The sequence below is a fragment of the Amia ocellicauda genome, chromosome 7 (assembly GCF_036373705.1).
Source record: "Amia ocellicauda isolate fAmiCal2 chromosome 7, fAmiCal2.hap1, whole genome shotgun sequence".
Classification (NCBI taxonomy): Eukaryota; Metazoa; Chordata; class Actinopteri; order Amiiformes; family Amiidae; genus Amia; species Amia ocellicauda.
The window spans coordinates 6,819,223-6,880,170 of NC_089856.1; the positions used below are offsets into that span (position 1 = coordinate 6,819,223).

The 60,948-nt window shown below is 37.3% G+C and overlaps 3 protein-coding genes across 3 annotated transcripts; 1 reads left to right on the forward strand and 2 right to left on the reverse strand.

Moving 5' to 3' along the window:
- Positions 1 to 9,238: 9,238 nt before the first annotated feature.
- On the reverse strand, positions 9,239 to 14,135 carry LOC136752634 (dnaJ homolog subfamily B member 1). Its single transcript, XM_066708123.1, has 3 exons — positions 13,538 to 14,135; positions 10,382 to 10,965; positions 9,239 to 10,053 (listed from the first exon to the last, which is right to left on the reverse strand). The coding sequence occupies exons 1-3, from the start codon at positions 13,746 to 13,748 to the stop codon at positions 9,823 to 9,825; spliced, it is 1,026 nt and encodes a 341-aa protein (XP_066564220.1). The 5' UTR covers positions 13,749 to 14,135; the 3' UTR covers positions 9,239 to 9,822.
- Positions 14,136 to 18,420: 4,285 nt separating this feature from the next.
- LOC136752635 (very-long-chain enoyl-CoA reductase) lies at positions 18,421 to 57,139 on the forward strand. The gene is made up of 12 exons (XM_066708124.1): positions 18,421 to 18,523; positions 32,671 to 32,721; positions 41,999 to 42,050; positions 42,574 to 42,618; positions 42,947 to 43,050; positions 47,881 to 47,996; positions 48,651 to 48,756; positions 49,204 to 49,276; positions 49,982 to 50,025; positions 50,416 to 50,473; positions 53,775 to 53,863; positions 54,870 to 57,139. The coding sequence occupies exons 1-12, from the start codon at positions 18,509 to 18,511 to the stop codon at positions 55,041 to 55,043; spliced, it is 927 nt and encodes a 308-aa protein (XP_066564221.1). The 5' UTR covers positions 18,421 to 18,508; the 3' UTR covers positions 55,044 to 57,139.
- Positions 57,140 to 57,633: 494 nt separating this feature from the next.
- ndufb7 (NADH:ubiquinone oxidoreductase subunit B7) lies at positions 57,634 to 60,704 on the reverse strand. The gene is made up of 3 exons (XM_066708125.1): positions 60,451 to 60,704; positions 58,565 to 58,733; positions 57,634 to 57,809 (listed from the first exon to the last, which is right to left on the reverse strand). The coding sequence occupies exons 1-3, from the start codon at positions 60,560 to 60,562 to the stop codon at positions 57,725 to 57,727; spliced, it is 366 nt and encodes a 121-aa protein (XP_066564222.1). The 5' UTR covers positions 60,563 to 60,704; the 3' UTR covers positions 57,634 to 57,724.
- Between the last annotated feature and the right edge of the window lie 244 nt (positions 60,705 to 60,948).

Genomic DNA, 60,948 nt, shown 5'->3' on the forward strand with positions numbered 1-60,948 from the left:
ATTAGTTTTCATAGTTAATTAATTGTATTGTTAATGTATTTTTTCCAAATTGCAAGTTATCCATATTTATCTTTACACGCCGAGAAAGGAAACCATGCCAAGTGTTGGCTGCAGATGAAGAGTTGGTTTAGCAGGGAGCAATGCCAGGAATGTATCACTGCAGTAGCGTGTGATTTATTGTATCAAGCTACAGGCAGGCTAACCTTTCCTTATTTAAAGGAAACTGGTAGCAACAATTTATAGTCATCATGTCCATGATGTTACAAAGCAAACATTTCCTGTAATTAAAATCTTGTTACATCATCATTGCAATACTTTTGGGCAGAAATGGAAAAGTCACTGTTTTGTTGACTTTTTAAAATTGCATTTATTGTTTTAAACTAAGGAAGAGTTCATTACTGTAGCAGCAACGTATACATTTCCTGTTGAGACAAATTTGAAGACATTTTCATCCAAATGATTAAGACACTTAAGATTAAGATCCAAGCGTTGTGCTTCATCTGGTTTCTTTTTCTTGGATCATTTTGGGTTTAGCATTCTGTTTCATAACATTATTTTGAAATAAGTCAAGTTTAGCCTAACAGTGCTAGGTTACTTGTATCTATGACGAAAAATGTCCAGCATGGAAATCAGTGGATGCTGTGCTACAATTAAGCAATGCATTTGTTACATTTGGTAATGGTAGATTAGTCATCATTTAGAAAATAGTGTGCAATTTTGCTTAAAACTTTACAAAAAGGACATTGGTGCACAGGAATCAGTCCAAAGAACATTGCTCAATTTAATCCTTAAAGAAATGTCCTACAGAGAGCTTTAATCTTTAACTTTAATCGCTAAACGAACACAGTCTTTTTAGTCTGTAATGGAGGAGACACTGAGGCAATTTGAAATGAATGGTTTTGAAAGTGAAATGTAAGAGAACTATCTCATGATCAATACAGAAGCGAAGGTGAGAGGACACGTGGAAATGATGAGAATATATTTTAAAGACTGGAAAACAGGTCTCACTTTTTTACACAAGGGTGTACATGTGTCTGGAACAAGCTCCCATCCATATAATTGAAGCATTTATCTTATGTTATTTAATCATAAATAGTAGGATAAGGACCAATTATTATATGGCAACACAGGAAAATGCAGGTTTTGATCTTTCGGATGGCAACTGCATTCAGATTTAAATATTCAACAATGTTTAAAAAAAATATGTTCCAGAATATGGCATTTTTATTGAACTGATTTACATTGACATGAGTTATATACATTATTTTTAAATCTCAACTTGAATCCTTGACGTTTTCAGCTTGCTCTTCTTGTAAGTGTTTACATTGCAGATATGTCTTTCTTGTTCTATGGTGACTGCAAGTGTGCACAGTATCATTTGATCTTTAGCACTTTATCACTTGATTTATGGTTTAAAATGACTTCCCTTCAGTTACCTACTAAACTAATTGACAATCCTTGCTAAAGTTTGTTAGGGCTATATGATTATATTCAGAGAGAACAACACTTTTGAGACAGATATGTACATTATCTTTCTAGTTTTCCTGCAAAACAGCACTGATGGAGTGCAAACAGTTATTATTATTATTATTATTATTATTATTATTATTATTATTATTATTATTATTTTCTTATTCTCATTCAAGATAAATGGTAATGAGAAATCTCATTAAAACCACTTTTTTACTTTGTGTGGAAAAAACGTGATGATGTGTATTCATTTTTTTTTTGTTATGAAACAATTGTGAATAACAAAATCAATATAATCAACTTTTAAATATGTACCAAAAAGTCACAGCTACAATATTGGTTTGGTATTCTAACTGGTTGTGTGGCCCTTTAGGTTTCTTTAGTAACATTACTAAACCACCTCCAATGCTTTAACAGGGCAAAACATGGGTATAAACTAAGGGGGCAGTATTTGTTTTCTTTTCATCAAGAGGTTCCCTTTAAAAATATGGAAATGGATATAGAAATGTGTTTCCTGCATACATTTTTTGCATGGAATTAAAGAGCAGGAAACAGACAATAAAACCACTGTTGAAATAAACATTACCAAGCACAAGGGGAAATATTAATAAAGATTATTGACTGACAAGATGAGCGTATGAACGTTTATATTAAATACTGTCAAAGCATTGTGTATGAGAAACACTTTTGCAATTTCTTGATCACATAGAAAACACTATTGTTTCCATAAGGAAAAAATACACCTTTAATTTCACTAAAACATGTGATGAATATAAATAACCTGTGCATGTTTAACTTTATTGAGAACTGTCCAATAACCAGTTTCCTTTGAAGACCAATGCATTCATCTTGAGGTGTATTCTTCCTTTTAACAGACTTCAATCAAGCTTTTACTTTATTAACATTATTGAATTTCTTTATTTGAACTGCTATGACTGAATAAACAATAGAATGGACAACAAATTGTATTTGTTTCGTTTTTTGAAAATAAAAATTATAATCCAACCCTACTCTATCCACCAGTATAAAAATAAATACCTTTACTTCTCAGGATCTATAAATGAATGTGACCTAGCATAGATGCATTATACAGCCCTTCAGGAAAAAATACAATCTTTATAAAGAAAGCAAATAACAACATTTTCATTGAGTTGAAGTTGAAGGACATCTGAACACAATGTTTGTAATATATACCTTTAGATTGGCACTAGAGGTCAAAATGCCACATACTATGAGGTTTTCAGTACATTCAGGATAAGGAAGTGTTAACAGACTGATCAAATAAAAAGATAAAAGGCACATTCCTGCATATAGTTTAAAATTGCCATCCAGAATGACAATTATTGGAAGACTATCAAATCATATACAATTATTTAGACCTGGTCAAGAAAGCAATGATTCACTATTTTAAGTATTAACATATGACTCCTTCAAATTCCAACACTGGGAGCTTCCCACCTCAGTAGGTAAGTGGTATGGCCTGGGTCACAGAGCTCATCCTGCTCTTTAAATTACGGTGGCCCTGAAGTGCAACTGCTGAGATTTGCAGTGGCTGTGAGATTTGTAAGTGCTGAAAAAATAAAGAAGCTGCAGCAGCATTTTCAGAGGCAATTACGAAAAGGGAGGTGCATTGTGAAATATATTTCACTGACGCCATTGGACAGCAAGCAAGTCACGTGGGCCGAGCTGCTTCTTAGTAGAGCCGACAGAATCTGAGAAACAAGAGCGCGAAGTATCCTATTAATATCGCTGTGTCTTCTGCTCTCTGTCCACTTTGTGGTGACATATTAAGAGTTATAGGGCTGTCCTAACATGTATCAGAAATTAATGAAAGCTTATGGTATCACTAATTTAACTAAACATGTATATTTTCATAAATATTTCAAATCTTGTCATAATTACCTTAATTAAAAAAATGTGGGGGTCACATTTGTTTACACCTCTATGTAATCCTCTAAATTAAATCTATCAGAAAGAATTCCACAACATTCTGCTCTTTGGAAGTTCAGTGGAAACTCCTGGAACTATACACAGGCCTGTGAAGGTTTCCTATTTTCCTGGGGCATAAAAGGAGGTTTCAGTTATACATACAAGACATTCAGCAGTAGCATGCATCATCATGGTTAAGATCAGAGTTTTCCAAAGACTGCAGGCAAAATGGTCATTTACCACTACAAGTTTGGAGATGGTTGGAATCCACAGAACAACCTGATCTACCACTTTCCACCGTATTGTCCATTATGAAGATATTTAAGGCTACTGGTATCTTGCCACTAAGGGCTGTGAGACAAGTGGCAAAACTCTTCCTGTATGAATGTGGCATTCATAGCCATGTTGTAAGGAAGAAGCCTCTTCTGATGATGTTTTATTATATGTCCAGTTTTATTTTGGACATAGTCATCAACATTATTTTTGGCAAAAAAAAAGTGAAGCTCATTGTAGCCAATGCACGGCAGGGAGGACATGGAGGCAAAGGTTGTGGAACATAGCAGTGCTGTGGTTTATTAAGAGAAACAGAAATACAGTTGTTTAAAAACATGTTCCCTGAAATTCCTCATTCTAGAAGTGCTAGCTCTACTAGTTCAAAACCTAAAACAAAGGAGTGAAAATAAGAAAAATGAAAAAATAAACTATGGGTTTTCAGTTTCTGAATGGGCTTCACAGCAGGAGTGAGGGTTACAGAGGAAGTGTCTGCAGGGTTGTTACAGAAAAGACAAGAGGGAGAGGTTAAATAAAGCAAGCACAGCTGTGTTTTATTCTCCGAGTTGGTTAAGGAGCCCAATCTCAATTACATGACCCAGGAGCACCTGTACACAAGCAGAGGATTCAAAAAGTACTAATTGTAAGAGTGAATAAATCTGAACCTCCTATTTTCTGGAAATTATTTATGACAGCTATGACTATGTTGTGTGCAATGCTAATAAGATTACAGTATAACATTTTTTGTATTTTTTCAGTAGAACACATTTTCCAATCCATAGATCTTCTTAATGGATTTTGTTCTCATTTATTCAGTGGTATGAATAAATCCAGATAACACACAACGTTGCCACAACTTTGTAGCAATGTAATTTACGTTGCCACAATGTTATACAACGATGTGGAAATGTTGTGTGTTAACTGGTAATCCATAGGGGGTTTTACATATGTACATGTAAACACAAGATAATATACACCGATCAGCCATAACATTATGACTACCTGCCTAATATTGGGTAGGTCCCCCTTTAGCCACCAAAACAGCCATGACCCGTCGAGGCATGGACTCCACTAGACCTCTTGAAGGTGTGCTGTGGTATCTGGCACCAAGACGTTAGCAGCAGATCCTTTAAGTCCTGTAAGGTGCGAGGTGGGGCCTCCATGGATCGGACTTGTTTGTCCAGCACATCCCACAGATGCTCGACTGGATTGAGATCTGCGGAATTTGGTGGCCAAGTCAACACCTTGAACTCGTTGTTGTGTTCCTCAAACCATTCCTGAACCATTTTTGCTTTGTGGCAGGGTGCATTATCCTGCTGAAAGAGGCCAATGCCATCAGGGAATACCGTTTCCATGAAAGGGTGTTCAGGGTCTGCAACAATGCTTAGGTAGGTGGTACATGTCAAAGTAACATCCACATGAATGGCAGGACCAAAGTTTTCCCAGCAGAACATTGCCCAAAGCATCACACTGCCTCCGCCGGCTTGCCTTCTTCCCATAGTGCATCCTGGTGTCATGTGTTCTCCAGGTAAGCCACGCACACGTACCCAACCATCCATGTGATGTAAAAGAAAATACGATTCATCAGACCAGGCCACCTTCTTCCATTGCTCTGTGGTCCAGTTCTGATGCTCACGTCCCCATTGTAGGCACTTTCGGCAGTGGACAGGGGTCAGCGGCTACGCAGCCCCATACGCAACAAACCGCGAGGCACTGTGTTCTGACACCTATCAGAACCTGCATTCATTTTTTCAGCAATTTGAGCTATAGTAGCTCGTCTGTTGGATCGGACCACACGGGCCAGCCTTCGCTCCCCACGTGTATGCCACCCATTACCCTGTCGCCGGTTGACCACTTTTCCTTCCTTGGACCACTTTTGATAGGTACGGACCACTGCAGACCGGGAACACCCAACAAGAGCTGCAGTTTTGGAGATGCTCTGACCCACTCATCTAGCCATCACAATTTGGCCCTTGTCAAAGTCACTCAGATCCTTACGCTTGCCCATTTTTCCTGCTTCAAACACATTACCTTTGAGGAGAAAATGTTCACTTGCTGCCTAATATATCCCACCCACTGACAGGTGCCATGATAACGAGATTATCAGTGTTATTCAATTCACCAGTCAGTGGTCATAATGTTATGGATGATCGATGTATATACAATTATTTAAATAACATGAGAGTAGATACTCCATACTGACTTGAACTCGGATCTCCCCAAAATCATAAACTTACCTTTACAGTACAGTAACCTAATGTGGTCCATCAGCATCTCCTACCTGTTAAGTTTCCTTCCATCTGATTACATAAGTAACCTACTGCCCGGTACTGATACTTGAAGTATAATGCTCGCTTTAGGGATATAGGCAGTAAATAGATTACAGTTGATTGCATAAACATTCATCCCCCAAAAGGACTTTTACACTTTTTTTTTTTTTTTTTTTTACAATAAAAAGCTTTATTTCAGTTAAATCAAAGAGCAGTCATTCAAAATACAACATACATTACATAATGGACAAATATTACAACCAACAATACATAAAATTGCAATTCTTGCTTTCTGAACAAGGGTGATAAATGAGAAAAAAAGTCTAGGCACTCACTGCCTCTGAAAGACTCTTACATAAGCAAGATTACAATGGCACATTCCTGTAGAGGAATCCTCATCTCCATTGCCCTTTTTACAAATACTAAACACTTTCTCTAAGTGTGCAACATTTAAAAATACAAATGGAAACTCCCAAATTAAGTGAAAACATGTTAATTTCACAAGCTTTAAGAGAGTCCATGCCCTTTTTCTGGAATGAATATAGGAGTGTAGAATTCTTTCCAAATTCACTCATTTTAGCAAGCATTTCTGTAGCCCCCCCAAACAAAATCACACCCAGATCATACTACTGAAATAATGCATGCCCCATACTTCATGGGACATTAATAAAAGCTTTTAATAACAATACTATCAACACTTGATCATCAAGCATTAATGATACCGTATGAACAGGGTGCTACTGCATGTCAATCTTACTTGATTTTAAATGGCCTGCCAACGCTGAGGCAAGACAATTAAAACCATAACAATTAATCTCAGTGTTCATCAGTTTATCTACACATAAGGCTGTCAACCCTGGAGCTGAGGCTGCCTGTATCATCTGTCATTGTTCCAGTTGCGATCCTGATCTCTAATCAACCCCTTTGAATTTTTAATATTTGGTTCATAAGACCTTTAATAAAACTTTAAGATCTTAAGAGACATTTGGCATCTGTAGACTATATAATGTTCCAGGTTTCAGAATTCCTCTCATTAAAGGTGAGCAGTTTAAATAACCAATTCAAGACTCAAATCACTCTTGGAGATTGAGAGTTGGTTGGAACACACAACAGAAGACAAGGGTTCCTCAGGACCAGGGTTAAGAACTACTGATCTGAACCACTACTCCTCAGGGTATGCCTTATAGTCATACTTCTGCTTTGTTATTGTTTCATGGCAAAATTATGAGACCGATAGTCAGAACTGTACTGGATAGTGAGTCACACTCCTCCCATGAGCCAGTAGGAATTTAGAAATTAAGAAAGCAAATAAATTCAAATACTTTTTGCATGTGACTTGCCATAATGGAGAATTGGTGTGATTTTGGTTTAAGTACAGGCATACAACAAATTCTCCAACAAATGTAACAAAAAAATATACATATATAAAAAATGTAACTGGTTCGGCAAAGGAAAATCGAACCTCACTGGAGCAACATGCTAAACTGAGCTAAAAGGAATTGATCATTCCACTTGCTTTCAGGTTTACACAAAAAGCTGTGGCTAACAATGACCTCACTGGTTACAAAATGCAAATGTAAGGGCCTTGAAATTCAAGTCTTTAACGGTTTGTAAATGAAGAAGGAGTATGTATTATCACCCATGGGTTCTCTCTGCCCCCCTCCCATACCAGGGATAAAATCTGGCCACATAATTCTCAGATGGGTAAAGAACAGATTTTCTTTCAAGATCAACATGCTTGAGCAGTACAGTCAATTCATTTTCAAGTGCAGATCCTTTTCTCACCCCCTAATATATGTAGTCATATTGCCTTTTATATGCCAACTTGTACTGGACAAAAATCAAATCAATGAATAGAACAAAACGTCACTGCAGATTTTTCATAGGAACTGCACCTTACACCAAGTCTATCTTTACAATCAACATAATAAAATAGGCAAGAGTAATCTAGAATATAAACTGGAAAACCATGCAAGCTTCGAGAAACTGGGATTAACAACCTCCATCTGAATATTACTTTTCAAATTTCCAGTTTAATTCTGTTCCTATTTGCTTATAAATGAAATAGAATGGCTTGAATCTACAACTATGCATATCAATAAACTAATCTTAAACCATCTCCACAATCTGAGAAGTAAAGGGCCAGGTGACTGCTTTAAAAACATTCACATGTGTCACACAGGTTCAACTGACATTCACACAGGTGGTCTTTTAAAGACCCATTCAACAGGTTGTTTTTAGTTTTTTTCCAGTACAAGAATCACTGTTTTTCTTCAGCTGGCTACCAGGTTCACACTCAAACAGGTTACTAGAAGGTGATTTTTTTTACATTTTGAAAACATTCATTCATCCTTTCTGGTTGAAAATAGCAATTTAGTGGAAAAATAAAAATCTCACAATAATACACAGTGAGCGAGTTCACCAGAATGTTATCTTTTCACATCTGCTTTGGACTATCCAGGTTACTCTGGTACCCAAACTGCAGCTGCTGAACATTCAAAGCAATGCTGAATGAAACTGAATTTAATAAAAATAGAAGTGTATATACAGGTCTCAAGATGTACAAGATCCTGTGTCAGTATCTGTAAATAATTTGAAATAGTGTCTGAGCTTTTTTAATAGACCACACACAGTGGAGTAAACAATCCATGAAATAAAGTCCTTTAGTTTTCCAAAACAATACTGTTGAAATCTGGCCTCTCAACTGTATTTTTCATTCAGTTTTGCATAAGTGCTTAGGACTTCTACCTTCTTTTAAGATGGTAAGAAGCACTATCAATTATATAAATACATTTTAAAGCTATATTAAGGCATACTTTAGCTTTCATATAGATGCCTGTCACTCATCTTGTCACACAAACAAAGAAATACACATTTAAAAGATTTAAAAAACAAAACAGTTTCCATATTTAACACCAGTAGCCCAAGTCCATTGCTGGAGGAAAGCAGCAACTGGATGAACTCATTAATTTAAACTAAGCAAAAACAACCTGGGAATGTTCTCCTTAAGGAGCTTTTCTAGAGCTTTAATCATTCGGTCTGTATAATAACAAAGCTTTCCTTGCCAAGTTCTATAACCGGTAATAAAAAAAAAAAAAATGCCAGTTCATGGAACATTGTTTGAATCTGTGGACAAAAGACAGGCAATCCATCACAAGGGTCTTGCTCACTTATATTAGAAAATACTAATAAAATAAAAAACAGTAAGGGGTACATTACAGGCTGAAATTCAGAATTCAGATAAACCTGCCCCAACATACCTGACCCAAAACTTGTAATCCCCCAACCCACTTTTTCTAAGAAGGATGCTACGTTTCCTTCCTCCAAGAAGAAGGAGTCTTTCCAAGTCCATAACGTCCTACATCCCATCACTATAGCTATAAAAAAAAACTGTTATTAAAATATCTATGCTTCGTGGTTGAGCAGCATGGAAGTCTGAGATGGTCGATCTTTAAGAAGTGAATAAGTAGCGTTTATTGTTCACAACTTGATGTCACCTTGTAAATAGACTGCATGATGTAAAAAGATTGAAATTCTTAAACCAGTGTGAAACGGACCAAGTACCTTAAGAGTTATTAACATTTAAGAGTAATTGTGAGAATCAACAGCTATGAAGGTAATCTGATATCAAAACCATGCAGTATCAAGATGGCTCTCAGGAAACAATCCAAAGTTATTTTCTTTAAGTTCTTTACAGATTTTAATGATGGGATGCTTGATGTGGTGGTTGCATTATGAATGGAAATTTAAAAATAAAAAAAATAAAAACTGAAAAAGATGTTTTACTTCTGTCCTGATGAATGAAAGTGCAGATTTGGCCATAAGTGGTGTTAAGCAGCACTCTTTGACAGTCTTTCAACTTGCAGCGTCCTCTGTGAAGGCTTTATGCAGGGAGCACCTGACTCAAAACTTCCCTAGAGCTCTGGGGTATTCGATCTGGGAATTTCACCTCAAACTCAAGGACCAGATCCCCGCGCTTTTCTGGACATTTGGGGAGTGGCAATCCCTCCCCCGAGATGCGCCGCTTCATTCCTGGCTTGATAATGTCTTTGAAGGAAACAGGGATGGTCTTGCCTTCCAGTGTGGGAGCGTTTACAGTGCAACCACATAGAGCCTGGATAAGACGAGGAAGAAGGAATTAAGAGATGTGTCTCTTTTTAATTAATAAAACAATTGATAAAAATCAAAAACCATTAACAGGATATATGCAAAAACATGACTGGTTTCAAATGGTTTACAGATTACTTTGAATTGAGTGCACTGAAATGATGATGCAAGACAAAACCAGTGAAAATAGGAAATCTGCAGCTCTCAAGGACTAACATATGACAAAATGTATTGATTTGTACTGTAAATTAAAACAAATGAAGGATAAAAAAAAATAAAAAAAATGGGAAGAGACATGTCAGAAAAAAGCCAACACCTATGTATACTTAACCTACCTCCCGGAGTGTGACTTTGGCTGGGTAGGTGATGTCTGATCCTTCCCTCTTGAACAAGTGATGTGCCTTGTCTTTCACCACAAAAACAATGTCCGCTGGGATGTTGGTTGGCGTTTCATCACCCTCCTTGGGGAATGTGATCTTGGTGCCTTCCTTCCAGCCACGTTTGATCTCAATGGTCAGGATCTTGTCCTCAGTGCGTGTGGTGCGGCCATCTGGATTCAGCCTCCTGTGGGAGATTTTCATCTTCTTGGTGCAGCCCGCAAAAATCTCCTCCAGGGACACCTTCAATTCGTGCACAACAGGCGGATCCTGCTTCTTCACTATACCTTCACGCATGTTACGCCCCCCCATGCGTGTGAAGCTTCTTTGGAACCCTCCCATGCCCCCCATTCCTCCCATACCAAACCCAGCAAAAGGGTCATCAATGTCCATGTCCTCATCTCCCCCGTTGCGAGTAAAGAATGAGTCGAAGGGGTTGTGACCCCCAAAGAACTCTGCAAACATGGCATGGGGGTCCCCGTGGAATGTGTAATTGAAGCTGGTGCCATTTGGTCCACTACCTCCTGAACTTCCCTTCAGTCCTGGAGAGAGAAAAATAAAATTAAAAAGTTACCAGATTGCTATATGGGTCAGAAGGCCTCATCTTAAGGCATTAAGCACCTGTAAATGTTATACCAGGGAAAATTCCCATTGCACAAAGCCAGTGCAAAATGTCACTGATACCGTCTCAATATCAACCCTCCGAAAAAATATTTTCTAAAGTAGCTCCAAAACTGTAATACTGGACTATTATGCTAAAGTGATCATAATATTCCAGGTTTATATTAATCCAACACCTTATTTGCTAAAGCTGCTATATCCTGTTTTGTATTTTAATTATCTGTAGAGCACAAAATAACCTTTGTACTATGTAGCCTAACTTTATAGACCCATGTACATTTAAAGTAATTAAACATTAAATCAATCATTCATGATTAATGGCTAATAACTTCCTTCCATAAACTCTTTATAAACAGCATCAGAAATTAAACTCAACATGAAGCTTTGTACAATTTTTTTTGTTTGTTTGTTTGTTTTTAAATGGAGCACCATCAACTTTTTAAAAAGTGGAAATGCAGCACTTTAAAGTTGTTTGGTTTTGTTAAGGCTAGGGCAGCTTGTAAATTGGCAGTGGCTATTCCACGTGCTGAAGTGAAACTGAAACCCTGTTGCGAACAAACCTTACATAATCCTGTTACAGGCTAACAATAAGCCTCGAACATCCACAGACAAGTTTAGCAGAAACTTCCAGCAAGAACTCGGGGAAAGCCCTGTGCACTCAGCCAATCAGCATGCGAGAGCAACCTTTTCCATTCCCTGCGCTACAGCTGGCTCACAAACACTCCCAACCAAGTAGACAGATTTCTTGTGTAAACATTAAATACTAATGTATTGGCACCATAAACTAAATTTAAACTCAATGTATTCACAAATTAAACATGAACTGCATGTATTCATTATAAGTGCAGCTTAATAAAACATGCATTTAACAACATTAATGCCTAAATAACTGATTCTAAAAAGGTGACAATTCTATCTGTGGCATATTGGTTCAGGCTCTAGACTCTAGTGGGTCCAGTATCCTTGAGCTGGAAACTTTACCTTGATTGCTGTAGTAAAAACAAAACAGCTGTAGATGGGTAATTGTATGTAAAAAAATAATGTCATATTTAACAATTCAAAGTTGCTCTGGATAAGGGTGTCTGCCAAGAAAAATAACAAACAGAATAATAATTAAACTAGGAAGAGCTGTGGAAAACTTCATCCTGAAGTAAACAGTGACCTTGACCGCTCTATGCTCAACTTATGCCCAACCTTTCACCCTGTGGAGAATGCCAGAAATAAAATGCTGTAAATATTGTCATAATCTTAGGGCCTGTCTTTCAAATTTTGTTAATCATAAGCTTTTAAACAACAACTTGTAACCTGTCAGTGACATGACTGAAAGGTATCATTAGTAGCAAGTTTCTTTTAGGCTATCAAAATGTTTCTCCCTTCTTCAAGGAAGCAAAATAGCTCTCCAAATAGAGAGCGCTTCTTTGAACTCTCTCTGCTCTTAAAATATTTAGCTATTTCAGATAGATTTTATATGAAACTGCCTTCTGTAACTTTAAGTGTCCCCATCATGTTTGATTTGTTAATTTGTATTATCCTTTAAAATACCACAGCCACACACAGTTTAATGGCGGGACTGTATGTCTTTCAACAGACATTTAATTCACCAAGATGATAGTGAAAATCACAACTGTCTATCACAGAAAAAATATAAGGAAGACAATCTTTGATGCATTTTAATTGTATACTTACATGGGGAAATAATGGGGAATTCAGGGTTGGGTTCAATTCCAGTTTTCCAATTCTGTTTGAATCAATTCTATTTGAAGCCTATTATGGCAACTGCAAGAATAATTGGAATTTCGAACGAGTCCAAAAAAAGGGAATTGGAACTGAAACTGACCTCAACCTGCTGGAATTCCCATAGCCCTCATTTCTGTTAATGACTTCCAGTCTGTTTTACACTCTCAAGAGTACGATGTTTTCAAGCAAACCCGTCTAATAGTTGTCAGATTGATTCAAGAACACACAAAATGTTTTCCCTTACATTAATTTGTTACAAATAATCTAAAGCGGTGCAAACTTTAGTAAATGAGAAAGTGGATGCGTGTCTAGAGCTGTTCAGAGTTTGTGCAGAGAAAAACAAGTGCTGCCCTGGAGTCAATAGGTTAATTCCAAAGTGGTTTGGTCAACCTCCCTATAAAAAAAACGATTTAAAAAAAAAAAAAAAAGATTATCGACAAGCATATGTAGATTAGAGCACTAATTCCATTACCAATGTAGACAATGTCCATGCTTTCCAAAAGTCGATGAGTTTGTTACTGCAGCTGTGGAGCTCACACCCAGAACTTACTAGAAACGAACAAGTCGAGTGCTTTCTTTGCAGCAAACATGATCAGCGTTCTCTGAAGATATTCAAACAACAGCAAATGCAATGCCTTAAAATAAGTTATACACACTAGTTGCACGGGAATTTTGTACTCAATCTTTTTACTACGCAACAGTACAGTAAAAGGACAGTGCATTTCTTGTTTCTTTTAATAAAAACGTTTACTTTACCTTCCTCTCCGAATTTATCATAGACGTCTTTCTTCTTGGGGTCACTTAAAACATCGTAGGCCTCTGCAATCTCTTTGAATTTCTCCTCCGCATCTGGAGACTTGTTCTTGTCTGGGTGGTATCGCAAAGCCTGTTTGCGGTAAGCCTTCTTGATCTCGTCGTCGGATGCCCCTTTCTGTATACCCAACACCTTGTAGTAATCTTTACCCATTACAACAAAGCACTATGGACAGCTACGAATTTAAACCAGAAAAAAGACACGTCTTCATTCAGGCATATGCCCACAGTTGGTGTCGTACAAAAAAAAAAAAAAAAAAAAAACAGTTTAAGTATCTATAGAAGCAAATCTATGTTTCTTATTATTCACAAAAGCAGTCACTTCTGGTTTTTTTCCTCGAGTTTTAAACTTCCAAAGTACCTGATTTTTAAATAGAAACAGCTGTTTGCAACGACCGTAAACGATATAATAGCCGTATTATTATTCGGAGATCCTGAGCATCCACAACAGAGAGCTTCTCGACCTCCTGGGCGCTATATCCGTTAGCTTTCTTTTTTATAACACAACAGAAAGTTCCAGAATGCTCTACTGCCATCAAGAACCTTCCATCTGCATCACTTCCTCATACAACCGTGCAGTCACGCCCACTGCTGCTTATGTCATCGTGATGCTTTCTGGAAACCACGCCTTCTCCTTCAATGCCTTAAAACTAGAACCGTCCGATCACGCCTCTCTCAATACTAACACCACCCACTTATCACACACTTCTTGAGAGTTTGCTCACAGACATAATACAATAATACGAAACTGCTCAATATAATTCCAACAAGTACAGAGCAATTATTACCTTCAATCTAGGTACACGATACAATTGCATTACTGTACAAGTACGAAGGTTCATTAAATTAAACTGGTTCAAGTACATCAGGATTCATGTGTTATGGGGTCTGACAGCGCAGTGATTGTTTGGCAATTGCACTGGATACTACATATATATGAGACGAACCTTCTGAAGCATACATAATCAGAACTGCGAGGACATTCTGAAAAGAGTGAAAAGTACACATGCGCAGCATTTGATATAGCTTGGGTAGACTGCATTCGGCTCTACACAGCAGTGATACCCAACAGGAAGAACCTCATTCCTGCAGCCTTTTGGCAGGCCATTGTGACATTTAATCCATAATTGCTGGTATCAAGAATACAGTTCTTGATAGAAAGAATTGTATTTCTGAAATCAGTAATTGTATTCTTGATATCAGCAATTGTATTCTTGATATCAACAATTGTATTCTTGAAATAAAAATGCATACTAATTAACATCTGGTTAAGGATTAAATGTCACAATGGCCAGGCACGTGCACAGGTAAGGCTCAACAATCTAAGCAGAATCTAGGAATCTAGTAGAATCTAGATGTTCCCTCCTTTTCCTTGAACTGGAATTTCTTAAATACCAATATGCTTCACCTTCACAGTTTTTGCCATTTTGCTTTTTCAAAGCAATTTCTGTTGACAATGATGACATGACAAATTATCTAAACAGTAAATAAACAATTAAGAGGACAGACACTTAAAAATACTTTTGTTAATAATTCTGAACGTAAGACTCTGATAGTATGTGGTCAAGTTTCTTGTGGTTTATTTTGAATATTTTGACAACACACCAATTTATTTGCTTCAGTCAGTGTATAATCAGTGGCGCCCCCAGATTTGTTTCATAGGGGTGGCCAGATGGGGCCACTGAAAATCTTGGGGTGGCACACCAAAACCAAAAGCCATAACTGAATTTCAGGAATTCTATTATGCTGTTGTAGTATATAGTCTAGTTGAAAACAGTCAATATGAGAGTTAAGGAATCACATACTGATATACTTTGGTTTCTTATTTTACAGTTAATGTTACTAATTATCTGATGTGCATAGACTAATACCTGACAGGGGTTGGAGTGTGACGCAGTGACGGATGGTCAAAAGCGGCTGGCTGGCTATGCATTTGTTATTTTCTTTCACATTAACTATTATGAAAAATATACATTATTGATTTAACTGAATAGTACCTAATGCAAAATATCAGATAGAAGCATATTATGCATTCTCAGAAGCATATTATTCATATGCGACTCGTGAGGGGGGGCCAGTGGGGGGGGGGCAGTGATTGTATCAGGGTGGCCATGGCCCCCCCTGGCCACCCCTTGGCTGTGCAACTGTGTATAATTCTGGTATAAAAGCCAGAAAACTGATCATATAGAACAAATGCAACAAAATGTGAAAAAGGTAAGAAACCACATTACAGGAGGTTATGGAGAACATAATTATAAAAACATATTATTAACCCAGATAAAATCAAGAGTTTAAATATATATATATATAAACTACAGTAAAACATGTAACAGGTTTCAAGAATAAGTAAATCTTAAATCTCACTGGAATTGCGATCAACTGCTAAAAGTAGCAGACACCATGCAAGTGGGGATCTGAATCCTTCTTGAACTGGACAGTTAATAGTGTACCTTCGCTAGGTAGCCACAAAGCGCTTTACAGATTGAAAATAAACAAACAAACTAAATAAACACATTTTAAAAATGCATGTAGCAGCTGATTCTTGCATTACCAGACTATTTGAAGATGTGGTAACAAACTAGCCAACAGTGCCAAGACCGCTTTATAGTGTTACATTGGTGTGAAATATTAAGAAGAAGCCTTTGCTTTGGCAATCTGTGTGTTACAGCACAGGGACACAATGACTAACAGAGGGGCAGTGTAACATAAACCCCCTCCAGCACAGCTCCAAGGATGCCCTTCTCAGTGATTTACTGCCTTCCCAGGAATCTCTTTTGGCCATGTGTTCATGAGTCTGTCCAGAATTCTAAAAAACTGATTTTGATTCACAGCCCAGCTAACCATTCCTCCCCTGCATCACAGCCTTCCTGATTCTGTTCATACAGAAAAACTTTAAATTAACTGTACATTTCTCTTCAGAGAGTTCCAACCAAAGTTCCATATGTTTTATGGTATGTTTTTTGTTTTGTTTTGTATATGTATTAACACAGAGCAGTTTATAAAACTCATCCCAGGCAAAATTAGAAACCACATGGTAACACGTACAGACCCGTCTGAAGTTTGCCAATGAACATCTGAATGATTCAGAGGAGAACTGGGTGAAAGTGTTGTGGTCAGATGAGACCAAAATCGAGCTCTTTGGCATCAACTCAACTGGCTATGTTTGGAGGAGGAGGAATGACCCCAAGAACACCATCCCCACCGTCAAACATGGAGGAGTGGCTCAAGAAGAAGCACATTAAGGTCCTGGAGTGGCCTAGCCAGTCTCCAGACCTTAATCCCATAGCAAATCTGTGGAGGGAGCTGAAGGTTCGAGTTGCCAAACGTCAGCCTTGAAACCTTAATGACTTGGAGAGGATCTGCAAAGAGGAGGTGGGACAAAATCCCTCCTGAGATGTATGCAAACCTGGTGGCCAACTACAAGAAACGTCTGACCTCTGTGATTGCCAACAAGGATTTTGCCACCAAGTACTAAGTCGAAGGGGTCAAATACTTATTTCCCTCATTAACATGCAAATCAATGTATAACTTTTTTGAAATGTGATTTTTGTTGTTGTTATTCTGTCTTTCACTGTTAAAATACAACTACCATTAAAATTATAAAATTAAAATTTCTTTGTCAGTGGGCAAATGTACAAAATCAGCAGGGGATCAAATACTTTTTTCCCCTCACTGTATAAGCATATATTGACAACAATTGTTTTATTATCGATATACTCTTTGACAAAAAATGAATATATCGAAAAATTAAGGTTACGAAAGGGTAATGAAAGGAAGCAGTAATTGGGAAATGTGGATCGTGGTACAACATTAATTAAATAATTAAAATAAAATAATTATAATTATACCATGATGAAAACATTAGCAGTAATTCATTTAGAGGCAAAAACTCCTCATTAAATCCATTCTGATTTCATGTTGTAACACAATGAAATGTGGAAAAGTCCAAGGGGGGGGGGGAACTTTTGAGAGCCACTATAGATGAGTTCACAGTCAGCATACACTACGGTATGACCTTGATGGCTTGCCATACATGTGACGTTACTGGTCTGTTTACATCCTGTTATTAGTGCCATAGTGAACTGTGCATTATTATCCACGAAACCTACAATAATATTCGGTTTATAAAGTTTGCAATGTAAAAGCATTTTGTTTTATTTATTTATTTTTACTTTTTTCTAAGTTGGGCCCGGCCCCACTGGCCCCTAACGACGGGCCCAGATGTGGGACACTGCTGCTGTACCCTTCCCCCTTGATGTGACCCAGTTGTATAATTGGTGATCTGTATTGTAGTCGACCTGGAAAAGGGCATCTGCTAAGAAATGTAATAAAAATGGTTCACGATGATGATAATAATACAGTTATTGTACGATTTTAATCAGAGACTTTCACTCAAAAGCATTGATAATACTCCATTCAGAGCTACATCGAAAAAATGTGAAATAATGTTTTCATTTAAACTGGCTCTTGTACTAGCCAGTTTAATAGAGTTTAATAGAATGCAATAGAGCTGTGTAAGGTTTTTTTTTTTTTTTTAATTAGTAATAGTATCGTAACAGTAATTTCATTAACTATTCATTTAAAACAGTAATCTGCCTAACAAGCATTCCTAACTATATCAACTCAAAGACCTTGGGGGTTTGGCCAAGCTTTACAAACGTTAAACCCTTTTTCTCCGCGTCCTTATTAGCTAAAGCAAATCACTCCACGGCCGTGTTCTGTCATCCGATTTGCTCAAGCTGTCAGATCCGTAGCTGCTGCACTGGCGTCCCCTCCGCAGTATCCGCAGCACGGATTGGCTCTTGAACACATTTGGTCTCGCTTGCCGATTCGCGGACTCTGAGCCTATCTGTCCTCTGATTGGATAGTGCGGAGGTCAGGTTATTCTTTGTAAGAAGAGTTCAAACTGCAGGGATGAAGCATTACGAGGTAAGAACAAGAAATAAAATACAATAAAACACAATAAAATATATTCATCTATGTGGATTTTTAGAAACTCTTCGGGTTTCGGTATCCCAGTCTGTATAGTTCATGGGAAGATATTCAGTGCTCGGGTTCATATGGTGACCGCCGTTGTGGCTACACGGTGTTAATTAAGCCAAGCGCCGTTTTGCCAGGGCCGGAAGAAGATTATACCATATTAATTAATAATACAATTAAATAAGTAAACTCTGTATTTTGAAAACGAGGGGGGAGTGGGTGGAAAATGGTTGGATACGTTTCGCTTCTTGCTTTCACTTCATGTTATCAATGACTGATTGAGGTGAAACGCTTACAAAGATCGGTATTGTAGGCAGTTAGCAGTGGGACAATTTCATAATCCTTAGTGCTCTCATTTGAAACACATTTTCTTTACAGTTCTGCATGGGCACGATGATGACATTGTGTCGTGTTTTTGTTTGCTGTGGTAACGGGCAACATAGTTTCAGCTTGAGAATGACATTTTAATGGGACAGTTTAGTGATGGTAATATTGACAACGTCCATGCACCTGTGTACTATTGCAGTTGTACTGGATTTCATTAAAAACCAAACGAAAACTGCTAAACAAACAGAAAGACTGGCAATTTAAGGCAAGTTTAACTGTAGTTTACCCCAACTTTTGTTAAAAAAAGTTAATCTTATTTTAATATTAGGCTACTTCAAATTATTTGGCATTTCGGTTGAATTTCAAAAACAAATGAACTAAAAGAGAAGTTTCCAAGATTTCACTGGTATGGCTAAGGTTTGTTGCAAACAAAATATAGAGATTTATTTTACATTGGCATTCTGATGTAAGTACTTGCATATAAAGAGAGTTGATCCCACTAATATATTTTACCTTGATGTGTAATGCTGGTCACTACACTTAACTGGGAGTACTTTTAAAGGTAAAACATATAGGCTATCTGATATAAGTAAAAAGAGGCTGCAGCAGCAGTCTTATTAACACTGATATAAATATCTCCCCCTCTGTAATCCATACCAGATCACACATTATGACATGTCATCACACCACCCAAATCTGTCTGTCTTTATCAGCAAGAATCAATACCTGAAATTGGAGAGCATACTTATTTGTAGGTGGTCTGGCAGTACCCTTTACACAGGCCATTAAAAAAAACAAACAAAAAAAAAACACTATGTCTGGATGACCTATTTGCTATCTTGTAGTTTAATCCATGAATTCCATAACTTGGTCTCATAGTTAACAGGACACCTTCAGTTGGTCACTCCATATAATTATTTCTAAGAGAATAGTAATCAGTTCCAACCTGTCAGGGTTGAATTCAAATTGACAGCAAATGCAAGAGCCTTTGATTAAACTGAAATGGTAGTGCTTTATCAGAGCTACACCATGGGCTGATTACAGTAAATTGATGCTGATTGTTGCTAATCTCCATCAATACTCCTTACGGTAATGGGACTGTGGTAATCAAAGGCAACAATACAGGAGTAGCACAGTAAGTATTACATTTTTTTACCATGTTGTAAATTAAACCGCTTGCGTTGGCAAGGCTAGTACAATTATGCATACATTTTGCCTTGTAGTGAATAATTATAAGGACAAATACATTTTATACATATTTTTTTGTTTGTACAATATTGTAATAACAAATAACCCTGGCTGCCACTGTGTGCCTTGCCAGCATTTCACATATGGAAATTAGCAGTATTTTATTGATCAGAAGGTGCATAAGAGATGTGAATTTGGTAATAGATTGCCACACTCATTCTTCTGCATCTAGTATGCCAAGACCACACTGAAATTAGTGTACTGAGGTCTAGAACAAATACACATTTTGATTTACCTGCTAATCTCAAATTATAACTTGGATTCAATTTTATTTTATTTTTTCCAAACAAAATGAATTGACAGTAGTGGAAAGTTTTCATTTGGGATAAGAGAACTGTATATTGTATTCCCATAAATGAAAATAATTTCTATATGAAATTATATATTTTTGACTTGGTTGAAAAACTTAAGCTTTTAACATTTCAGTTTGCTTAGGGCAGGAGTTGGCACCATTGGAACATCCATTTAATTGACTTAAATGCAACCAAGATTTAGTTTAATTTCTTAATTGAGCTAAATATTTGGAAAATGTCAAATCACCTGTCATTTACACACTTTGTAAGGAAGTGAAAGTGAAAGGAAAACCGAAAAACTCTTGAGGACTATATTTGCCCATCTCTGACCTAACTACATCAATAGGAGGATTTAAGGCAAAAAGAACAGCTAACAATAAAAATCCCAAGGTGCCTAAGAAGCCACTGCCAGTCACTGGTGAATGTTGATCCAAGGATCTTCTAGCAAACTTGCCCACCAAGCCCCATAAATATCTGGCCATTTGTGCAATGGGTACATTTCTTTTATATAAATTACTTAGATTTCCTTAGGTTTGTATGCAGGGTTCTGTCTTATTTTCAGTAGCTGTACAGCAGACGACGGCAGCCTTGACAGCACAAATAAAACAACTTGTCTTTTGCACAGACCCCACCCCCTAATATGTCATAGTTTTCCTCCTATAGTTTTTTCACTCTACACCATTTAAGCTGCTGCATTATTTCTGGTTGGATAATTATCACATTGTTTTATAGAGATGTATTATGTTTTATACTTTTATGCACTGCCACGCCACCCATTCAAAATGAGACTAACTTAAATGCAAAATAATGCAATATCAGGAATTGTCACATTGCAAAAACTTCTGAACTTTATTTTAAAATACTTTGCTAATACAACAACTTAAAATTTGTTATATAAACATTAATAAAGATTAGGCAATGCAAGAAATGTTATGTTAAGTAGGCGTATAAAGGTACAAAAAAAAAAAAAAAAAAAAATGAATGCTTGCTTATGCAATATGGGTGTCTCGTATCCTGACCGACCAGAGATTTTTCTTGTTCAATTTTTATTCAATTATTAATTACATTTTCATTCAATAATCATGTGAAGTAATTTGCTTTGCAGCTCACATCAAATTAGCATCCTTATGGCAATGTTTTCTGGTCATCGTGAAATACAAATTGTATTAGACAATCTAGCTACCTAGTTTATGCAATCCAGTTTAAACACTTCACTTTTACAAACCACACTCAACTAGACCACCGGTCTACGCTAAATCAAATTGTAAAGATAACTTTGTATTTGAGTTCCAGTGAATACAAAATAGCATAAATCACCTAGGCAATAGCAGGCTATACATAACCACATTCACACTGAAATGCCAGCAAGACAGGGGTTGCAAATCATCCTTGGCTAGAAACCCTGTATGCAATGCATCTGTTCTGTGTTCTTAACCTGAAACAATATATACTGCATTGTCGATGATAAAGAAACAAAGCAAAATGCAGGCAACGTTTTCATGCTTTTTTCCTTTTGCATCCCCATTCACACTGGCTTTGAAAGCCTGCAAAATCCCGGCAATTACCCTTTCACACAGAAAACGTAGAAAGCCAGCGTTAGCACTATAGCCTTGGGAACGAGATGCTACAGAAGCCTGTGGGTTTGGGAAAGGAGACATGGACCAAAATTCTGGACATGTTTGTAAAAGGTTATTGGTTCTAAGCAGGGGTTTCATACTCACTGCCAAGAACAATTAGCCATGAGGAAAACACAAATGATATGTCAATCTAGTGTGCATTTTCTCGCTATGACAAAGTGTGGTCACTGGACCAAGCGGTCATGGATCAGTTGATCCAGTGAACCCAGTATGAGACCTGGCAAAAAATGATACGTCAATCTAGTGTGCATTTTCTTGCTATGACCAAGTGTGGTCCCTGGACCAAGCGGTCATGGATCAGTTGATCCAGTGAACCCAGTATGAGACCTGGCAAAAAAAAAATCAACTAAAATAAATGAGTTAAAAAAATAAAAATAGCATGACATTGTGTGTATATCTATATCAACCAAATGTCTGGGTGTGCAAATCTGCAATTGCACAACTTTTTTCTGCTTTCAAAATGTTTCTGCTTAAAATCAAATTACATAACTCTAAACAAACAACTGTCAGTGTACACTGTAATGCAGTCTAACACATTTGCCTGTATAGAGATATATTTTGCTTGATTTATTGGTATGTAAGTTCTGACATATGTGTGACAATACTTAGCATTACATACATCACCAACCTTTTTATTGATCAATAACATTGAATTGCTGCCACTACATAATTTTTTTTTCAACCATTTCTAATGACCCGGTCCATTTTTCGTCACAGTCAAGATCACAAGTTCTTTGTCAAAAGTGTCTTAACGCATTGTTGTCAAAATGCAAAAACTCCGCTATTCTGATTGGTTATGTCAGTTAGCTGATGCATTGCATCGACAATGCAAGGACATGCCGCGTCATTTGCTGGCATTCGTTTTCCTGCTCCATTCACACAGACCCTTTGCCGGAAAACTGCTGGCATTTAGACTAGGTCCCGAGGTGGAAAATTGCTGGTGTCGAAATGCCAGCATAAACCCATTCACGCAGACCTTGCCAGCAACAAAATGTCACCAAAAGGCCGGCATTTGTTTCAGTGTGAATGGAGTATATGTCACTACATAATTAGGGCTTGACAGATATATCGGAGGGCTGATATTATCAGCCGATATTGGCCTTTTACAGAAATATCCTTATCGGCACATATTCCTTTGATAATTTCTCAAACTATTGCTTAAATATTTTTTTTCAAATTACAATAAAATCCTTCATCAGACTTCAGACATAAAATAAATTATTTGGTTTTACAGTCATTATTATAATTATGTTTTTTTAACAAAACTGTCTACAAATGACAAGCTCAGATCACAAAAGAAAACAGAGCTCGCTCTTGGGAGAAAATGCAGTGGATTGGCAGTATTGAGGTAGTGGCGATTCCAGACAATGTGAAACAGGGTGGCCAAGGGTGTCCAGTACTTATTCTTGGGGTGGCACAGTGTTTGCCAGTGCATATTTGTCACTATGTCTCTATGAGAGCCAAATTTGAGGGATTCATGAGAAAATGTCTGTTTTCAAAAAGTAAATATCGGTAATTTGGAAATTTTGCTCCTCAATTATCGGTATTGGACCCAAAAATAAACTATTGGTCAGGCTCTCTCTCTCTCTCTCATATTCTGTCATTGTTAGTGGTGCAGAAGGGTGTTTGGCTTTTAGGTAGGTTAACATAACAGTTGAAGATTTGTGGTAGTGTAATTGCACTGCACATATTTTATATTTAACAGTGTTTTAATTTACTTATTTACTTTTCTATGAGGAAGACATTTAGTCTTAGTGATATGTAGTTGTGATTGTGAAGCAGATATGTTTGAGTCCAGATCTGCCCGATTTCATGGAGATTTTGAGCTGAGTTTTTTTTTTTTAATTCAAAATGACTCAGAATCGTGCATTTCAGGTCTCCAGCTGTCAAAATCTTCTGGGGGACCCCTGGACCCCCCGCCCTCAATTACTCAATTGTCTTTGCCCTCATTTTTCAACACTAATTTTGTGCAGTTCATAGTGGGACAGGGGGAATGGTAAATACTTGAATCTAATAAGACACAAAATCCTTGAAAGTTTCTATTATGTTTATCAATATGACTACAATAATCTTTAACGAATTAAAATGTAAGTGGTCTGAACCCATTTTAATACTAATATATACATTTATTTTATTATGTACATATCATAACTGCCCCCACCATGTCTGGACCTTGGCTGTATCTTGACAAATAAATTTGGACCCTGACACAAAATAATAGACTACCCCTGTTCTAGATAATTAGGATTTGGGTGTGTCACGGGGTGTCGCTAGACCCTATTTAGTGGTGCTTCAGCCCCCATGTATTCTCTCTCAGCCCCCCTACAAATCTTACGATCATACCGTAATACCGCCAGCCCCACTAACGCCAGAGAAAACACCGTTGATCAGCCCTCCTATAACTTAAAGTGGAGAAACGCCCCATGTGTGTCAGATTACTGGAATGTTCCCTTAGGATAGCCAGATACTGTTCACAATGAGACTTGAAATTCCTATTAAATCTGTTCTTTTAAGAAAGGTTCCTTCAGTAGGCTAGAGGTTTCCCTGCTTTTTTTGTCCATCAGTTGAACATTGAAAAAGAACATTGAGCATGAGAGAACCTGTTAGCCCCTTAATCTTGTAATGTTTTTATTTCCTTGACTTTTTATGAAGATCTGAAAACCAAACCCGTTAAGCTTCCTATTCATAACATGACTGATCCACTGTACAGTTGTTAACATTTTGAACTGCTAAACACAGACAGGAACATTTTCAGCAAAGCACTTTCATCTTCAATCCTGGAAAAACTACGAAATCGATGTGAAAAATCCTGTTAAACTGCTTTTTGACCAAGCCCTGACATGCTATTCTGTAATACCCTGTGCAATACCCTTGGCTTTTTTGGTAGTGTAATGGCAAACCATCACAACAACCATATAAATTGAGATTCTAGCATTTCTACAAGAATCTGACTGAATTATTTCACAATAATTGTTTTTAATTGTAATGCAGTTTTTATTGTTTAAAAATAAAAACAATCTCTTTTTATCATGAATATATGATGTGATATATATGGCACATTTCTAAGGCAATGGCATCTCAAAGCACGTCAGCTGTGGTAAAAAGGGCATAGTGAATGTCCAGTGGAAAATATTATGTACAAAATATATACGTTTCAGTTACACTTATCTAAAATATTACAAGAACATTATACACTATGGTTATTAACTGGGTGCTTGGACAGATAGCAGAGCAATTTAACAGAATTAATTGAAATTTTCAAAACGTATAGGCCTATGATCTGCAGCTATATAATGCAGATAACTCTTGACACATTTATGTTGAATAAAAAACCCTATTATTTGAAGATACACTTGGTAAATGAACACTAGAGGGAGCCCCTACTTTGTGAAATACAGATGATCTATGGATTATTAGATGCACACTGAACATCTTTAATTCATAGAGTATGGTCACCTCTTTTCAACATGCTGAAACCTTCTAATTTACAGCTCCAACAAATCAATCCCGTACAGCTTCCCTGTTCCTGTCGTCTTCACTTTGAAAGGTGGCAGTTCTTATGTAGTTGAGAAGATCATGCACAGGTAAAACTGTGGGAAGTTGATTGGATATGTGTGATAAACCTTGATGAATAGGGGTGAATACAATCTTCGATATTTGGATAGCACTTCAAATGCATTTGGCCTCAAGTTTGATTTATACACAAACAGACAATTGTGATCAAAATTATTGGGGTAACACTTACAATCTATCTGTTATACAAATAATACACAAAGCAGCACAGGCTGAACTTAATCTGTTTAAATGAAAAAAAAAAACCACTTGTCTTTCCTTTTAAGGTTAAAAAAGTGATAACGTCACTTTAATTTAACTTTATAGGTCTGTTTTCCATAGCATTTAATATTTATCTGCAGCTTTGTTCATATTTCAAACATGGCTAAGGTAATGATTGTCAGAGGTTTCTGCCTTCAAGCATGCTTTAAAAGTTAAATTGAAAGGACACTGCGTGTTACCCATGTACTTTTAAGCAAGCTTTAGGGGGAGTAATTTTATCTTAAGACTTGGTTCAAGGTTTACTGTATCAGTCAGAGACAGGAATCTTGGTTTCAGACTGGCACATGCTTAATGCTTCTGACATCTGAAACCCCCAACTGAATGCTTTAAATACTTAAGGTTCTGCCATAAATTTCACCAATCAGACATTAACACTTTGCCCTCCGGCCTCTAAATCTAGGAAGCTGTATTCTGTATAAGCAATTTAAGCTTACACCTCAGTCCAAAAATAAAAATACATCTCATTCTTTTGCATTTTTTTTTTTTTTTCATGCCATGTTTAATTTGCAACCAGTTAATGTTGGGTAGAACTTTGAAAACTCTATAGGATAAAGTTTCAATTAAGCCAAACATAGAGGCATCACTACTGAATATCTTCTGTCCTAAGGCCAGTGTAATAACATTCTGTAGAGATGCCACTGTAAATGTAACAAGTATACATTATAAATGGATTATATTAAACTTGGTTGCATGTAGCAACCACATAAAAGGATTTAGGTGTTTTATAGATTGTAAAGTTGAATGTTTAGTTTGGAATATCCAGAGTAATCTAAGACTAAAGGAACTCTCTTTGGTCCCAAATAGAAGAGTTTTCATATGAGTAAACGCTGTCAAAAACATTTGTGTGCATGTCAAAAAACTAAATAAATCTGTATGCGTCATAAATGCAGTGTATTTGTATGCTTTCTGTTGGTAAGAATCGCCAAAAAAACAACTTTCAAATGTATTTATATACTCCCACGACATCGCAGATTCCTAAATCCCACTTCCAAAAAAAGAAATTGTGGATTTGCGCTGACTACGACTTGCAAGGACTTTAAAATTACTGTCAAATATTTTTCATTTTTTGGGGATTCTAACACTTATGATGTGATATCGATATGTTTAGTTTACATAACTCCCTATACAATATAGGCCTATGTGCAACAAAGATGAATAAGACTTAATTACCATTAGGTTCTTTATATGTCACACACTTCAATTTGATATCTAGCCTGATTTTTACCATTGGAAAAAACCTGCTGGTTGTAATGCAAATCTGTTCATATTTCAGCATTTATATTCAGTCAGGTTTTTCAGCTGTCATATATGTTGCCAACTCCCAGTGCAAACTAATATATGATTTAAATCTGGATGCAATGGCTTGTAACAACAATGAAGATTATAGCAAAATAAAATACTTTGTAATATTTCTATTCAGTACTACAGCTATGTTCCTGTACATTATTAAATAGCCTATATTTAAATATTCCAACCGTAAACTCAATCTTAACCATAACTTTTACCCTGAACACACAGCCTAAAACTTTCTAGGTTTGTAATTAAATGTATCTGTGTACATAGGTGTTCAGACTGATATATTAAAATAAACCAAACACTTAAAAAAAAAAAAAAGTGACCACATGCTCATTTTGACTTGTTCTCGCTGACATGAACCTCATCTACACTATTGGTGTACGTAGTTTATTTTGTTATGTAAAATAAACTAAACAAACAAACTTTGGTAGGCCCTAATTGTTTATCGCTTCACATCTGAGGTAAATTAATTGTGAAACGGATGTTATTTAGCCCCACTAAAGTAATTCACAAGTTTCTAGGACACTAGTATATTGTTGCCTACATTATGAACTTTCATGATTTGGGATAATTCTGAATGACATTTGTATTTTATTTATAAAAAAAAATGTTATGCATATTGTAGTGCTCTGTTTTTACCTAGTGAATTCACATGAATCGTATTACCTTTCAGGTTATCAGTAAATCAAATAAAACATTGATGTATCTTAGAACAGTAAGTTTTCCCAGTTTCAAAAGCTAAGTAAATGCAAACATTTATGACATATGTCTTTAGCATCTGGGTTATCTCTAAACTGTGTTCAAGGAGAATCTAAATTCTACTTTACAATTCAGAACATTTGGAGGCTTAGCTGAATACTCCACTTGCTGCCTAGAGAACGACTCCTCTTATACACAGCCCTATCACAAGGTTTTTTCTTATTCCGTGTCTGAGAGCCATATGCTGCCCACTGTTACTCGATAACATGTCATTTGTGTGTTTTGTTGCTGTGGAAAGCTGTGTACACATTGATTGTTCAAATAAATCAATTATTTATTTTATATTAAGTTAGTTTTGAGCATTCTTTGCTACCCAAGCTCATGTATACCTGTCAGTTTAGGTTAACTTCACAAATTTATGGAGTCTGAAAAGGAAGGAACTGGAGTGCAAATACTCTTGCTAACCCGTTAATGCATTTAGTTTCACAGCGGTTCTGATTCCGTGTGAGCAAGGAAGCTGATGTGATTTGAACTGATGAGTGTACAAGTCAGTAAGGATTATAAGATTGAGTTTCTGAGTTCCAGACTGAGATCAATTTCCTTTTGCTGGAACTGGTTTTGAAGTTCAAGTGTTCAGCCCAATAGACCAACTGACCTCCATAACCCGTTATTCAAATAAGTTCTGGTCATCCAGTAGACCAGGCGTCTCGGACTCAATTCCTGGAAGGCCAGTGTTTTCTGTTTTTGTTCCAGAAAACGTGCAGATGGATCCATGATTATCATTTTAGAGGAGGAGGATGTAGTGATTTGTTTTGTTAAAATGTATTTGGAGTAATAGCTAGCTGTTACAAGTTAGGAGAAATGAAAAGTGAAAAAATAAGTAGTTAATTCTGAATTTAAAATAATAAGGCTTTGGTAATTATATGTGCAATGTGCAGCCAGACAATTGTCTGAGGACTTATTACGCTACTGACAGGTTTTCATCTAGGCTAATTACTGTAATGCCAAACATTTTATTTCCATATGTGAAGGTAACCTATACTGTCAATACTTTGTTTTTCTTTTTATATTACAGATTTATTGCACTGTTCACTGAAGTGTGTCTCTCCCTCTTTCAAAAAGATATGAAAAGGAGACTCTACTCTAAAATCTTGTGGAACTGTTTGTTTATTTTAATTTTACATTTTTTAGAGATGCATTTTCACTGCTCACTATTAATTCTGCAGCTAAAAAAAGGATTTATGTTGAGTGTCTATATATTAAATCGATATCTTCAACAATATTTTGAAGATTCCTTTTATGGATAAGAAAATAAGATTTATTTGTATTTATATTCAGAGTTTATAATTCAGGTCATTTAGCCTAATTCAGGTCTACTGTTTTATTGGTGTTTGGTTGTCAAACCTGTGACAACCAGATTTTATTTTGTGGATTCATAAATTTGTTTAGAATTGGTTTGCAACCCAGAGATACATTCCATATCATATGTTAGCAAAATTCCATCTTTGCTTGCATTAACATAAGAAAACATAATGTATTCTTCCATCTAATCTGTCAATGCAAAATACACTGTAGTTTTCCATTCCTTATTTTTATTTAGAATTTTTGCATTTAAACAAAATATCTATTTTAAATTGCTAGGGTATTTTGACAAAAGTGTATTTATTTGTGTTCTATAGACTTTGCTCAGTATGCTATCAATCAAATACAAATATGGTAACATTTTTTTTAAATTATGATCTTGAATTTATTTTCTTAAAACCATTTTCACTGGAACTTATTTATGTGGAATTTAACATTTATTGTCTAGTTTTTTAATAAAATGGCAGTAAAAAGTACAGTATAACTGCAGTTAATGCAGCACTGTGGAGTAGTGGTTAGGGCTCTGGACACAGCTGGAAGGTTGTGGGTTGTTCAAATCCTGGGTGAAGCAGTGTTGTACCCTTGAGCAAGGTACTTCACTTAGATTGCTCCAGTAAAATGCCCAGCTGTATAAATGGGTACAAATGTAAGTCGCCCTGGATAAGAGCGTCAGCTACATGACAAATAATGTAATGTACAGAACCTCTCAAGAGGTTTCAGACTCAAGTTTTGAAGGGTCTGAAACTCAATTCATGGAGGGCTGTAGTGTCTTTGGTCTTTTGTTCCAACCAAACTCCCAGTTACAGTATTTCTCTGGTTAACTGATTCACATTTAGCTGGTTAGCTGAATGTAATGCTGCTCTACAGACTGCATATGATGTTGCACCTAAGTAGCACCTTGAATCAAAAGAACAAGCCTTAAACTGAAAAACTAAAACAAGAGCCCTCTAAAACATCTAAATTGTAATTTACAAAATTGACTACATTTGAAGCACAAAATTGCATTCCCCAACACATTGTAAGGCATTTGTATTGCTGTGAGGGCTGGGTCTTGGTATCCCTACCTGGGCAGGTGATGGAGCATGGTGGTCTTCTTATGTGTGGTGGCTTGGTTTCGCTGTGCTCAGGGGCAAGGCTACTGGAGCTGAGGAGAGGTGTTTTCCCGAACAGCTTGAGCTGCTTGCGGCTAATAATAAGTCTCACTCAGCTGCTGCTTGTTGAAATACATGCACAGGGGTCCAGCGGGACAGCAGCCCTTCCTGAATAACACCGCATGGGGAGATGGAACTACCCCAGTGCCCCCCTCCTTTTCCCCATTCCTCACCCTCCCCTTCTACTCTACACAACACACCCAAAACCGATAGCAAGACAGACAACTGCATGGCAGTTTTCCTCCTCCTCCCCATAACTCTCTTTTGCCATCCACTTGATTTGATCATAAAAAAATACTATATACACATATGTGTTTGTGTGTATTTTTAACTCGATACGAATGCAGACAATGTTCTTCAGACTTTTAGGGGAGCCTGCTCAGTCTGTGGTGGTGTTTTGATTAATTGGAATTGATGTTAGTTCATAAAGATAATTAAACCAGTCATTAACGTTAAGTTAAGTGTAATGGTCTCCATTTGACCTAGGTTTTGGAAGTAGTGCCATCTTCATTAGTTTAAAAATGTTGTTCTAAAGGTGTTTAACTTAATAGCATAAGTGATAGAGATTTACTTTGTGGATGCTTTAGGGTTGTCAGAGTCACCTTCACCTATAATAAGCACCTACCACAGAAGATAAGCTTTGTAATATTACTTGCCAGAGACTGAGGATGTTGAACATTATAGATTCAAGGCAGTTTACCATTGTTTCTCTCTAATGTACGTTTTGATACTTTTTTGAGTCACTGTAAAGCAAACCAAAAAATAACCTAAAAAAAATTTACTGAATGATTTTCAAAAATCAGAGTAGACCAAAAAGTTGCATGATTGGATTGAGATGCATTTAGCAGTTCTATACATTTAGTAATGGCTCTATCACAGAAGCATTTCCATTTGCCTTCTGTGTGTTATATGATGTGTTCTACATAGTATACATGCTCTGAATGATAAGCTTACTTATAAATAACATACTGCAGCTCAACAGCCAGTGCTTTCTTTGCTATATGGAAATGATCCAGAACTGTTACTGGATGAGTCTGAGTTTAAATCTCCTCTAATCAAGCACAAAACAATACACATTTTATGTTACACAAAATGCTGGAACTTGGTCATGGCACATTACAAGAATGCTGATTTAGAGCTGTGTCTCTAGGGACCAAAAAAGGAATGTCTTGTTGTGTAAGAAAACCCTATGGCCTTTCAGACTATGGTATATAGCTTTTATGTTGTCCTTTAAAAACCTAAGAAGAAAAAAAAACTGTTTATCATTAATTTATAAAAAAAATTGACAAATTTAAGCAAGTTATTTGTTTAGCCCAAAAGCTGGCAGTTCAGTTCCTGTAATGCAGAGGACATGTTTACATTCCAAATCTTCTCCAAATTAAACTGCTCCATAAATGGTAGAAATAAAATAGTTCTCAGCCTTTAATTCATTCTTATTAAAGGGTGACCTATACATTCTGCTGGATTGTGACTGTCCAGGACCTTGGTTGGCCAACCCTGACCTAGGCTAAGCTCTGTGGATCTACAGCATTATCACTCACCACCACAGAGAAAGCAAGAAGCAAAATATACTTATGTAAATAATTAATTGGAATCTTAATGTAAACTCCATAGGCCTAAATCCTGAACATAGGAGGAGGGGTTTACGAGAAGGGGGTGGGGGCAGTTGGAGCAAAAGTGAAGTTTATATATAGCTGTATGTCTGATGTTCATTTTACTGTCCTATCAAATTACATCTTCAGAGTTTAGCTTTCCAACAGCATGTTTCCTCCCTCTCTCTCTCTTGCTCACTCAGTTTTCCTTCAGTAACTTGTGCTTGGATTAAGTGGCACTAAAACCCACCCCTTTAGCCTTTTTTGCCCCACCTGTTTATTTTCTTTTTTTTTTATGGGTTGAAACCCTAGCCTTGAACTGTCGCAACCAGAGCCTGTGGAAATAGAGTACTGTTCTTGTTTGATTGTTTTTGTATCTTATTTTGCTGAAACGGTAACCAATGGGAATTTCGTGTTAAGTAAAGCTAGGGTTTCATTTTAGCACCTGCAAAAACTGCTGTGGTGAGAGTTTCTCATTGCAGTGCAAGAATCAGTTCAGACGACAGACCACCCCAAAAGTTGTGAATAATGGATATAAATTCAATAGCGTTAGAAGCTCAGGCACCGAAGAAGGCCAATGGATCACCAGCAGTCGTGCCTGCTAAACGCCCAGCCAAGCCAGCCAAAAAGACTAAAAAAGCTGTTGTTTTTTTTGAGGTGGAGATCTTGGATGCCAAGACCAAGGATAAGCTATGTTTCCTGGACAAGGTAAGAACACTTTTCTTTACTCAGAAAGTGCTGTTTTGTCAGTATATGTAGATTAGACTCAGTGCAAATAGACAGAAAAGAAAACAGATTAATGCCAGGTGTATATTGTAATGATGCAAAATTTAAAATGCTACCGATTTTAGTTTTAGTCTACAGATAACATTTAAGGCTCAAGAAGAAATGCTTAAAGTATATTAACCACAGATTAGATTTAACAGAACCAAGTACATTAGTCCTTTTACTTTTTGCATCACTTTAACGCTGAAACAAGAGAAGACAGAGAAGAATCTCAATTTGTCTTCAAATATCTGTGTTGTGTGAAATACAAGAGAGAATAAGAAAATAAAGAAATTTACTTTTAATCAGTTACTTATTTACAGTAAGATGAGATTGTAAATACATCAAATGAATAGATGACCTAACACCCCCTAAACATTTTGAGCACTGTTAATGATATTAAGAGTTAACATTTGTATAATACTTGTATAATACAAATGCATAAGTATAGCAGATATGATTTTTTATGCTGCATTATTAAAAATGAATGAAAGCCTTATGGAACTGACTATTTCTGCACTTGTGTGCCTTAAATTTTCATGAAGGAAGAAATGTAGAAACGGGTTTGTGGACAAGGGAGTGGTTCCTCAATTGTAAACGGAGAAATACATCAATCTCTTGACACATTTAGCATTTTTTTTTCCTGACCCCGACACTGTTGTGATTTAAAGTAGTCCTTATTTAACTTCAAATGGGTTTCGAGATCATGCCATATTCTGTGAAAGTTGTCATCTTGCAAAGTCACATGACTGATTAATTCATGCTCACTCTTTCTTTGGATTGGCCAAATGCAAAAACTTATTTTTGAAAATGTTCCTCAGACTAGAAATCAGTCTGCTCCTTGCTTCTGGATATGCAGAAACAGCCAACATCTGCAATGAAATTGTGTCTGGAAGGTCTTTAGAAACCTCTTGTCTGTGCTGGGCTTCATTTGTGAATATGTTGTGTTCTTCATCTTAGTGCTTATGTCTTCAGGATTCAAGGAAGAGAAGCGTCCTCTGAATTCCCTGCCAAGGTTGCTTTTCCTTTCACTGAGAAATTGGCAAATGTTTATTAAAAAAATATTATTATAATAAATCCAAAAAATTGAGCAAGGGGTGACTCAATGTAACCTAATTTCCATTCTCATAGCCAATGTGTAAGGCCAGCCAGTATAGATACAGCTATATTTCCAGTACCAATTGGGGGTGGGGGCATGACATCAAATATAGACTTGACAAGTATTCTTAGTTATCATGACTTTCAGAAAAGTGATTTGCATAATATGATCTGGGCCTGTATGCATAAAACATCTCAGAATTACTCCTAGGAATCACTTTAAAAGTTAGTTTAGGAGTAAGATTAAACCTTGCTCAGAAGAGGAGGTAGAAGTTAGTCATAAAGTTTCTTGCACCTACTTTTAGCTGGGAGTAGGATCCAATCCTAGGAAAACACTTTACCATATTTTCACAACAGTTTAGGTTAGAATATGGCTCACTGTGACTTATTTTTTCCTGTTTTTATTGAAATTTACGTAGTCTAATGTTTCAATGTATAATTGGAGATAAAAAATAAATCATGGATTAGTTTTGTTTAACAAAATGTAACCCCTTAAGATAACAAACCCCTCTGCTACCCTTAAAAGGGCACCAAATCCATGTGCTTCTCTTTAATGCCATATGTACTCTTCACTGTTGTGTTATTCCTTTCTAACGATGTGAAGCATCGTGTTTTTTACGCCCCCCCTCTGCATTCTGAAATGGGGGTGGTGGGGGGATACTTGGTCTGAGTAGGACTTTAAAAAAAAAAAAAAAAAAAAAAAAAACTCAGAAAATATTGACAATTATGACATTCTGGAACCAGACAGTCTAATGATCAAAACAAGACCATCCATGTTTTGGTAGAAGCAAAGAAGCACCCATAGAGAGCTCAAAATGTCAAGAAGGAAAACTCTGTTTACAGTGTACTAATACACAATGATGCTACATAATTGGATCTGAACTTCTCTCTGTTTGATAAAACATTATATAATATATACTGGATTAATCGTTAGGGGCTTTTCTAGACTTCAAGTTTTATGGGGCCGTCTGAATGAGAGACCCGAAGCATTCTGTGAAAGCAGCCCAAGACCCAAGGCGAAGAAGTGGAATGTTCTGTAGTCACCTGACCTGAATCTAATTGAGCATACATTTCACCTGCTGAAGGAAAAACGTCCCAAGAACAAGCAGGAACTAAAGACAGCTGCAGTGCAGGCCTGGCAGAGCATCTCCAGGGAAGAAACCCAGCATCTGGTGATGTCTATGGTTCCAGACTTCAGGCAGTCATTCACTGCAAATGATTTGCAACCAAGTGTTGAAACTCATGATTATGTTAGTTTATCCAGTTACTTTTGAGCCCCAAAATTGGGGGGACCACATATAAAAATTGGTTTAATTCCTACACTGTTTACCCAATTTGGATGTAACTACCTTCAAATTAAAGATGAAAGTCTACACTTAAAACAACTTGATGTTTCCTTTCAAATCCATTGTCACTGTCCAAATATTTATGGACCTAACTGTGTGTGCATATACATCGATCAGCCATAACATTATGACCACCTGCCTAATATTGTGTAGGTCCCCCTTTTGCTGCCAAAACCGCCCTGACCCGTCGAGGCATGGACTCCACTAGATCTCTGAAGGTGTGCTGTGGTATCTGGCACCAAGACGTTAGCAGCAGATCCTTTAAGTCCTGTAAGTTGCGAGGTGGGGCCTCCATGGATCAGACTTGTTTGTCCAGCACATCCCACAGATGTTCGATTGGATTGTGATCTGGGGAATTTGGAGGCCAAGTCAACAGCTCGTGATTCATCAGACCAGACCTTCTTCCATTGCTCCGTGGTCCAGTTCTGATGCTCACGTGCCCATTGTAGACGCAATGGACAGGGGTCAGCATGGGCACCCTGACTGGTCTGCGGCTACGCAGCCCCATATGCAACAAACTGCGATGCACTGTGTGTTCTGACACCTTTCTATAAGAACCAGCATGAACTTTTTCAGCAATTTGAGTTACAGTAGCTTGTCTGTTGGATCGGACCACACGGGCCAGCCTTTGCTCCCCACGTGCATCAGTGAGCCTTGGCCGCCCATGACCCTGTTGCCGGTTCACCGCTTTTCCTTCCTTGGACCACTTTTGATAGGTACTAACCACTGCAGACCGGCAACACCCCACAAGAGCTGCAGTTTTGGAGATGCTCTGACCCAGTCGTCTAGCCATCACAATTTGGCCCTTGTCAAAGTCACTCAGATCCTTACGCTTGCCCATTTTTCCTGCTTCTAAAACATCAACTTTGAGTACAAAATGTTCACTTGCTGCCTAATATATCCCACCCACTGACAGGTGCCATGATAACGAGATTATCAGGTTACATAAACCTGCCTGATGTCAGGCAGGTCGAACCAACGTTCTATGCCAAAATAGTCAAGTTCAACCACTACAAACAAGCATTTTTAAATATCATGAAGATATTTTTTTCACAATACACCCTTCTATTATAAATGCCAAGCTCCGAGTCGTTTGAAAAAATAAACCTAATTAATATAGTGTTTAAAAAGCTAAAAGTCTCATATTACAGCATTTTGAATTCCTGTAAAATGTCACTGGAAATTAAAATATTACTTAGGCTTTAACTTAAAATTGATAATGTAGACTGTATGAATAATTTTTTTTTTTTTTAGTAATGTAGTTGCAGGATTTTGCTGACAACAAACTTTATTTTTCAATTGAATTATGGTTCTTTCTTTAAAAATGTCAATTTTCAAACTACTTGTTCTATTGTCTAGCAAATGTAAAACTTTAGAAAATTGATATTCAGGGTGAATGTTTGAACGGACAGGTGGTTAAAAAACATGTATCTTTAGTTAGTATCAGTTTAATTTACACAAGATACCTTAGCCAAAATAAGAGGATTTAGGTTTTATTTTATAATTTTTTCAGAAAACCTCAGTGGACCTTTTAATGCCTTAGTGAATTAAGTGGGTCCTTACCTCAGAACAACCTTACCTCTACTTGTGGGTAGGCCTATACTCTATTATGATCAAATCATAATTGTGAAATTGTTTCAGTTATTGTATTTGTTTTAGGTCTGTGCGTGGGTGTCAAGTCAGTCAGTCAGTCAGTCCTCATTATACTAACAGTCAACAACCAAGGGAATATAGTTGGGGGAATAAAAACAATGGTTTTCTATGCTGGTGGTAGATGAGGGTGGCGGTATAATGAGTGAGAACTGTATATCCAAGCACGAGTCATGGAAAATGTCCTTGAAAAGCCCAGGAAAATTATGTCCTAATAAGACTGGGAACCCTGAATTTGTAACAACCTTAGGAAGCAATGGAGTCAACATGGACCAACATCCCTGTGGCATGCTTTAGATACCTTGTTAAGTTAATGCCCAGACAAATACAGGCTGTTCTGAGGGCAAAAGGGGAAGCAACTTGCTATTAGGTCGGAGTGCAGCAAATATGAAAACCCTTTCTGGCAGATAGTTATGTATTGGTTAATAAGATTTTAACATTATTTACACTATTAAATGGTCAAAAACATGTATTTTATGCTGATCTCCTTGGACTTGTGTTACTGTATAAAATCAAAGGAGTGAGTGAAGTGATTCACATGTAATCAATGCCACGTAGAATTAAGGCAGTTCTGAAGGCGAAAGGGGGTCAAACACAGTATTAGTATGGTGTTCCTAATAATCCTTTAGGTGAGTGTATTTTTCAATGTTCCCAAATGTTAAGCTTCAACCACATCGCTAGGGAGTTTGTTCCAGATTGTGACAACTCTCTGTGTGAATAAGTGTCTCCTGTTTTCCGTCTTGAATGCCTTGAAGCCCAATTTCCATTTGTGTCCCCGGGTGCATGTGTCCCTGCTGATCTGGAAAAGCTCCTCTGGTTTGATGTGGTCGATGCCTTTCATGATTTTGAAGACTTGAATCAAGTCCCCACGTAGTCTCCTCTGTTCCAGGGTGAAAAGGTTCAGTTCCCTCAGTCTCTCAGTAGGACATTCCCTTCAGACCTGGAATAAGTCTGGTTGCTCTCCTCTGAACTGCCTCTAGAGCAGCGATATCTTTCTTGAAGTGTGGAGCCCAGAACTGTACACAGTATCCAGATGAGCTCTAACTAGTCTGAACATTACTGCCCTTGTTTTAAATTCTACACTTTTGACAATATACCCTAACATTCTGATTGCCTTTTTTATTGCTTCCCCACATTGTTTGGATGGAGAAAGATCTAGGAGTCTACGTGGACTCCTCATTTTCTCATGCGTTACTTCATCTAGTTCTATTCCTCCCATGGTGTAATTATAATGGACATTTTTGTTACCTGCATGTAATACCTTGCACTTGTCCACATTGAATTTCATCTGCCAGGTGTCGGCACACAACTGAATATTATCTAAGTCCCTTTGAATAACCTGTGCTGCCGAGATTGTATCTGCTGAGCCACCTATTTTAGTATCATCTGCAAATTTGACAAGTTTGCTAACTATCCCAGAGTCCAGATCATTAATATAGATTAGAAAAAGCAAAGGCCCTAGTACTGACCCCTGTGGAACTCCACTAACAACCTCACTCCAGTTAGAAGCAACTCCTCTAATCAACACCCTCTGTTTCCTATACATCAACCAGTTCATAATCCATTTACTTACATTACCCTGAATGCCTACAGCTTACAATCTGAGGATCAGTCTTTGGTGTGGAACCTTATCAAAAGCTTTCTGAAAATCTAAGTATATCATATCATATGCTTTCACGTGATCTACAGCTGCAGTTGCATGTTGAAAAATTCTAATAAATTAGTAAGACATGATCTGCCTCGTCTAAACCCATGTTGACTATCTCTAGGAATATGGTTTTCATTAAGATGCTCCTCAATTTTCTGTCTAATCATTTTTTCCAACATTTTACAAGTGATGGAGGTGAGACTGATTGGTCTGTAATTTCCTGGCTCAGTTTTGTCCCCTTTCTTGTGGATTGGTATGACATTTGCTGTCTTCCAGTCAGTTGGCACATCCCCTGTTCTAAGTGTCTTTTGGAATATTTGAGTTAGTGGCCTAAACATTTCCCTAATTTCTTTAAGTACTGTTGGAAATATACCATCTGGCCCAGGTGATTTGTTGGTTTTTAATTCTGCTTGTCCCTTTAGTACCTCCTCCTCATTTATCCTGATCTCTCTTAGGATTTGACTGGACTGATTGTTAACCTGTTGCATGTTTTCCGTTTCTTTCTTTTGTAAAAACCTCTGTGAAATACTAATTTAGAATACATCTTGTTTGTTTTCCAAGATACTTAAATTTTGGCCAATGTTTTTTGGTCCAAATTTCTCCTGAGCCTCAATTAGTATATTCTTAAAATATAACCATCCATTTTCAACTGAATCTGTATGTAATGTGCTCCAGTCTACCTCTTACAAGTGCTGCCTCATACAATGCATGCACTGTCCCTGGTTGGTTCCCTGACAAATTGAGTTAGAAAGCAGTCATTTACCATCTCAACCATTTTTGTTTCTGCTTCTGTAGTCTCAACTGGGCTTTCCCAGTCTATGTTGGAAGATTGAAATAGGTAGGACGGGGATAAAGAGAGTTGATCCTTATTGTATAAGCATTTTGCAGCATCATACCTCTATGTAAAAAAGGTTACTTCTCAGTCGGCCATAAGCAGCTATACCAATTTTGATTTATGATAGGCTTTATATTGAAATTGGGTAGGTTTCTATGATTCTGAAATTAGACAATTTGATATTTGTATATTAAATCATACCTGTCAGACCTCAAAAATATGTATACATTAATTTATAAATATAAAAGTTATATATATTTTACCAGCAATTGTGTATTTTATTATTATTATTATTATTGTTTTTATTGATTTCAATGTAAAAATAACTTTCCTAAACAAGAAATCATAAAATGTGAAAAGGGGACCACAGCTACAGTGAGGGGGGGGGAAATATTTGATCCCCTGCTGATTTTGTATGTTTACCCACTGACAAAGAAATGATCAGGTGTATTTTAACAGTGAGAGACAGAATAACAACCAAAAAATCCAGAAAAACGCATTTCAAAAAAGTTATAAATTATTTACAAATGGAAGAAACACAAAATAACTGTCAGTCTCCCTCGGTCTGGGGCTCCATGCAAGATCTCACTATTGATTTGCATGTTAATGAGGGAAATAAGTATTTGACCCCTTCGACTTAGTACTTGGTGGGAAAACCCTTGTTGGCAATCACAGAGGTCAGACGTTCCTTGTAGTTGGCCACCAGGTTTGAACACTTCTCAGGAGGGATTTTGTCCCACTCCTCTTTGCACAGCTCAATTTTGGTCTCATCTGACCGCATCACTTTCACCCATTTCTCCTCTGAATCATTCAGATGTTCATTGGCAAACTTCAGACGGGCCTGTACATGTGCTTTCTTGAGCAGGAGGACCTTGCGGGCGCTGCAGGATTTCAGTCCTTCATGGCGTAGTGTGTTACCAATTGTTTTCTTGGTGACTATGGTCCCAGCTGCCTTGAGATCATTAACAAGATCCTCCCGTGTAGTTCTGGGCTGATTCCTCACCGTTCTCATCATTGAAACTCCACGAGGTGAGATCTTGCATGGAGCCCCAGACCGAGGGGGACTGACAGTTATTTTGTGTTTCTTCCATTTGTGAATCATTTATAACTTTTTTGAAATGCGTTTTTCTGGATTTTTTTGTTGTTATTCTGTCTCTCACTGTTAAAATACACCTACCATTAAAATTATAGACTGATAATTTCTTTGTCAGTGGGCAAACGTACAAAATCAGCAAGGGATCAAATACTTTTTTCCCTCACTGTATATAAATAAATAATATAACAATCTATATTTTAATATTTAAATATTTTGCCTCCTGATGTACCTCAGGTTTCTCAACCAGCAGATTAATCCCTGGGATCAAATCATGTCATAGTCAGCATTGACCAGGATTCTCAGCAGGACTTGGTTTAAGAGGAAAAAAAGTGTTAAGGAATGATTATCACATGATAAAAAAAGACTGCTTCAATTCTACACTCGATAACTCTCATCCTATCTGGGTAACTGGTTGACTTGTTAGAGAAGCAAATCGACTTCTAATCCACAAATAAATAAATCGGTCAAGGAGATGTTTGCTACTAGCTTTCAATTCAAGTCAAATGTCAAGTGCCAGTCACATAGAGCTTAGTTCCTGTCAATACCACCATGTTATTTACTAAATTTGCATTCTGCTCAAGTGGAGAGATTACATCATATGCCAACAGATTTTGAAGCTAATAATTATGCTTTTCAAGTGTCTCAAGCTTCTTACAGCTTTTATTTTACTTTATTTGTTCAAATATGAGCTGAAGGACCATCTGTTGAATTTCCATATAAGAAAGGAAAAATCATATTTTGTTTTAACCAGGTTAGTCATTGTTATTGTTTCTATATAAGTATAAAGCTTTTCCTACATTGCAAACATGTATTCACATTTTTATTTGTCTATATTTTATCTCTGTCTAGGCGCACATTTATACTGTCCAGTGACGCACAGTGTCTGTATAGTGGGCTGATTATCTGAGCTAAATGGGAATGTGTTCTTATTTTCAGATTTTAAAGCAGTATAAGGATTTGGAACTCAATTTAAAATGAGTATATCATCTTCTCTTTCTGTAAAGGCTCACTCTCATATCCACTTTTAACTTCAGGTTGTCTGTACAGGAAGCTGTTCTTAGCTTGAATTATGTTCAGTCCTCTTTTGCAGTGCCTAGCAGTGTCCCAGAATGCCAAGGCATCAAAGGACAATTCCCCTGATGATGATAATCATGCCGGCTAAATATATTGTTAATACCATAAGGCTGACTGATTTAGTGTGAAAAATGATCCCCCTTCCCATTTTGTAGCTGCTTACATATCTGTCTGAACGGTTTGGTTTCCCCATGTGCTTTTGTTTTGATTATTATTCTTATCCCTACTTAGGAGAGCTCAAATCAAAACTCCCTGGCAGATGAAGCCCACTGTTTCCCCATGCTTATGAATAACATTTTAATCATTCATCTATTAATAATGTAAGCATAAACATTATAAAAAACGTTACATTCTTCAGGGTTTTTTATGCTTCATCAATTTAAGTATTGAAATTTGAATAAGTACCAATTACTAGGCGGCAGCTATATAAATACAAATTTAAGTTGTTTGAAGTCAAGTTTTTGTCTTTGCAGGTCGAGCCCAATGCAACCATTGGGGAAATAAAGGGAATGTTTCATAAATCCCGTAAGTAAAGCTGTAATCAAGAAGCCAAACTAGACACTTAGATTTATAACGATCAAAAGGTTAAAGAGGGCATTAATCCCACCTTGCTGACTTGCTTCCTTACATGTCCCAGAATCTCGTCTCCTATTCTTAAGGATCCCAGAATATCTGCTTCAGCTAAATAACTGAGGATATTTGTTTCAGACACCTGTAACTCCTGCCTCAACTAAATCAAGAATTAATAAAAACAATAATCACAGATTAGAATTAGTATTCCATTACAAGCATTTGGTTTGAGAAAATTCTTATGTCTTCCAAATGCAAACCCACCAGCAAGTACTGTTTTTAATTAGTGATGGACAATCTGGTTTAAATTTATGATTTGGTGCAAGTTATGTGTAAGAAAGTTCTTCATATTTTCAGATCTACAGATCATGATTGCAATATTTTAACTGACACATGCACATACATGCACATACATGCATGCTTACTTCTTTTTTATGATTCTCTGCTTTCCCAATGTTCACTGTTGATCTAATTTCAGATCCCCAGTGGTATCCAGCTCGACAGTCCATTAGACTTGATCCCAGTAAGTATTATTCCTACTTTACAGGAAAATAAAATCCTGGTATAATAGAAATGTAATCCCTCATTGCTTTTTAAAAGAGGCTGTATTTAATTTGTTTGCCAGAGTATTAGCAAAATACTCCCCAGACTTTACTCTTTTGTTGCAGACCATAAAACTAATAATCAGACTAATGTGTCTTGGAAGTTATTTGAAAAGAAATTGAGTACTTTTTGCACTGAAGAAAAATACATTTTGGGATGTTATTATTCTATGTCCAGGGGAATAAACTTGTATAACTCATCAGAAAAAGTAGGTTCTGGTTAAATTGGTGATGTCATTCCCTTTGCAGAAGGCAAGTCTCTGAAGGATGAAGACATCTTACAGAACCTCCCCGTGGGGACCACTGCAACTCTTTATTTCAGGGATCTTGGTGCCCAGATCAGCTGGGTAACGGTAAGTGTTGTCAGAAGCAGCTTGATCATGACTTTGTCTGTAAAGCAAGCCTGTATCAAGGGTAAGATATTGGTATATATTTGTGCCCCATATCTTTGTATTGCAGCGTGAAAGCCCTCTGCTACAGTTCAGAAGATACACCTGGGTGTTGATTTTGTGCTTGCCCGCAGTGCCACCGATTGGGTTGCAATCCTTGGCACAGGCTGCTATTTCCATTCATTATTAAAATATACATGCATGTGCACATATATATACAATTAAACGCAAGCACTCTAATGCAAACCCATACATACATACATATGAAGGCATGTATTTCAAAATCTTCTAACATACAGTGGGGGAAAAAAGTATTTGATCCCCTGCTGATTTTGTACGTTTGCCCACTGACAAAGAAATGATCAGTCTTTAATTTTAATGGTAGGTGTATTTTAGCAGTAAGAGACAGAATAACAACAGAAAAATCCAGAAAAACGCATTTCAAAAAAGTTATAAATTGATTTGCATGTTAATGAGGGAAATAAGTATTTGACCCCTTTGACTTAGTACTTGGTGGCAAAACCCTTGTTGGCAATCACAGAGGTCAGACGTTTCTTGTAGTTGGCCACCAGGTTTGCACGCATCTCAGGAGGAATTTTGGCCCACTCCTCTTTGCAGATCCTCTGCAAGTCATTAAGGTTTCGAGGCTGACGTTTGGCAACTCGAACCTTCAGCTCCCTCCACAGATTTTCTATGGGATTAAGGTCTAGAGACTGGCTAGGCCACTCCAGGACCTTAATGTGCTTCTTCTTGAGCCACTCCTTTGTTGCCTTGGCTGTGTGTTTTGGGTCATTGGATGGGTATTCCAGCATGACATGACCCATTTTCAATGCCCTGGCTGAGGGAAGGAGGTTCTCACCCAAGATTTGATGGTACATGGCCCCGTCCATCGTCCCTTTGATGTGGTGCAGTTGTCCTGTCCCCTTAGCAGAAAAACACCCCCAAAGCATAATGTTTCCACCTCCATGTTTGACGGTGGGGATGGTGTTCTTGGGGTAATTCCTCCTCCTCCAAACACGGTGAGTTGAGTTGATGCCAAAGAGCTTGATTTTGGTCTCATCTGACCACAACACTCACCCAGTTCTCCTCTGAATCATTCAGATGTTCATTGGCAAACTTCAGACGGGCCTGTACATGTGCTTTCTTGAGCAGGGGGACCTTGCGGGCGCTGCAGGATTTCAGTCCTTCACGGTGTAGTGTGTTACCAATTGTTTTCTTGGTGACTATGGTCCCAGCTGCCTTGAGATCATTAACAAGATCCTCCCGTGTAGTTCTGGGCTGATTCCTCACCGTTCTCATGATCATTGAAACTCCACGAGGTGAGATCTTGCATGGAGCCCCAGACCGAGGGAGACTGACAGTTATTTTGTGTTTCTTCCATTTGCGCATTATCGCACCAACTGTTGTCACCTTCTCACCAAGCTGCTTCGCGATGGTCTTGTAGCCCATTCCAGCCTTGTGTAGGTCTACAATCTTGTCCCTGACATCCTTGGACAGCTCTTTGGTCTTGGCTGTGGTGGAGAGTTTGGAATCTGATTGATTGATTGCTTCTGTGGACAGGTGTCTTTTATACAGGTAACGAGCTGAGATTAGGAGCACTCCCTTTAAGAGAGTGCTCCTAATCTCAGCTCGTTACCTGTGTAAAAGACACCTGGGAGCCAGAAATCTTGCTGATTGATAGGGGATCAAATACTTATTTCCCTCATTAACATGCAAATCAATGTATAACTTTTTTGAAATGCGTTTTTCTGGATTTTTTGGTTGTTATTCTGTCTCTCACTGTTAAAATACACCTACCATTAAAATTATAGACTGATCATTTCTTTGTCAGTGGGCAAACATACAAAATCAGCAGGGGATCAAATACTTTTTTCCCTCACTGTATAAGCCTACCCTAAATTTGATTAAGTTTCACTTTTGTTATTTCTGACTTTGTATATATTATTTGTATAGCGCCCTCAGGGTAGCCACAGAGCACTTTACAGAATGATAAATATACAACAACAAAATAAATAAACCTTAAACAAATAATATCAACTACAATAAAATAAACCGTTAGGCACAGGGGAGCGAGACAAAATCTCCTATGGATGCCAGATTGTTATAGGAGAAATCTGTGATCTTCCACTGCTTAAATTATCTTCTGTTTGCATAAACTACCTTTAGCTGAATTTCAAGTTATTTTTCCCATTTCTAATTCCTTTTATTATATTTTTTTGCATGAAACTGGCTTAAAATTATATGAGTTACCCTCCCCTTAGATATGAACAAAAGTATTTAAGTAAGGTCTTTAAGCAACCAGTCCCTGATCCTGATTGTAAAGCCTCTGTTTGCACAAGCACAAGATTGAGTGAGATGAGTCTGTGGGGTTTGATAGTCTGTCAAACAATGCCAAATCTAAATGTGGCTTCTATATAGGTCATTCGACCCATGGTGGAATAAAGTTATGAAATCACAACTTACTGAAAATGGAAATGTAATTTTTTTTTGGCAGATGACTTGTGGGTCATATCAGCTTAGCATAAATGGCACATAAGAGAAAACATGCAGTTAGAGATGTTGTAAATGGGTCTAATAATAAGTATATTACATCATTCATATTTACACACTGCTAACTAAGGAACTTTAGGATGGATTGTCTTGTGCCGAGTCATGGTGTTGAATGTGGTTACAGCATGATTTTCGAAAGCGCCAAAATAAAAAAGTGGGTATCTTTTCTTCTGATATTATGTGACACTAGTTTCAAGTTAATTATATTATTTTACAACTATTTAGGGGCTGAATAAACAATAAAAGTAACCTAATTAAAAGTTAGTTTGGTTTAGTTCGTTTTGTTCCTGTGGCCATGTCATGTAGGGCCCTATGAATTCCGTTTTATTTTTTCCCAAATTCTCTATTTTCCGTTTTTATTTTTCTGAATTCTGTGTTTTACGATTTATGCAAATTTTATCATTAGAGTGTCTAATAATGTGAATGAATAAAACATCAACAATTTAATAAGATATAACAGTAAATTTGTAGTGATGCAACACAACATTGCACAAGGCAAATGCTTCAATACAGTTATAATAAGTGATTCATTGTATTTGAAAAACAGTAATGCAAGAATCTAGTCAACAATGCAGCAAGCAATAGTCAAAACTTAGTTATACTTCTGAGAAAAAAACCCGAAATGTTGCATTCATTGTTTTTTGTAAAATAAAGTGCTTCACATAAGTGTTTCATTATAAATGGAAAAAAAAAGATTAATGCAAGAATCTAGGCAATAATGCAGCAATAGGCAAAACCTATGGAACTACCCTATGAGCTTCTATGTCTGTCCATTGTAAGTTTTCCATCTATCACAGACATCTCCATTGAAGTACATGATTGTCAGCCTCTTTGTGAGTTATTCAGGTCCCTCAGACATGCCACTGAGCAAAGCTGGGCCTCACTAGGATGTGGCAGAGGGGCACCTGACATGCCAGGGGGTCTTGTTATATATTCTGCTGACCTTACAGTGCTTACAGTTCCTGCTATAAGCAGCAGGACTATATTGAGGGTTTGCTATGTCCAGAGGGGCAATCGGCAAAGGTGTGTGATTGTTTTGCCTGTGATCCAGTGCATTGTTAGTCTTTGTTTTTTCCAGTTTCACCCCAGGGGGGCTGGCAGGGGTAAATCTGGATCAGCTTCTGTTTTCCATTGCTGGAAAACAAATCTAATTCTGTTTCTTTTTTAACTATATTGCACATTTTCCACTTATATATTATAATATAATATATAAGTACATAATACATGCATAGCTGAAGCTGTTCTGAATCCATATATAGCAGTAGCATCTATAATAGCTGAGATATGAGCTGAATTGTATAAGTCTCTCTCTCTCTCTCTCTCTCTCTCTCTCTCTTAAATTCAAAATTCAAACTCTCTCTCTCTCTCACTCTGCCGGCTCTCCCCCTCCTCCCCCCTCTCTGACGCTGCTCGGTCTGTAACCCGGAGACAGAATTTTTGGATTGGCTAGTAAAGGCAGATCTCCATGGCACATGATACACAGTAACATCCTCTCCATTGGGCAATTCCAGCCACATGTACTGCATTGCGCATTGAATTTCTAAAACCAGGAAGTACGCGATATAAACAAACCACACATGGTTCTTTTCAGCAGAATCTCAGCTACACCGCTAAAAACACTGTAAATTGTTTCTCAGATAATTAATACTTTGTAAATGATGCCCCAATTTTTTAATCAATTTCAGCCAAATTATTAAACATTCTGCAATATTCCATGTTTTACAGTTGATTATTTTTATTACCAAATTCCGTGATTCCGTCCATGTTTTCTGCATCGTGGAAATCATAGGGCCATACCATGTGCATAAAAGCACCACATTCTGCAAGTATCTCTCTGATGCGAACACCTAATTTTAGGGGAACCAAAAAAGCTTAATATAGATCTGTTTTAATTATAGCATCTTTACCTCTGAAACATAACCAGTGATCACCATCTGTACATAGATCTAATCTCATTACACAGTTGTTAGCCAGAAAAACATGCAATTTAACTTATGTGGTCTAGATCTGATAAAAATCGGTGAAACATGACTTGCCCCTGTAAGTCACTTTGGATAAATGTCTCCGCCTATGTTATATATATATTATGATTTATGCACAAATAATTAAAATAAAATGGTTTCTGCACTGCCAAAGGAGTGAGTACCTTCCTATGTGTATATGTGCGGAATAATTAGAATTAGAAATTGTACCTATGGAAATTTGGTGCCGAAATAATGTTTTGACCCTATGCCTCTTGTCCAGGTGTTCCTGACCGAGTACGCTGGACCTCTTCTCATCTACCTTATGTTCTACTTCAGGGTTCCTTTCATCTACCACCCTAAATATGACTTCACCACCAGCAAGCACTGGGTTGTTCAGTAAGTGGCTTTGATTAATGTTCAGTTTGTTTGTGTTTTGGATTTTATAAGTATTTTCTGTAGGCTTGGTCTCTGATGCAACCCCCTTGTGAGACTCGGATGAGTGTCCCATCAGCTCTTTTGTTCCACTAACTTGAAGAGAACAAATCACTGAGATGGAACAGACAAGTTTCAGCCTTGTCTGTCTTCAGTTTCACGTAAAATGCTCTGCATTCATGGTTATATTGTTACTTGGAGACGAGGAGAGACTAAGTTAAAATTTCTGTCAAAAGATACACTCCTTTCCTAATGTTTTACTCTCAATTCTTAGTTCATCACTTTATTCATTTCATGTTTAACAACAGGGTTTTATATCAGTCAGTATATATAGTCACTACATGTGTGGTGCATTCTATCAATATTCAGATATAATATTTCAGGTGACTCGCCTTAATTGTTAGAAATGTTTGGTCAATTATGATATTCATGTTGTAGATTTTAAGTGACTGTTGAAGCTGTGAATATTCAAATATACTACCTTTAAATGATTAACAAAGGCAAATATACATGATGTGACCCATTTAAGATTGGAGCTGGTTTAAAAATATAGCACAGAATTGCAGTATTTTGATTATTCGATCCAATTAACACACTGATTTGATGTTGTGTTCCCAGTCTAGCTTGCATGTGTCACTCCTTCCATTATGTGAAGAGATTGCTGGAGACATTGTTTGTGCATCGATTTTCCCATGGTACCATGCCGCTGAGGAACATCTTTAAGGTAAGGAAGGAGACTCTGTACACAATCAGCATCACAAATATGTTTGTTTGTATGATAAGTTTTATTGTTGACTGACTGCGGAATATTCAGACAGGTCAAGCTTATTCTTTCTCTTGTCTCGCCTCACAGTGCTGTAGTGCACTCGCTAAAATAATTGGTTTATATGTACTGATGTGTTACTAGGAGTGTATAAGTAATGTATCTGTGATTTTTCTGTTCAATCACTTGGGTAACTTTTAAAATGTAAAAATTACTTTAATCACAATCATGGCTACTGTAAACTACTCCAACGGAGAGCTCTTCTGTCTTTCTGTGATGTTCCAACACTTACCGCAAATCCGATTAAAACTACATCTAAAGAGCATGCGATTTGTCTTTGCTGCAGCAGCTACCTTCTGTATATTAGTGATGGTTTAACCATGTAAATTACATTTATTTATTTCACAGAACTGTACTTACTACTGGGGTTTTGCAGCATGGATGGCCTACTATATAAACCACCCCCTCTACACACCACCTGGTAAGTTTTTCATCCCATTCTTTACCAAGACAGTTGGATTATACAGTAAATAGCTTACAATTAAATTGGCTGCAGAACAGGGGAGAAAGTGTGTTTCTGCATTGTGTTTCTATGGCGAGAAAACATCCCAGTTCACATCCTCCTTAAAAAGTGTTGTTGCACACACTATTTCAATTAAATGTTCAGTAGATTTAAAATTGGAAGATGTAAGCAGTTAGAAGGAGATGAACAGGGATATCTTCAATGTCCCTGTTCATAGAAATATGTTTAGAAATAGCCACAGACGACAAATCTTCATGGAGATGAACAGGGATATCCCTGTTCATCTCCCTGTTCATCTCCATGAAGATGCATTTGTCGTCTGCGGCTATTTCTAAACATATCTTCAAATGATATAATTGACTCTGGTGACGTCTTTCTGATTGACTAATTTGTAAAGCTGTACATTTACAATGCTTTGATCATCAGTAGCTGTTACATGTAGCATGTTAGTTTCAGGATTTTTATTTTGCTTTATTGGCGATTTTTTTTATTTGCACTTTGTTTCTTTTTTACACCTCTGCCGTACCGTATTGTAATATTATATGCTTGCTGTGTAGTAGCTTTACTGACTCAAATTTCACTTTGCATAGAGTAAATGTTCAGTCTGGTCATGTTACCCTTCATGTGGTTAAATATAAAGTGTTTTTTTGTGTATGTTTTTAGTTTATGGAGAACAGCAAGTGAAGATGGCTCTCATTATATTCCTGGTAGGTTCTTTTGAATACATCACAATTAATGAGCCTGAAAATGCCAATTCCTATCTGCATTATTTTTTTAAAGAGCTGCTATTCATTAAATAACTTGAGTAAGAAGCAGTATATGGACTTTTACCTTACGAAAGACTCCAGGGGCCTATTATTTGGAATGTGAATTTGGTTTGATTTTAACACAATTCAGTTCTGAATGTCATATTGTAATCACAATTGTAATGTCCGCTTGGTTCTGTAATCCTCATAGAGAGATTCCCTGTAAAGATATGCTTTTTAAGGACTTTAACCAGAAAACCAGTGGTTCTTCTTGCTAACTCTGTGAACAAAATATTCTGCACCTTGAATTAAGGCTTTTTGTCCATTTTTTTTTTTTCTTTTCTTTCTTAGTTCTGTCAGGTCGGAAACTTTTCCATTCACATTGCGCTAAGAAACCTTCGACCACCAGGTGAGTCTTTAAAAAGTCATTTATTTTGTTGAGAATGACTAAACCAGAGGGCAACACAAACCAAGTCTCTAAGAAGACGAAAATCTGGTATGGAAATTTGGGTGGAAAATCTGCTCATAATGAATGCAGTTTTGTGTGAGATTTTAATTTAGACATTATTTGTCAATATTGATTTCACAAAAGCAGAAAATGAAGAAAAAAAACATTTTAAAGGAAAGGTCCCACTAGTTCTAAAATCATGGTTTTATGTGTCTTCGTGTGATGCAGACCACTCTACCAGATTGAGTCCATCATATAAGCAACTTAAAAAATAAAAATAAAAAATTGAAAACTAACCAAATAATGGTAGATGTCCAAACTAAGCAAGTATGTGCTTTCAGTTTGTTCGGATGTGTTGTAATAACTTCCTGGATAGCTGAAAAAATTGACAGATTTTTCTTCCCCATGGCAACCATTATTAAGGCAACCATGCTTTAGCATCATGCTCTTACTCCTTGAGAGTAATTATAGTTTATATTAACATTACGTGTATGTTTTTCAAAAACAGGCGATTTATCTGCAGTGAAGATTAAACCACATTCTCTAAATCTGCCATTTCTCACTTTTTTTTTTTTTTTTTTTTTAATTATTAGTTAATATTAACACCAAACCTCTCTACAACTGGTGAAGAAAGTTTGTTGCTATGTAAAATAGTCCAATAAAAACACGGTGAGGGCGGAATCTATGACCGATCATCGACCATCTAGTCCTCCTCACACAGCACGTCTGATTATCGGCCCAATAGTATTCTGAGGGTATTGATTGCTGAAATTGCTTTAAATATCTCCCCACAATCAGTTCACTTCATAGAAGTTGTACATTTTATTGACTAACTTGATGACACAACTGCCTGTTAAAGCAGCAGGAAGCTTCCTATCCAGAAATAGCATTTAAGAAGTAAGTTCAATATCTCCATGCTGCCATAGCTCCACAAGACCTATTGCAGGCAGAGCTGCGACTGTATAGATTATACGGCTGAATGGAAACAAAACCTTGACTGCGAGTAAAGTGGTTAACATTTCTTGTGGAGCATCCTTCAGAATATTACACAAGAATTTAAAAGTTTCAAATGAAAAGAGACCATTCAGTTCATCTTGACAATTTGGTTCCTAGTTGCTTATTAATCTAAGGATCTCACAAAGCTGTTTTTTGATGGAGCCCTGAGAATTGACTTCAGCGGCTCAGCCGAGTAACATTATTCTTCTGTTGATCTTTTCCTTTCAATTGATTCTTCATTTAGAACGGTAACGTTTTCCCTTTCAGTTGTGAATGTCCTATTACACAGTATGGGTAAAGCAGCTTTGCTTGACCCAGAACTGAATCTTCTGTAGTACAGTCATCTTGAACACTGCATGCTACATATCACTATGCATAGAGAAGCTCAATCTGCCATTTTCAAATTCACTCCCAGCTGAAGAATATGTCTTATATTACTATTGCCTTGTGCTTGTATTATCTATTAAACATAGCTTCAGATTTTTGGTCGTTTCTTTGCTTTATTTATAAATTTGTGTGACTTGTCACCCCGCCAGCCTCCTTAGAATTTTTCTGCAGTGTCTCCACCACCTCTCGTGGTGCAGACATCTGCCCAATCTTTGCATGGGTGTATCCCAGGGCTCTCCTGCAAGGTGATGTTCACCTTGGATGCCTCCAGCCTGAGTGCAGAACATGGGGGACGCTGGAGCATCTCATTCAGGAGCGAAGGGCTTTTCGGTCTTGGCTCTCCAGGTCTTTCCTCCTGGTTCTTCAAGAGAAATATCTGTATGGACAACACACTGGCTGCGTATTACTTGAACAAACAAGGGGGCCTCTGCTCAAGGAACCTCAACTGCCAGTAGACTCTGGCTTTGGGCCTGCAAGCATGGTGTCTCCATTGTGACTGTTCACCTGCCCAAGGTGTCGATCAGTCCTGGAAATCCTGTCCTGGAGACAGGTTATGGAGCACAGAAGTGGACCTTATAGCCACCAGGGGTCCACACACTGTCATCTCTGTCTTTCTCTCTGGAACAGAGCAACCCCACCATACATAATAGGCTCTGCCACCAATTACCTCGCGCACACCTATATGTTTTCTGCCTTTTCCCTTCCTTCCGGAGCTCTTGGCAAAAGTCAGGAGGGAGAAAGCAGGTGCTGGTGGCTCCGAACTGGCCTAGGAGTCTGTGGTTTACAGAGTTGTTTTTCCTCCTGAAGTGCTAGCCTTGGCAGATCACGTCATGCCACAATCTGTTGATTTAAGCACGGGGCTCAGTTTGGCACCTGGACCATACAGGCTTCCAACTCCAAGTGTAACCTCCAAACAGCTACAGTTAGAACAGCTGGGCTTGTTGGAAGGAATTCTTCACACCCTAGTTATTTCCAGAGCAATCTCCACACGCTCGGTATGGGATGTGGTAGAAAATCAGGATTGGTGTTGAGCACATGGTCAGGATGTGCTTTCCTGCCCCGTAGCAGTTAAACTGAAAGTCTTACAACACATTATTGATGAAGGCAGGTCACTAAATTGTGTAGCAATTTCAATGTGCCATTGCAAAACTTGATTCCGTTTCACCTCTTATTAAAGTGCATGACAAACAAGGCACTACACTCTGTTTATTTACCTGTGATTGATCAGACACTTTATCCCTTAATTCTATTAATGATGAGAATGGCAGAGAAAATGCAAAAAATAAAGTTTTATATTAAACTAAACTTAAAAATTTGATGAAGTATAACATTTAAGTAATGTATCCAAACCCCATTCTTTCTCTGTGTTGTGGGGATGTGTTCACCCTATTGTCCATTTTATATCAGGACTCAGGAGTAAAGATTAGTTTGGATTCTGCAGTCTCTGCATGGCTTTTCTGGCGAGAGAAGTGCTCACCTGTTGATGTTGTCTGAGTTAATCTTTGCTGACTCTCTCCTGCACCACCAACCCAACACATTGCTGGAAAACTGATCTGGAGTGCCCGGGGTGCAACAAATGAGCTGACTTTTGAATCATGGGTCTCTTTCAGCCAGCCCTATCTCTGCCTCACTTTCACTATCTTTTCTCAATCACAATCTCACTCTTCCTTCCTTAGATCTCTTCCATGTTTTATTAGAAGGAAAATAATACAAACGTGTCAATGCCAAGAGCAATAAATACCATTTACAAATACAGTTGTAAAATAGTTTGATCCTTTTTAAAACCAAATTGTGAAATTCTGTTCATGAACATTTTCAAATTTCCAATGCACCATTTACATTAAATGTAATGCCCCTTTAAACTGTTTTCTGTCTCTAGGTTCTAAGACCCGGAAGATTCCTTTCCCCACAAAGAATCCATTCACATGGCTTTTCTTACTTGTGTCCTGTCCCAATTATACCTATGAGGTGAGTGCGCATAAAAACAGCCATTTCAAATGCAGTGCATATTTACAGTGTTTTTGCTTGACAAATCACCATTGATAACAATTTTATACTTTGACATATATGCAATAGACAAATGCCATTTTCATACAGAAAACTACTTTTGGGTGATCATTTTCAGAATAGCTTATTGAACTTCATTAGCAGCAGAAAGCATTTTCCATCCACTTGTAGAAATATATATGGCATTCACAGTTACTTGGAAAAAGAAAATCAACTCTTAGGTCTGCCAGATGTAACTTTTCACTGGGGCATAAATTATTGAGTAATTTGTCAGCAGGAACAAGACAGTGTACTGGTGAACATCTGATCTTGCTGTAGAATAAAGCTGCCCAGTCCCACTCCAGACTGACTCGGTGCTGCACCCTGCTGTTTGAGAGGAGTAGTCAATTTTGAGCAGCTAGCAACTTGTCTTTCAATTAATTTCAATTAAAATAAGACGTACATAAATAAAAGCAAGACATTTAAAATATTACTTTAAAATTGACCATTTAAAGGTCTTCATGTTTAACCCCTTCAGTCCCTGCATGCACAATTGTGTAGACCACACCTATCGGGTGTAAATTTGAACAATGCAGGGAACGTAGGTATTTATTTAGGTTTGCGCCCTTTAGAATTACTCCTTTATAGTGTATGCTGTTTTCAGTCTTCTTTTCCAATTTTGACCTTTCAGCCTTGTTTAATTTTTGAACTTGAAGCAATCCTCCATGTTGATCATGCCTTTGTTTTGGGGTAACCTAATCCCCTAACACTTTCCTCTGTCCAAAAGTTAAGACATTCATTCCCTTTCACCTGTCAGTGTGTGGCACTCCTGTCTGTTCTGTACTCCTCACCTGTATCACTTTGGAATTAATCCAAATTAGTCTCCCTGTAAAAATGTGCTCTGGCTTCATATGAACTGTCTGAAGGGAAATTTGTGAGACCAGTATTGTGAAGGCTGACCTGTGTTTCTATTTTTTTGCCTTTACAGTTGGGTTCTTGGCTGGGTTTCACCGTAATGACACAATGTCTGCCTGTGGCTTTCTTCACCCTGGTGGGCTTCATCCAGATGACTGTGTGGGCCAAGGGCAAGCATCGCAGCTACCTGAAGGAGTTCCGGGACTACCCGCCTCTGCGCTCGCCAATCCTGCCCTTCCTTCTGTGAACTTGACAAAAGGCGACACTACAGGAGAACGCCAGCCCCCTCTGGCTGCAGCTGGAAGGAACCCCAACCATAAAAAGGGGTCGGTTTGGGGAAGGTCTAAACAGAGTGATAATAATAATCTTAATAATAGTACTAATAAGCATAATGCAACTCAAAACACCTTCAAAGGATTCTGGATATTGGTTCAACTGTTGGGTTCAATTGGTGCATGGAACAAATCTGGGGTCGGGGGGCAAGTTAAGAATCAAGGAATTTTTACAATTTTGTGATGGATTTATTTTTAAATGTCTGTGTCATCAATTCACAACTAATCACTTGCTTTTTTGCTTATTGAAGTCTTGGATGTCAAAAATATAATAAGAACAATATATGTTCTTCATTAAAAGAACATATTACAATGATTACCCCAAAAAGTCTGTATAACTTTAATTTTTAAATTAGTTTATTTATTTATGCCCCTTGTTTTAGTCTGTCAATTAAAAACAAATGTTCTTCCTTGTCTGTGGAGATGCTCAACAGAACAGTTAAGATTTCTGATGTTTAACAACATGTATAAAAAAGGTTTAAAATCGTTAATCATGATGCCAAAATGTACGATACTGGTATCCTATTTGTTCAGTAAAATGGAAGATGAATCATCATCCGTGCACAGTACTGCAATTCCTGGTAATGATCTACCAATTTAATTTAACTTCAACCTGTATAAAACACGTTTTTGATCATTTAACTAAAACGCTCTTTATAATCTTAAAACATAGGTTTGTATGAAAACAATGTATTTCCATTATTAATAGATAATGTAATACGTTTTATGAAATTAGCTCATTAAGTTTTAAGCTTATTATAGCAGCCGTTGAAACTGCAATATTTTTGGTACATAATTACTACTGTAAAATGGTTTGAGTTATACAGTGCTAAATATTAAGACATCTTTAAGGCCATTCAAGTAATGCAATACATATTTAAAACAAATCCTACCATTCTGGAGAAATGTTGTAACTAATGTTTTCAAAAACAGGGACGCTATATGTGAACATGTGAAGCCACATGACTCTTCAAAGTGTAGCTTCTATTTGAAGCAGCTGCTGCTTTTAAGAATGGATGGTTAAAGTTGAATGATCATTTTAAACGATGGAAATAAAAGTATGGGTCTGTACAAGGGATTTGATCAGAATGTTTCCGATATAAAGTGCAAACCTTTACTTTCCCTACTTAAGTGGACAAGAGATGTAAAGCCATTCAAATGAGGTGGTGCTATATTGGACGTTAGAAGTCAAGATAGAAGAATGTTGATGGATATGGGAAAACACCAGGGCTAGATTGATGTGCAGAATTGAAAGACTCCATTTATTCCTCATAGGGCTTTTTTCTCATGCAAGCATTTTCTTTGAACTGAATTTGTAGTAGGATTTTCCTTCTTCAAAGAGACTAGTGTACATGGTATACACCTGAGAGTTGTTAAGGCAATGCACTATTAGTACCAATGCCATATCACTACATAGCAGTAGCTCTGTAAAAAGTCAGTCTTTAAATTCATTCACAGCTGACATTATACCTGCACTGTATATCAATCAAAAGGAAGTCAGGAGCATTCCTCTCCGTTTCACCAAGAGCACAAAGGGACATGTTAAAGCAAATGTGACCAACATCACCATGGCATGGGAATTGGTGGGGCATGTATGACCTTCACAGGATTTTGAGTTGCATTATCCCTGGAAAAAGTATAGAAACTTACTCATCTCGTTAAAATTGTCTTGTCTTTTCATACTACTGCTGTGGAAATTGCAGCCTAGGGTATTGCAAGTCTGCAGCAACCCTGTCTCTGTAATACTCTCTAGCACGTGGTCATAAATGTGAGAAAAATGTTAACAATGGCAGGTCTCAGTTTTCTAATTAAACCAGTTATATGATGAAAAGGTTTTTTTGTGGTTTTAAATGAAGTTAAAACAATCATATGAATAACCGTGGAGTATGTTAATGTACTAATTTATATAGCTTTAATTTCTGATTTGTCTTTTTCTTTGAATCAGTAGCTCATTTTCTTGTTTATGAATGAAATTGTTTACAAAACAGTCTGAATACACTGAATGCTGACACTTCCTGTGTTCTAGAATTTTTTTTCTGGTACCAAAATGTGGTCTTTTACTTATGACTTAATGGTTTTCCTTTTTTAAATAAGCAAATAATGCACATACCTTATCACACTAATAATCCTGTGTAATATTCTATAGCTAGTGCAGAAGGCAGGTAACAAATAGGAAAAGTTCAAAATCTGACATGAATTTTGACATACAACGCTCAAAGATGCCAATAAGAAAAAAGGGAACTGAGAAAAATGGAAAAGGTTATATTCTTAAAATGAAGTGGATTATAAAATAATATTCCACATAGATGTATCCTCCTAAAAAATAAAGGCAAAAGAGGCATCTAGTGAAATGCAACTGCAGAAGATGAAAATACAAGAGCAGATGCAAAGGTTATGTGACAAGAGTTACTGAAACAATCCAATAAGCCAGTACACATTACTCCTCTTTAAATATTCAGATTATCACTGAAGTTAACCAGACGGGTATGGAAGAAAAGAACTCCATCGAATGGTAGTTTTTTATTTCAGTGAATATGTATGTACATAAAAGGGCTCCATTGTTATGCTGTGAGCAGTCACTTCCCTGGAGTTTGGATCAGGCAGCCTGGGCTTCCTCTATCCTCTTCTTCCTCATCAGCAGCCGTCTCTCTCGCTCAAACTCCTTCATCCTCATTACATAGCTGCAGATTCAAAAAACAAAATGGCAGGGCGCACACAGAGTCAGCATGCAGATCTTAAACTGACTACTGGAGAAGAGCAAAACTAAATCATTTACTTTAAGAACAATTAACAACCTTACTTTTTCAGAATATTTTTTAAATAGGAACAATGAAGACATGCTAAGATTTAAGAGCACAGAGATTTGTTGAAAGGTGAATAGAAACATGAAAGGCTAAAATAAAGAATACATAAAAAATAGTGCCTGAAACAAGGGAACATTTCTGTCACAGAAAACAGTGGTTCCTAATCACCCGTCTGCAGACCATTGCCAGTCCGTAGCATATTTTGTCCTGCACCCCGTAACATTAATCTGAAATCCACCTTAAAAATTAATCTAAATATTAAGTTGCTTCAAGTGTTTTGTATAGGTATTGCATTTTTATTTATTGGTACTTTTCCTTCTTTTGTACAATTGCATGCATGTTTATTTTAAATGCAATAAACCTGTATGATGGCAGTATACTTCATATTGCATCATGTTTCGTTTAATTTAGTTCAAACTTAGCAATTCGTATCGGCTGACAAACAAGGTAATTGAATGCAAAATTAAAACCAAAGTAACCAAGTGACCTTGGATAGTGTTGTTAATGTCTATTGACATTTCGGCTTACTAGCCTTTTTCATGAAGATAGGGATTGTCCTTTTGAACAGGCTGTAGGGGAAAGTAGAAACAACACGGGGAAAGTGAAAATCCAGGCATGAAACAAAGACTTACTCTTCATGCTGACAGTAATCCCAATCATGACGCTCATGCTTGCAGGCCAGGAAGTTGGGCCAGTTATCTCTTTTGCACTTCATCAGCTTCAGGAGATGGTGAGCGCAGTAATCCCGCTGCTCCACAGGTAACTGGGCTTCATTCATCTGCTGCTGAGTTGCTATCATCACTACACTCACACAACAGCCAAAGGAGAAAGCACAGTTAGAATTACGCAGCGTCTAATCAGGGGGTCGTGTCCAGTTCCATTTCTCCAAACAGAGTTTGTGGTTTCTGTCAGTCACAACACACAACTTTAGAGAGAAATTAGCCCTCAGTAAAATGACACACACAAAAATGCAGTCACAGTTAAAGAGTCCAAGGGCAGAACAATTCTGTTTAAAAAAAAAAAAAAAAAAAAAAGAATGGTTTCCATTCCAAAACCTCTGGCTTGTAAATACACTTTCAATGCAAAATACCTATTCTAGGGTAGAACCCTTGGATATTAGGAAACATTAGGTACATTGTTCAACTGCTGCAAAACTGTGTGCACTGCATTATTGTATGTGTAAATTAATTTTCAAGAGAGGGGTCAGATCCTAATCCTAGCCACACCACACATGAAATATAGGGCTCAAACCTTACTTTCACAGCATTTCATTTCATATGCCTCCATCCTCCCCCAAACACCACCTCTGCAGTAAACTCCCTGGCTATTCCATACCGTTTGGAAGGGGTGTGTGTGTGCATGTGTGTGCATGTGTGCGATGCCTCCATCCACACTGCTTGGCCATGGTTCACTCAGCATAGCGAGTTCAAGACAAATCTAAACCCATTATTGCACTTTATCCATCAATGTTTCAGGGTTCAGCCATTGCTCCAATACAAGCAAACCACCAGTAAAACTTTGGTAAATATACCTTTTTAAAATAAGTGATTCAATGTTTATATTGATATATTGGTTACCAGTTGTGGATGGCTCAGGGTGGCAACACCAAAATATTATTTGTATTTATTTAATACAATTAAAACATTATTTAAATTAAATGAAAAAACAGGCAGCCTCTGTCTCCCTCCCCTCCCTCTTGTTATACATGTTTTCAAGGTTTCTTTAATCACTCAGGACATTGATGCAATACGATTCTCAGAAAGAACTATATTGAATCAGAATGAGGGTAGGCAGGTTTCATGTTATTGAATTCATTACAATTGTGGCACGTAAACTTGTGGACAGGGTTTGTACACGAACCAGATTAATGTATACCTCATTAAGATGTTATTCTTTCTTATGGTTTTATTTTCATTATATGTAACTCTCTTCTAGGTACATATTAAACTATTTAAATTTAACCAATATCTATCCATTTTGACAATTAGTCAGAATGACTGTGTTCAAGCTATTCTTGGATTGATAATGTAGAAAGATGTATACAATGTGCAGGAACAGGGATGGCCACCACTGGATAAGGCATTAGCTCAGTGTGCACCTGTAAAGTATGCAAAGCAAGAGACTTTTGATTTTTAACATTTTAAAAAAGGAAGACTTGTCATAGCGTGTAAATGGATAACAAAAAAGCTAATTGTAACATGCTAAAATTAACACATTACAAAAAAAACACAGCACACAAATCCGAATGGCGTATCAACACCCACTGAGCGCTCAATATGAACACTGCACAGTTCATGGTGTATAGTGACATTTCAGGCAGGATCACACCACAAACACTAATGTAATGTCTCACAGTTACACTTGACAATTCACACCTTACATTTGGGTGCTTAAACCCCAATTTCACATTTCATAAAATACTTTTTTTTTTTAAATACGTTTAAATTGACTCATACATGTCAATGTCAAAACGCTCTGTCGATATTTTGTACACAGTGAGAAAATAAAATAACATTACCTCGCTCTTTCCTCTCCTCAAAGCCTAAATCGGAGGGGAAACCTGCGGGTTTCAGAGGGTCCGGTTCGGTGTCCGAATTGGTCACATACCGGCGGGCGAGATGAGCTCCCATGGCGGTGGAGAGGCTCTCAGACCTAGCCTGTTAGTGCCCTGCTGTCTCTCACATAAACACCGCACACCACTTTATGTTTCTTCTCCGGTTTTGTGGGTGACCTCCACTGTCCCTGCACAAAGCACAGCAAGCCCTTCCGCTTCCGGGTCAGAGAAAGTCCGCAACACCGATCCAGAATGTCTAGATCGCGTTTACGTCATTTTGGTACGTAAGATAGAAGCCATCTTGTCTAGGTATAGTGCAATGATGTACAATGATATGCTATTTGTTTGCACGTTCTTCTAACAGTTAGTTATAATACTTGAATGTCATACATAAAAGTGTAAACAACAATAAACACCTATTTTTGTATCTTCGCTTTAATGTTGCACTGTATTGGCACATTT

Excerpts from the sequence above, each read along its gene's own strand:
- ndufb7 (XM_066708125.1), bottom strand. The coding sequence starts at position 60,562 with ATGGGAGCTCATCTCGCCCGCCGGTATGTGACCAATTCGGACACCGAA. Across the intron at positions 58,734-60,450 it reads TGAGGAGAGGAAAGAGCGAG|TGATGATAGCAACTCAGCAG; the intron begins GTAATGTTATTT and ends GTGTGAGTGTAG. Across the intron at positions 57,810-58,564 it reads GATTACTGTCAGCATGAAGA|CTATGTAATGAGGATGAAGG; the intron begins GTAAGTCTTTGT and ends TTGAATCTGCAG.
- LOC136752634 (XM_066708123.1), bottom strand. The coding sequence starts at position 13,748 with ATGGGTAAAGATTACTACAAGGTGTTGGGTATACAGAAAGGGGCATCC. Across the intron at positions 10,966-13,537 it reads TGATAAATTCGGAGAGGAAG|GACTGAAGGGAAGTTCAGGA; the intron begins GTAAAGTAAACG and ends TTCTCTCTCCAG. Across the intron at positions 10,054-10,381 it reads CCAAAGTCACACTCCGGGAG|GCTCTATGTGGTTGCACTGT; the intron begins GTAGGTTAAGTA and ends CGTCTTATCCAG.
- LOC136752635 (XM_066708124.1), top strand. Across the intron at positions 32,722-41,998 it reads AGCTATGTTTCCTGGACAAG|GTCGAGCCCAATGCAACCAT; the intron begins GTAAGAACACTT and ends TTGTCTTTGCAG. Across the intron at positions 47,997-48,650 it reads AGCAAGCACTGGGTTGTTCA|TCTAGCTTGCATGTGTCACT; the intron begins GTAAGTGGCTTT and ends TTGTGTTCCCAG.